General features: G+C 39.0%; 1 protein-coding gene across 1 annotated transcript; it reads left to right on the top strand.

The window, feature by feature from the left end:
- Nucleotides 1-36,565: 36,565 nt before the first annotated feature.
- On the top strand, nt 36,566-38,834 carry LOC147492452 (uncharacterized). Its single transcript, XM_086567506.1, has 2 exons — nt 36,566-37,325; nt 37,798-38,834. The coding sequence occupies exons 1-2, from the start codon at nt 36,566-36,568 to the stop codon at nt 38,832-38,834; spliced, it is 1,797 nt and encodes a 598-aa protein (XP_086423632.1).
- Nucleotides 38,835-51,328: the final 12,494 nt, after the last annotated feature.

The following is a 51,328-nucleotide window of genomic DNA, read 5'->3' on the forward strand; positions in this document are numbered from 1 at the left end:
ATATTCGGAGATGGAATATTAGTTCAACTCCTTATGCTAGTGAGATGAGCTCGAGATGCGTGCATCTCACTAGGGATCGATACTTCGATGCCGAATCTCGGGTTTGTCTATGAACTTCGAGATGGATTAGAACTCGTAGTGATGTGGTATTATAACTGTTGAAACTGATTTTTTGCATAAGTACGATTAACCCTTTCCCCTATTTCTCCATCCCTATTTGTTTACGTAGAAATCGATCGTTATTATTTTACGTTACTTGCATACCGATAATTTACTTAAAACAACTAAATAACCTAAATTGCTACTCACCAAAAGTTGTAAATCCAGTTGTAAACCTTGCCGAGCCCTAAAGGATGGACGATCCCTTACTCGACCTATCCTACAAACCCATATAAGTAAGGTAACTTGACTAAATGGATGAGTAACGGACTTCGAACTTCGGACTTCAGACTGTGGACTTTGCACCTAAGTAAATCAAACAAAAATTTACCGTTTATCAAATGGCGCCGCTGCATGCCTAAGGACACCGGACATTAAACATAACAACTGGAATACATCAAGAAAAAACCTCCCCCTCTCCTACCCCCTCATCTTTTCAATTTTCATTTGTTCTGTGATACTAACGTGTTACGTACCTGTTTGCCCCAACTTTTCTTTTTCTACTAACAGATATCTGTGAATCAGATTTTGTTTATCATTATTAGAACAGTCTAAGTATTCTATAGGAAGTTGAAGTATCTTGAATTGATATTACAGTCTCGGGTGAGACTATAATAGTAGCGTCTTGAGATTAACCTGGAGTATCAATACTCTCGGTTTTTCAGGTACAAGCCACTTTCTTTTCAAGATTACTATTTTGGACTCTCTAGACCTATTTACCCAACTTTGAATAAGTTGACGAGCTCAAGATTAATTCGATCATTATACAAGGAATTGCGGGACGCCAGGTTTTGAATTCTTAAACTCCTCAAAATTTGTCAAGGATATTATTTGGTTGATTGCTATAACCTGTTTAACCTTGCATATTTGTGTGTTTGCATGAGAACTCTTTGCATGTATAGAATTTTTCCTAAGTTAATGTGGTTCGTCATTATATATTCACGTTAATACGATTAAAATGATTCGAATATATTTGGATGTCTGCGTAATTTCAAACCAATTGCTTAGATTATTTTTGTATGTGTATGTTATATCAATTAACAAACGCGGTATTCATTTGCATGAGTTCGTTCTCGATATTCCTCTAGCTCGTATATAGTTGCAGGTATCAGTAGCTATAGATTATTACATGCGTAGGATGTGTTTCTGTTCACGTATAAGTAATATAGAGTTGCATGGTGTAGACTTCTTGTGTAAAACTAGCATGTGTTAATTGTATGCTTAATCATCTATTTTGGCATCTATCGTCTTTAATTGCATGTTTCGTAATCACGTCTCCATAATATATTAATTACGTAAACTAAAAAGAATAAATAAATAATAAATAATAAATAAATAAAAATAAAAATTTCATCACAATCCTACTAATAATAATTGCATAATACACAATAATAAATCATCATTATATTCCATCAGTGTCTAGGAAACTTGAAAGATTAAGGTTGCCTAATTAAGGAACGTGCTAGCACGGACAACCTTCCTCAATTCTCTCATGTAACCTAGCCGCTGAAATATTCACACGTTATCCTAGCTTACCTGCTCACATTAGCAATAGCTCAGGAAAACGTGGTTCACCTCCCTCTTTCATTAATAACTAATACTCATGTCATAATTCGTTCCTTATGAGCCTAGAATTAAAATTTGTGTTGCATGAGACTACATTTTGGTACTAATAAGGAATTAGAACTTACATATCGTCGTCGAAAATACAATAAACAGCTGCATAAGTCATCCCCTATACATAGTTCTTCCTCCGTAAATCAACCTCGACTCATCAAGTATCTTCGTTGACATTATCTCCCATAGTTATGGCACAGGAAAATCCCACAGTCGAGAAACCCCTTTCGGACTTCTATACTGCATTACAGGAAGGACCTGCTTCCTGCATTAAACTCGATGAGATTGCAGGAGATTTTCGCATTCCACCAAACATTTTCGGTTTGTTACCTGTTTACCATGGTCTAGACCATGAAAAACCGTACAATCACCTTCGTCGGATGCAGCAAGTAGCCACGACTTTCCACCATCCAACTGTTACCAATGAACAAGTCTTGCTTAGGTTGTTTCCCTTCACTTTGGTTGATAAAGCTTCAGTTTGACTAGCGGGCGAAGCGCCGCAATCCCTTGACACATGGGCCAAACTCATACAAGCATTCATGATAATGTTCTATACTCAGAAGAAAACTACATAGATGCTTCAGAAGATTCAATTCTTTTGCCAGCATCCCCAGGAATCCTTTACGGAAGCATGGAGCAGATTTACTGATCTACTTCTCGAATGTCCCCATCATCAACTCGACACCGCTGTCTTAGTCCGTTCATTCTTTAATGACCTCTCTGACCATCAAAAGGAAACATTAGATATCATGAACGGCAGCTGTTTCATGGACAAAGGCGCTACTGAAGCATACACTTTTCTCGAGAAATAGGCTTCACGAAACACCCATTAGGGTAACACTGATTCTTCCAGATCTTCTAAATACACTCCTACCAAAGTTACATCTATGTTCGAGGTCAAACCCGATCCAGAATTAAAAACTCTGATCGAGTCCCTAACCAAAAAGGTTGATGCTCTTTCGGTTCAAGTAAATGATAAAAAACCCAAACAAGTCATGACTGCCAATGCTTCCCCATGTCTTCTTTGCTTAAGTCCTGAGCACTCCGATTTTTATTGTCCTTTGGCATACGAGTGCCCTCCCCAAACATCTGAAGAGGCTTGTGCTTTCAACATCCCTAATGCACCTTGATGACAACATTATAATTTGGCTTGGCGTCCCCCTGCCTAACAGCCAGCTCCGTCGGGTTTCAACAACGTTCCTGTACGACCACCCACGAACTACAATTCTTACCGTCAAGGAAGTCCTCCGTAATTTCGGCCAAAGGGCAAAATCAGTCTCCCCAACACCGCCAATATAAGATACCAAAACAACCGCAGCCTTGTTCCTGCTAATCAAGGATATGACTACCAAAATCAACCCGTAAACAATAACCGTGAACTTGTTCTTACTGCTCCACTGGTACAATTCACTGCCGAAAAAATAGCTGAAACTTTTCTGACTTACATGAATCAACAGAATCAAATCCTAGCATCTATCCAACAGTCTCTTCAGCTGTTAGCACAGGATAAAAGTCAAAAGGGCATGTTTCTTGGCCAAGTAGTTCCAAACCCGAAGCCCACAAACATTGCCTTTGAACTCAACAATGCACTAGGATCTAGTAATCCCAGCCAAGGTGAGGTGAATGCCATCACCACTCTTCATTCTGGCCGAACCGTCGACAATCACATACGTATGCCAGACATTGAACCAACGAAAGCTGCGGCTGACGTCCTTCCAACTCCTACCTCACAACCTATAGCAGACGAAGTTGTTCCTTCCAAATCTACATCCACGTCCCTAGGGAAAGACACCACTGATCCATATACGCAATTCTGCCCAAAAGCTCCGTTCCCTGCCCGTTTGGCAAAGAACAAACCAGACAAACATTTCGATGAGATCCGAGAAACCTTCAAAAATTAGACCATAAACCTACCTTTTCTAGATGCGCTTAAGCATTTGCCCAAGCATGCCAAGTTTTTGAAGGACATGTGCACCAACAAACGACGAACGAATGTTCCTCAACAAGCTTTCCTCACTGAGCAATTTTCCTCTATTACTATTACCAATGGTGTGGTTAAATACAAAGACCCAAGTCGACCAACTATACCATGCATGTTGGGCGACAAGTATACCGCTGCCGCACTTTTAGACCTAGGCGCCAGTGTTAACCTACTTCCCTACTACTTATTTAAGCAGTTAGGTCTTAATGAATTAAAACCTACCAATATGACCCTATAACTCGCGGATCGCTCTATCAAGTACCCAAAGAGCATAGTAGAAAACGTCCATTTTTACTACCCCTTTGATTTTGTAATTCTAGATACCAAAGTTGCCTGTGATTCTATTCCCATTATTTTAGGACATCCATTTCTTACAACTGCTAACGCTCTCATCAATTGTCGGGATGGTTCAATGACAATGTCTTCTGAGAATCTTTCTGTATAGGTCAATGTATTCAACTTAATGAAACAACTTCCCGATCCTGATATTAAGGGTGAGATTAGCTTGGTTGATAGTCTGGCACAGGAATATTTCACAAACTCTTTCCCCCAGACGAGGTACACCAATTTCTTTCTTTTGATAATCCTGAGTTTGACGATGACTCGTACATTAAGGATGTCCACGCATTATTAGAGTCAGTACCACTATTTGACCCTACTACGGCGTTGCCAGCTGATTCAGAAGACCTCGACTCGCTCTTTTCCATTGAAGAGAAGGCCCTCACGAATCCTTGATCCCCACTCCTCCAACTCTGGATTTAAAACCTCTACCCTCATATTTGATGTATGTACGTGCATCTTGATCCCGATGGTATTTACCCTATAATAATTTCTTCTCACTTAACTACCGATGAAGAAGCACATTTGAATCGTGTCACCATTTTGCTATCGGATGGTCCTTAGATGATATCAAAGGAATAGACCCTAGTGTATGCACGCATTGCATACATCTAGATGATGACATAAAGACATCGCAGGAACCGCAACGTCACCTTAACTCCGCCATGAAAGAGGTGGTGAGGGAGGAAGTTTTACGTTTACTTGATGTGGGTATCATATACCCTATCTCTGATAGTGACTAGGTTAGTCATGTCCATGTTGTTCCCAAAAAGTCTGGCATTCAAGTTGTTTAAAATGAAAATGGTGAATGCATCTCCAGTCGCATTCCATTGAAATGGAGAATTTGCATTGAATATCGCAAACTTAATGCCAGAACACGTAAAGACCACTTCCCTCTTCCATTCGTTGACCAGATGCTAGAACGTTTAGCCGGTCATGTTTACTACTGTTTTCTTGATGATTATTCCGGTTACTTCCAAATTGTCATCGATCCCGCCGATCAAGAAAAGACAACTTTCACATGTCCCTTTGGAATCTTTGCATACAAACGAATGCCTTTTGGTCTTTGCAATGCCCCAGGCATTTTCCAACGCTACATGCTTCATATTTTCAGTGATATGGTGGAACGTTATATGGAAGTCTTCATGGATGACTTTTCCATTTATGGCAATTCCTTTGATGACTGCCTATCCAACCTTTCTAAAGTGTTAACGCGTTGGGAAAAAAAAATCTGGTACTTAATTAGGAGAAATGTCATTTCATGGTGACCAAAGGAATTGTTCTAGGTCATATTGTTTTGAAAGATAGGATAGAGGTTGATAAAGCTAAAATTGTTAAAATTGCTTCGCTACCTATCCCCCAAATAGTTCGCGATATCCATACCTTTTTAGGCCACGCTGGGTTTTACAGGCGATTCATTCAGGATTTTTCTAAGGTTGCTCGACCCTTAACTAATCTCCTAGTTAAGGATGCGGTCTTCAATTTCAATTTCAATTGTAAACAAGCTTTTTAAACTCTAAAAAATGTTCTGACTACCGTTCCTATCATTCAACCCCCTGATTGGTCTCAACCATTCTAACTGATGTGTGACGCTAGCGACTTTGCTATTGGTGTCGTATTAGGCCAACAACGTGATGAGAAACCCGTTGTCATTTACTATGCTAGTAAAACTCATAATGACGTTCAACGTAATTACACGACAACTGAGAAAGAGTTCTAGCTGTTGTCTATGCTTTGGATAAGTTTCGCCCTTACCTAGTTGGATCATCAACTATCGTATATACTGACCATGCCGCACTTTGGTACCTACTCGCGAAAAAGGACGCGAAATAAAGATTGTTCCATTGGATCTTTCTCTTGCAGAAATTCACCCTGGAAATCAAAGACAAGAAAGGAACCAAAAATGTTGTGGCCGACCATTTATCAAGGCTGGTTGGTGACGTTGATAGTGATTCTGAAGCCATCTGTGATTCCTTCCCAGACGAACAATTGTACTCCATTTTCTCCTTTCCATGGTACGCGGATATCGTTAACTACCTAGTTACTGAGGAAGTTCCTTCCTCATGGTCATGTCCCCGATCATAAAAAGTTCTTATCCACTGTAAAATATTATTTTTGGGATGACCCTTACCTCTTTAAGTATTGTTTTGACCAACTCATTCGCCGCGTTGCATTTCGGTAGGAACACACCGACATGTTATCTTTTTGCCATGAACAATCTTGCGGTGATCATTTCAGCGGGAAGAAAACTGCGGCCAAGGTTTTACAATGTGGTTTTTATTGGCCTACCCTTTTTCGCGATGCACACGAACATTGCAAAGCTTGCATTCGTTGTCAGCACCTAGGTTGAATTACCCAACGCAATATGATGCCCCTAAATCATATCTTAATTGTGGAAATTTTTTATGTTTGGGGCATTGATTTTATGGGACCCTTCCCTATTTCTCAAGGTTTTCTCTACATTCTAGTCGTTGTGGACTATGTGTCCAAATGGATTGAGGTACTTTCATGTCGCTTAAATGACCATAAGACTGTCGTGAAATTTGTAAAAGAAAACATTTTCTCTCGTTTTGGTGTCCCCAAAGCTATCATCAATGATGGGGGTACACATTTTTGTAATAAATTTTTTGGGATTTTAATGAAGAAATATGGAGTCACTCACAAAGTTGCTACTCCATATCAACCACAGACGAGTGGCCAAGTGGAAGTCTCCAACAGAGAGATAAAGTCCATTTTGGAGAAAACTGTCAATCCATTAATAAAACACTGGTCTCTCCGCTTATCGGATGCCTTGTGGGCATACCGAACGGCATTTAAGACACCTATAGGGATGTCTCCTTACCGCATCATTTTTGAAAAACCTTATCATCTAGCCAGTTGAACTTGAGCATCGTGCCTTATGGGCTATCAAAAGCCTCAATTACAATATCAACGCGGCAGGAGAGAAGCGAAAACTACAATTAAATAAGCTTGAGGAGATTCGGAGTGATGTTTATGATCTCTTGAAATCCTACAAAACTAATATGAAAAGAGTGCACGACAAGCACATTTTGTGTAAAGATTTCAAAATTGGCCAAAAAGTTTGACTTTACAACTCCAGATTATACATTTTTCCTGGTAAATTGAAAACATGATGGTCTGGTCCTTTCATTGTGTCAACTGTGACCCATTATGGGGCAATCTCTTTACTTAATCTACAAGATAACATCGAATTTCAAGTAAATGGACAACACCTTAAATATTACCACGAGTTATGCTCCCCAACTGTTGAACAGACTCTTCTCCAGGATCCGGTCTACATAGACTAGATGTTTCATTTGGCGTACTCAATCTTGTTTTTTCTATAGAGGGTACGCCATTTTGGTAGCCGGGCCATCTTCTATTTTATGATCTCAAAAATTCTTTGAAGTGTGTGGTTGTAAGCGCCGGAACCGTAGTCCACAAAAACTCTATTTCAGAACTGAGTATAAATGTCTTCTGCAACGTGAGCAAACATTCCTGCTAGTAAACGATAGGTACCAAAAATTTCACCTCCTTCCTTCTTTTCCCTTTTTGACTCTCTGCCTTGCGAACTTCAGCTAATCATTTGGTGTAAGTCTCACTCATCACGAATAGGTAATGGTCGTAGTACTTTTGCTCGTAAATAACGTGCGTGAAGGATGGGGTGGTGTATGCATTGTCAAACACCTTTATGTCCAGATCTTGACTTCCTATCCGATACTAGCCGGTATAAGGTATACTTTTGTCTGACACCAGCTATGCAAGATAAACTTCATCGCCCCGCCATTTCTCCCACGGGTTGGGAATCATCTTGAGGATCTGACGTTAAACGACTCGCAATCATCTTGAGGATCTGACGTTAAAAGACTCGCAAACGTCTTGAGAATCTGACGTTAAAAGACTCGATTCGTCTTGAGGATCTGACATTAAAAGACTTACCTTGTAGATATGTATATATTGTTGTTTTCTTTTAATTTCCCTTGCATTAAGTTGTGCACATATAGATTCGTGTTCAAAATTGGATGTTGCATACTTGGAACATGTACGGGCAATGGATTCCACCAGACTAACCCCTAGAATTGGTTACTTTGAGTTCCTTTTGGGGCGGTTTGAGGATAGTCGTATGTAATAAAGGCAATATTATTAAACCGTAGCACGCACGGTCCAGGATGGTACAGTCCTGCCCCTAGACCCATAATACATAAAGGTAAAGCCACAATCTGGCTGGATTGGGTTCGCTCCAGATCGAGCTGACATGACAGTTGCCTATGAATTTAGATGGTAACTATTCTGGACATCCAGTGTTGTTCGCATTAATCTCCCTTGTATAGAAATAAAAACTTTGTTTATAAATAAAACATCCCTCCTTCTTTTCAAAAATTCTTGTAGCCTATGAAAATGACTCATATAATTGGATGACATTTTTTGTGCTGATCATTTCGATAGCTCATTTATCCAATTCGAGTCCGAACGAAGTCGTGTGTGGCGTTTATTTTTTAGGCCTAAATTGGGCTTTTTAGGCTTGATTTGGGCTTGGGAAATTTTTGGGCCCAACCAAATCTTGTTATTCTCAGCCCATTTAAAACCGAGACACCCATCCCGCGTCCACAATTTCATCTTTTCGTCTTCCCCAAAATCTGGATCTAGTTCCCCGTTTCAATCTCGCACGAGACATGCCCAAGTTAAATCCAAGTCTCGCGCGCGACCCCCACAGCTTAGAAACGAATTCCCTTTTGTCAGCAACTCCCAATTCTTCCCCTCATCTTAAATCAATATCCATCCTCTTCCTACGATCACCAATGGCCGGAAACAGGCGAATTTCGGTGGAGAAAAATTTTGGATCACTATTTGAAAATGGGATGTTTGTTCTATTTTTTTATACGGAAATACACTCTAGAGGATGGGAGTATTTGTTGTATGCCAATTGCAGGGTATATTCAATGGATTTGGTGTTGAAATTTTACGACAATGGTAGCTTTAATGGCGACCATTTTTGGGTCAACATTGACGGCGTGCGCCACCAAGTCACACCTGCTTTGATCTCCGGGATCACGGGCATACCTCTGGTCGACCACGTGCTGACTCAGCAGCAATTAGTGTATCCACGGACTTACGACCTAATACTTGACACTCTAATCGAGAGCTAGTATAATATGAATGGGAAATGTGCATATCAACGTTCTGTGCGGTGGAACCAGCTTGTCATAACTCAATGGCTAGGACAGAATGTCATTGGCAACTCGAAGCCATCGGACATTAACAAGACATTTCTGCACTTACTCTGGATCCTCCAGGAGAGCGAGGGTAACTTCTGCATAGTCACCTTTCTTTTCGATATCATTATGCATGCCACACTCAGGTCCGCCCCTCTTGCCGTTCTTGTAACGCAAGTTATGATTAATTTGAGTTTCCTGTTTGCCACCCCGTTAGTCCCTATACTACCATATGAGAATATGCATGTTTTCAAGAAATGCATATTGTCCCCATGGGAACCCACAACACCTATGGCAGCTGAACACGATAACGTGGGTCCAACTCACCCACTCTTCTTTGATGAGACAACTATGAGCAAGATGAGCCATCCTATGGATGCCTTACGTGCTATGAACAGTGGCATGAGAGACATGTACACTCGCCAGGTATCAATGAAACATACCATGGGTGAGTTCAGGAGGATATGACCACTTTCGCCACTTAGTCGATGATGATAAAGATGGGAGAATTTCAGCAAGAAATGCAAACTTCTATGAATGCATTTTAGGATCATATGACTACTCGACAGAACCAGTTCTAGCGAACGCTCATGGCAAACCAACACCAATTTCAGGCTCAGGTGATGGATACTCTAGGCGATATCCAGGAACAGTTAGCCTCCATGGGAGCTCGTACTGCACGCCGTCGCAGGACTCCTGGTTCTTCTTCTGCAGCCCCTGATTCTCAGTATACAGTTTATTTTCCCAGTCTTGTATATTATTTATGTCGGATATTTTATAGACGTGTTTGCATTTTAATTTTCTAACCTAGGATGTCTGTTATTTCCTACATTTTCCAAAACTTCTACCTTGTCAAATATTATATTAGTTATTATATATCTCCAATATTATACTGTATATAGGTAGAAACATATATAATAATATTAGTAATAATAATATATATAGATATTTTTGATGTCACACTTAACGACAAATTTTACCATCCACTAACGTTTTGCAAAACGGTCAGAAAACAGTCATGAAAACGCACAAAAAACGGTCAGAAAACGGCTCAATTTTCTTTCTATATGTAGAAAGTTCACCACATCCTTCACATTCACTCTTTTCATCTTCTTCCCTCTACACTTCTTCTTTAATTCTACTATCGTTTTTTTTAGTTCTCACCAAATTTCAAGCTTCATGGATGCACTAGAAAAGTTTGAGCAGTGACAAATTGAATATGCTACTCAAGTCTTCATTCTCGTTTGTTTTATTATATTAATGTTGTTAATGTGGGCATATAGTCCTATCTAATATTTAGGTTTGTATTTTATTCCCCGTGTCATTATGGTGTGTTTTCACATCTCTATTCATTGTTACATCTTATTGTGATATTATATCTACACCTTCCTTGTCCTTCTACTTACGCTATTTACGTTAAAAAAAAAGGGGGGGCACTCCTTGTAGACCCATGCCCTATTCTCCCTATCCACACTACATCCACTTTTGCGCCTTGTTTTAGAAGATACATGTGGTCTAACTACCCTGTGACACCTCGTTTCATATTTTCTACATCTTCAGATTGGTGCCTATTTATAGATAAGCTAGACACCTCAAAAATCCAATCTTCCCTTTTCCACTAAATTTTCTTTACCACTCCATTCCTTCCATCTTTAATGGCCCTCACTTTCGAATTTTCGCGTGCTTCGAGCAAAATTTTATGGAAAATTTCCAGAGCAGTTTATTTCACCCATATTTTGATACTGAAATTTTACGTTGAGGATGGTTCCCTCTATTACATCATAAAGATGCACTTTATTCCAGAGAATTGGTCCTGCTATTCTATAAACACAGTTATTTCCAAAACGGGCAATTCTTTGTCCGTGTAAACAGATACAAGCGTGAATATTGACTATGGAAATCATCTCCGAGGTCCTTCAAATTCCCATTACAAACCCGGGGGTACACTTTTAGGATTCACCATTCGACAATATAAGGCATCTGATGTTTGTAACTATCCTTTACGGTGAATACAACCGGAAAAATCCCATTGTTTATCAGCGATCCTTGCAAAGAAACCAATTATCTGTGATCCAATGGCTAGCTCATAATGTGCTCGGCACATCTAAGAGTTCCGAAATAACAAAACCCCCCCTCCATCTACTCTGGGTACTGCAGACTAAATGCAATGATTTTTGCATAATTCAATTTCTCTGGAACACGATCGCACGTGCTAGGAAAAATTCAGCATCTTTGCCAACCATTGTGACACTTATCATGGTGCGTTGGGGTTTTCCTATTACTTATCCTACTACATACCTCAGAACAGCTAATATTCTCACCATTCACTCATGCATGAGCGGTTTTAGACTCGGCGTTGCAAAAACCATGCCGGTCAGAAAATCGGAAAGCTTGTTCCCCTGTCAACATCTTCACTGAAAATGCAATACACAATGTATTTAATCCTATGGAAGGCCTTCGTCTAATTCACACAGGACTAATGATATTATACACACGTCATAACATCATCATCACTAGCCTTCTTGAACTTCACGACCTGTGGACAATACAAGACGAGGAACAAGCACAATTCTTGCACAACCACAACCAGTTCTTGGCAAATCACACTCTCATAATGGGGAACCATGCCGAGATTTACCAGACACAGAGCGCTCTGTTGCACGGATTGACGGCATAGAGAATCTTATAAATGGATTCCTCTCACAAAAAGATCCTCACCGTTACTTGGGCCCATGACACAAATTAGATTTTGCAATTTTGTGTTCTTTGTCATTTTCTTTTTAGTTTTTAATATAGTGCAATTTTCCTATGGTAATAAATGTAATTTGTTTTTACTTAGTCATTCCTATCGTATTCTAATTTTGGTTTATCTTTGTCTACAGGTGGTATCTTTCTTCACACGTTTTCTACAATGGCATCTCCAAAGATTATTCCAGAACAATATTTTCATGCTTTGCTGAATTCTCTTGCATACGGACATCTTTTTAGAGACTTCATCACCCAAGTTGGTTGGACCTCCTTCATTCTACACCCTGAGCAGACATACTCTCCAGGTTTGGCAACTTATTTTTATGATCATATGGAGGATCCACCTACTGCACATGGTTTCGTGTTGAACGGATTTGCAATCCGCATTGGTAACACCAGACACCTCTTTTACGAGCCAGCAGTTGCTATAGCTTTGGACCTTCCTTATATTCCACCAGCCACCCTCATTCAATACATCATACAAAACAACTTTAATGACTATTCTTGGGAAAATTTCTCTGCCCGTTATGGCAATGGCCTCGCCCAAGTCATTGATCGTCCAGAATCTGGCCGATGGCCAGACAACACTATTCCACTAGACAGTATGACCATGAATGTCGGGACTGCCATGTTGTTTATCCTTCTGAACATCATGGGGGATTGACATTTCTCCACTGCCTCCGAATTAGCTTGTAAGACTTTCCATGCTCTGGCCCAGCAACATACCGTCTTCGACATCACAGACCTAGTAATTGAGAACCTGAAAAGGGCTCGCCTTTTTCGGCAACACTATATCACTTTGCCAGTTACAACATGCTGGATAATGAGGACATTCTTCCCATAGTTTGCAGCCACTTTTCATGACTGGGTACGGGTAGATTCTGTGTGTCCGACAAACAGGATAATTCGTTCTTTGCAATTTCGGGTATGGCGGCTCCCTTCAAGGTATCTGAGGAAAGTTCGTTGCTTCCCTAATGACAAAAAATGATAACTTATCCGACACTTCTAGAAAGAGGAAGTGGAGTGAAGTCTGGCAGACTATCATAAACTAGCGTGACACAAAGGAATGACATTTCTATAAAGATGAAGAGAGAATGGACCTACCCCCAGTTCATAATTGGGGCAATGTGAGTTGATGTACATATTTGTTTTATGTTTTGATGTGAAAAATAAATAACCTAACAGTGTGCTTTCACTTTTGTGTTGTATAATATATATTGTGTTACTATAATTTTCTGTGGAAGATGTCAGCTATATTTTTTGCTCAAAGCCTCTCAGGTATATTCTTTATTCCTCTTGACACTTTGAGGACAACGTCCGACTGTTTGGAGGTGGTGAGAACATTTCTCAAAAATTAAGCATTCATAATTTTATATAGTTTTATTTTATGTCTAAATAAGTGTATTTAGTGACAAAGTATCGTTTCCTTTTCTGTGATGAAAAATATTTAGAAATCTCACCTTAGCATTAGAATTAGGACTTGTTCTTAGAAACTTAAGTTAATACATATGCAATAGTTTTACATCTTTTCATGAACCATCGACTATCATTAAATGTACATAGCGGTAAGTTTAAGGACCTGCTTGGGTTAGACAACTTAATTTTCATATCCTCTGATAATCTAACTAAATAGCCTCAAAATGAGTGATATGTGAGTAATTGATAAGAGCCCAAAACTGTAGTTTTAACCCCTTAACAATAATACTTTTTAGACCAATTATGCGAGTAATAAATAAGAGTTAATACTAATTACGTGCTTTTAGGTATTTCAGGCATTGAAGTCAATTATGTGCAGAAATGTGCCACTTTGGCGATATAAAGGAGCAAGGGTTGGTTGCTAAGAAGTTTTGTAATTAAAGGCCAAGATTCAAGGAGAAAAAGCCTTTGTAAAGCCAGGTCAGAAGCTAAAAAGTCAGAGTCAAGACGGGCAGAAATAGCACGCAAAAGCCAACAGAACTTCCGAAGACCGTATCTTTGGACTCAGGCCTCGGAATTGGGCGTACCTTATGTCAAAACGACCAGCTCGGAAAGAGCTTTCTAATGGTCTAAACATTGACCCAATCAGAGGAGCATAAGTGGACGAAAAACCTGTTGAAGTCAAAGCCAGCTGAAAAGAGCCCTATGCAAGCCAAATTGGAGTGCACCCTGCGCCCAAACGCCTGGAATTCCATCTTTTGGCTGAGCGCGACCTGCGCCCTGCCAAGGCAAACCACAAGCGTGACCTGCACCCACACGCTTGTAATTCCACTTTTGCCTCGAAGCGACTGCGCTTAAACTGGAACTCCGGCTTGACTGGAGCGACTGCGCCCGACTTTAGGCTTATTCTCGAAGCGACCGTGCCCTATCTTTGAACCCGCCCGATTTCCCGGTGTTTGATTCAAACTTCTATTTCTTCAAGATTTTCAGTGTTCTAACTTGTTATATACACCGAGCACGCGTAAACAAGGCGCTATTCATAAGCGAAGCAAGGAGGCTTTAAGGTACTCTTTTCTTCCACACCTCGCATCTTCTATTAGAGGTTTATACTAGCATATCAGGATTGTTTGGAGTGTTGTTGTGTTTCATTAAGATTGGTCTTAGCCTTGCATGAGATTAAGGTCAGGCCGAAGAAAAATGCCTAACGTAATTAACCGACAACGGCAACAAACAAGTCTTTCTAGTATACCACTCACTACACTTCTAGCTAGCATACCACACACCACACCTGAAATAATGGCTGAAGAAAGAGAGTCTCCTCTCTCAGACTTTTACAAAGCCTTGAACGATAGCCCTAAATCTTGAATCGTTCTATCAGACCCAGTAGGGGATTTCTGAATTCCCCCGAATATATTTAATTTGTTACCCATTTTTCATGGGTTAGACCATGAAAAGCCTTATCAGCACATGCGTAGGATTGACCAAGTCCTTACTATATTTCACCATCCTATGGTTGGTGCTAAACAAATTAAACTAAAAGTATTTCCATTCACTTTAGCCAATAAGATGGCGTCTTGGTTAACTGCCCAAGCGCCAAATTCTGTGGACTCGTTGGCTAAACTTGTTCAACTATTCATGGAACATTTTTACCCACCACTGAAGACCGATGAAATGCTTTTCAAGATTCATTTCTTTCGACAGAATCCTCATGAATCATTTTTAGAGGCTTGGAATCGTTTCACCGATCTACTTATAAAGTGTCCACATCATAACCTCGCGAAAGACATGTTAGTTAAATTGCCTTTTCAAGGGACTTCTACACCACCATAAAGAAGTCCTTGACATAATGAATGGGGGTAGTTTCCTAAGTAAAGGAGCCTCAGAGGCTTATAAATTTTTAGAAGATCAGACTAAGCGTAATAATAACTGGGATGGTAGTGACGATATCTCCCACAACGCTAGTTCTTCTACAACAGTAAAGGCCGCCGGTATGTTTGAGATGAAACCCGATCCGGAACTTAAAAATTTAATCGAATCTCTAACTAAAAAGGTAGAGGCTATTTCTGTTCAACAAACACCTATCCCCGTCATGAATGTCAACTCTAATCCATGTAATTTATGTTTGAGTCTAGAGCATCCCGGCTCCTATTGTCCTTTCACTTATGAGCAACAACAATCACAACAAGATAACGTTTAAGTTTCATTAATAGCGAACCTAACGCAGCTTGGTGACAAAACCCCAACTTCGGTTATGGAATAATTAACAACCTCTAAGGTTGTTTAACCCAAATGTTAGGCAAAAACAAACAATTACAACCAAGGTCCACCAAGGCAAGGACAAGGTCAGGGTAATTATAATTATAACAACCAAGCTCAACCACAATAAGGACAAGGCCAGGATAATTGATAAGAGCCCAAAATTGTAGTTTTAACCCCTTAATAATACTACTTTTAGACCAATTATGCGAGTAAGAAATAAGAGTTAATGCTAATTACATGCTTTTATATATTTCAGGCATGGAACTCAATTATGAGCAGAAATGTGCCACTTTGGCGATATAAAGGAGCAAAGGGTTGGATGCTAAAAAGTTATGTGATAAAGGCCAAGGTTCAAGGAGACAAAGCCTTTATGAAGCCCGGTCAAAAGCTGAAAAGTCAACACAGGCAGAAACAGTGTACAAGTCAGTAGAACTTCCGAAGACCATATATTTGGACTCAAGCCTCAGATTTGGGCCTACCTTACGTCAAAACGACCGGCTTGGAAAGAGCTTTCCAATGGTCGAAGCCTTGACCCAATCAGAGGAGCATAAGTAGACAAAAAGTTTGCTGAAGTCAAAGCCAGCTGAAGCGGACTCTGTGGACTGAAGAAATTGGGCTTTGGGTTCGATTTTCTGGCCCAAAACATGGATCCTCAGCCCATGCACGAAATTGTGGATCTGGTCTCCTCCTTTACATAAAACAAGACTTAACTCTTAAGAAGGATATAGTTAGATAGCTTAGATAGAAATGTAGCCATTAAAATAGCTTGTAGATCTAGTTTTTTTAATTGAATTAGTTAAATTAATTAGTTTCATACATTGTTTTAGATTAATTCTTTGAATCATAGTTCTTCATTGATTAGATAAATAAAATAGTTATTTCTTGTTCATTTCGATTTTATCATTTAAAATTGTTAGATCTAAATTCAGTTATTGTTATTCAATTCTTAGTTATTAATTTAGAATTCAATTATTGTTAGTTAAATTTAATAAAGTTATAATTTTTATATTACGTCTAGTTTTAATTCACATCGTAGTATAATTCCCACCATTACTCTCATTAGACTTTGAATAGATTAGTCAATCTAGGAAACTTGAATGCTAAAGAACTAAGAGTGGAACGAACTTTTTACTCCACTCTATTTCGATAGAATTGAGAGTATAGAAATCTTTGATAGCAACGCGTAATTAAGTTTAGTTTCACTTGCGTTTTGAGTTTCATCGTTCATTTCATAGGTAAATTATTTAATTTTACGTTTATCAGTAATTATAATAATTATAACAATAATAATTATAATGCTAATAGAGGTATCATTCCGGTAAATAATAACTACCAAAATCCACCCATTAATAATCAACATGACATAGTTCCTGTCACACAACCAGTAGCAAATACTACTCCACAACCGGATCGTTTTGATACCTTTATGCAATCTCAACAACAGATTTTACAAGCCATCCAACTTTTCATACAGCAGTTAGCTCAAGAGAAAGTGCAACCCAAAGGTGTGTTTCGGGACGTTTATACCTAATCCGAAAACACCAAACATAGCCTTTTAGGTAAACGGTAATACTAGTAACGAAAATGCAAACGTATGGGAGATAAATTCCAACACCACTTTCCGTTCAGGTAGAGTGGTGGGTAACAAAGTAACTATGTCTATAGTTACCCCACCAGTAGTCCCTACACTAGATATTATACTAGATACCGAAACAAAGACTGAAGATCCTACCCCTGTAGAGGTACCAGTTAAACCACAACCTAAGAAACAAAAAGCCAAGGTTAAACATCCTGTTGATCATTACGCTAAATATAGAGAGAAACCACCGTTTCCCCAGAGATTAGCAATGTTAACTAAGGATACGAATTTCAATGAGATTAGGGAAGTTTTCAAAAATCTAACGATAAACCTTCATTTTCTTGAAGAAATAAAAAATTACCTCACCATGCTAAGTTTCTTAAAAATTGTGCACTACTAGGCGTAGTACAAATATTCCAAAAACGCTTTTTAACGAACAATTTCCAACTTTAACGGAACACAATGGAATGGGTTAAGATAAGGACCCCCGGTAGATCCCCATCGCACAATGCACCTTAGGAGATTCCCATCGACGACGCGACCGCTTTATTAGACCTTGGGGCAAGTGTTAATTTACTCCTTTATTATTTATATAAACAAATAGGTCTACATGAAATGCAACCTACAACAATGACATTGCAATTAGCGGATCGATCAATTAAAGTACCCTAAGGGTGTGGTTGAAAATGTGCTTGTTAAGGTCCGTGGATTTCTACTATCCCGCTGATTTTGTTATCCTCGATACGTAAGTCGCTAACAACTCGTTTCCGATCATTTTAGGGCGTCCCTTCTTGGCGACCGCCAACGTTTATTTATAAAATGCGATATGGGTCGATGTCCTTATCTTTTGGCCATCTTTCAGTTGAGGTAAATGTTTTAAACTAATGAAACGATTTACCAGATTAAATCTATAGATGGAGAGGTTAGCATGATCGAGAGCTTAGCTCAAGATTACTTTAATAACACATTTAAAACCATATGCATAAATTCCTTTCTTTTGGAAGTTCAGATTTTGTTGATGACTCCTACATAGAGGAAGTCAACACCATTTTTGAGTCTACACAAATCGTAGACCCTTCGGTTGCTCCATATACAGAGTTTGAAGACCTGCTGCCTAAGCAAGTATTCATTACTCAAGATGCGGACCCTCCAGAAGCATTTTTCGATATTCCTCCCACCCCGGTGCTTAAACCTCTTCCTCCTGAGTTAAAGTATATTCAACTTAATCCGGATGGCAGTCATTCGGTAATTATATCTTCTCTGTTATCTAAGGAGGAAGAGACACGATTGATCAGGGTGATTAGGGAACATCGTTCTGCGATTGGTTGGTCCCTAGCCGACATTAAGGAATTGACCCTAATGTGTGCACTCATCGTATCCGTTTAGAGGATAACGCAAAAACTTCCCACGAACCTCAACGTCGTTTAAACCCTGCCATGAAAGAAGTGGTCAGGGAAGAAGTCTTACGATTACTTGATGCAGGTATCATATACCCAATCTCTGATAGCGAATGGGTTGGGGTCCATTCATGTAGTTCCTAAGAAATCGGGGATTACCATAGTACGTAATGCCAAGGGTAAAAATGTTGCCACGCATGGCCCTATGAAATGGAGGATCTGTATTGATTACAGACGTTTAAATGCCATGACAAGAAACGTTTGTACTCTGCTACAAAATTTATTTTGTACACTGCGGGGGGTTCTATTTTTCTCTTAATGGGAGTTCTAGGTATGGGTTTATATGGTTCCAATGAGCCAACATTAAATTTTGAAACATTAGCCAATCAATCGTATCCTGCGGCATTAGAAATAATATTATATTTTGGATTTCTTATTGCGGCATTAGAAATAATATTATACCCTTGCATACATGGTTACCAGATACCTATAGAGAAGCACATTACAGTACATGTATGCTTTTAGCCAGAATCTTATTAAAAATGGGAGCATATGGATTGGTTCGGATCAATATGGAATTATTACCCCATGCTCATTCTATATTTTCTCCCCGGTTGATGATAGTAGGCTTAATTCAAATAATCTATGCAGCTTCAACATCTCCCGGTCGGTATAATTTAAAAAGAGAATTGCCTATTCCTTCAGATCTCATATGGGTTTCATAATTATAGGAATTGGTTCCATAAGCGATACAGACTCAACGGAGCCATTTTACAAATGATCTCTCATGGATTTATTGGTCTTTGCACTTTTTTTCTTGGCAGGAACAAGTTATGATAGAATATGTCTTGTTTATCTCGAAGAAATGGGAGGAATAGCTATCCCAATTCCAAAAATATTTACAATGTTAAGCCACTTCTCGATGGCTTCTCTTGCATTGCACGGAATGAGTGGCTTTGTTGCAGAATTGGTAGTTTTTTTTGGACTCATTACGAGCCAAAAATTTCTTTTAATACCAAAAATACTAATTACTTTTGTAACGGCAATTGGAATGATATTAACTCCTATTTATTCATTATCTATGTTACGTCAGATGTTCTATGGATACAAGCAATTTTATGATCCAAATTTAATTTTTTTGGATTTTGGACCACGATAACTATTTGTTTCAATCTGTATCTTTATACCCGTAATAGGTCTTGGCATTTATCCGGATTTCGTTCTATCACTATCAATTGACAAGGTAGAGGCTATTAGATCTAATTACTTTTATAGATAGTTTTCATCACTAAGACATATAAAAAGAGAAAAATATATAATTTTTTTTAGCTCGTTGTACAATGAAACCTAAACTTAATAAGTATTCTTTTTCCTTCTTTACTTCTTAAAATTGAAAAAAAAAATGATTAATGAATTGTAATTCGATACTTTTGTAGTTTTTTAGAACCATTTGAACCACTACTTGATTCAAATGGTTCTAAAAAACTCATACAAACTTTTGTTAGATATGCTATTACTATGTAAAAATGTAATATTTAATGTATTCGTAAGGTCTTTTATTCAATTAGATGTTAATGCGAATGAACCATAACTATGTAGCCCTATTCCTAATAGATTTACTCCAAAATAGCATATCCAAATTATAAAAAATCCCATAGAGGACACAATTGCAGAATTGGAGCCTTGCAAATTTTCAGTTGTTCTAGTATGTAAATAAATTGCGAATATGGTCCAAGTAATAAATGCCCAAGTTTCCTTTAGGTCCCAATTCCAATAGGATCCCCATGCCTCATTTGCCCATACTGCTCCCGAAAGAATACCTATAGTTAAAAATATAGATCAGATGCTTGAACGTTTAGCTGGTCATGCTTTTTATTGTTTTTTGGATGGCTACTCTGGTTATTTCCAAATTATTATTGATATTGATGACCAAGAAAAAACTACCTTCACATGTCCTTTTGGAACATACACCTATAAACGAATACCTTTTAGCCTTTGTAATGCTCCTGGTACCTTCCAGCGGTGTATGCTTCATATATTTAGTGACATGGTAGAGAGTTTCATGGAGGTGTTCATGGATGATTTTTCCATCTATGGAGACTCTTTCACTGAATGCCTGTCTAACCTGTCTAAAATTTTAACGCAATGTGAAGAGAAGAGTCTCGTTTTAAATTGGAAAAAATGTCAATTCATGGTGAAAAAAGGCATAGTACTAGGTCACATCGTATCTAGTGATGGCATCGAAGTAGATAAGGCCAAACTAGATAAGATAACGACTCTACCTATACCACGGACTGTCCGTGATATTAGAGCCTTTCTAGGCCATGCAGGTTTTTATAGGCGTTTTATCAAAGATTTTTCGAAAATAGCTAGACCCTTAACTAATCTGCTTTTAAAGGAGGCCATCTTTGATTTTAATTTTAACTGTAAACAGGCTTTTGAAACTTTGAAAGCCGCCTTAACTTCTGCACCTATTATACAACCTCTCGATTGGTCTAAACCTCTCGAGCTCATGTGTGATCTAGTGATTATGCAATTGGTGCTGTCTTGGGATAGAAACTAGATAATAAATCCACTGTTATTTATTATGCTAGTAAAACTCTAAACAATGCTCAAAGGAATTATACAACTACTGAAAAAGAATTTTTAGTTGTCGTTTATGCTTTAGATAAGTTTCGTCCTTATTTGGTTGGTCCTAAGACTCTAGTTTACATGGACCATGCAACCCTTAGGTACCTTCTCGCAAAGAAGGATGCTAAGCAGAAGTTGATCTGATGGATTCTTCTCCTGCAAGAATTCACATTAGAAATAAAGGACAAACGAAAGGTCGAAAAACGAGTTGCCGACCACTTATCTAGACTTACAAATGACAATAATAGTGATTCCGACTCCATGCGGACTCTTTTCCGTGATGAGCATCGTATGCTATATTTTCTCGCACCATGGTATATCGACATCGCGGAATTATTTAGCATCCGATGTTATTCCTTATGACCGGGTCAAGAAATGAACGTAAGAAGTTTTGGCCAAAGTTTTTTATACCACTTGGGATGAGCCATACCTTTTAAGTATTGTGCGGATCAGATTATTCGTCATTGTATTCCCGATTGGGAATATAATGAGGTACTCTCATTCGCCATGAAAAGAGTGTGGTGGCCATTTCAGTGGTATGAAAACAAATGCTAAAATTCTACAATGTGGGATTTATTGGCCTACTCTCTTTAAAGATGCCCAAGTGCAATGCAAAGTGCATTAGTTGCCAACAACTTGGCGAATCATGGCGTAATATGATGCCATTGAATCCAATCATGGTGGTAGAAATTATTGACGATGGGGCATTGATTTCATGGGTCCCTTTCCAGTTTCCCACGGTTTCATTTATATTCTAGTTGTTGGACTATGTGTCTAAATGGATAGAGGTCATGGCTTGCCGTAGCAATGACCATAAAGACAGCGATTGTTTTTCATAAAAGAGTATATTTTTGTCGCCGATTTGGCATTCCTAAGGCCATCAATAGTGATGGAGGAACACATTTTTGCAACAGAGTTGTTGCATCACTAGTAAAGAAGTATGGAGTTACACATAAGGTAGCAACTCCGTATCATCCACAAACTAGCGGAGAAGTGGAAATTTCTAATAAGGAAATCATAAAGATCTTAGAAACAACTGTAAATCCTGATAGGAAAGACTGGTCGAAGCATCTATCTGATGCCTTATGGGCGTATAGGACTGCTTTCAAAACTCCTATAGGTATGTCTCCCTTTAGACTTGTATTTGGGAAATCTTGTCATTTGCCCGTTGAATTGGAGCACCGTGCTATGTGGGCTATAAAAAGCCTTAACTTCAATTTTGATGAGGCGGGTGTCAAGCGAAGTTGCAATTGAATGAGCTGAAAAAAATCTGTGGCGACTCTTATGATCTCAAGAAAGGATTATAAAGCTAACATGGAACGTGTTCATGATAAGCAAATCTTGTGCAAAAGAGTTTGTGGTAGGTCAAAAGGTCTTCTTGTACAATTCCCGCTCTACATATTTTTCCGTGGAAATTAAAACCCGATGGTCCGGTCCTTTTCTCGTTATCAAGTCACCCCTACAGTGGCAATCACCTTGGTAAATCCCAAGGACAACAGTACCTTTCAAGTTAATGGCCAACGGTTAAAACATTTCCACGAGCTATTGTCCCCCGATGTAGGAAGTCCTTTTACAGAGGACCCGTCTCACGAGGAGTAACCCTTTTCATTGGTGTACTTCATTTCATTTCCATATATTGGTAAGTGCACCACTCAGGTAAACAGGCCCTCCCTATGGAGTGTGTGGGTAGTACGGATCCTAAGTCCACGGTTAACATAATTCACCTTTTTCCACTCTTGCATGTTTTCTGGGTTTTAAGTCATGTCCATCTATGGTGTGAATTATGCATTTAATGCTTTCTTGTTTTCTTATATTAAATTTTATTCATAAAAAATAAAAATAAAAATTGTTAAAATCACAAACATAGTAAGTTAAGAAGTCTCAGGAATCTGACTTTAAAAGACCCACTTTTTAAAACAAATTTTCTAAAACTCGTTGTCTAAAATTTGTTTGGGGGTGGGATGTCCGGTTTCCATCATGGATTGTTCAACTGTCCATTTGTGTTGTTTAGGCCGTTTAATCGTATTCCGATCTGGGTTGACATTATCTATGAAATTAGATTTCATTCGTTCGCATAACTTACATCATGCACGCACTTTGAGGCATTTTCCATCTTCGTATATGTCACCAATAGTCGGACTATAGCGTTTTATGGATCATTGGATTAGAAATTCTCTCCTGATCATTTCCATACCTCATTCGCACAAATCGGCCTGGTAACAAAGCGGCAATTTAAGTTTGAAGTTGCGCGAAATATCGAAAAATCAAAATCTGAAAATCAAGTAGGCTTGGGCCCAATTTCGCGCACACGTGCAGCGCACGTGCGTTTCCTTCTTCCACCAACAGTTGTGTTCCATTCTCCAAACCGCCATTACTAAACAACAAAGCTTCAAAAACCTAAACTAAATAAAAAAAAAATAAGAAACCTAAATACACCCACGCCCAAAGTTAAAACCCACCCAAAATCTCCTCCTAACTACAACCACCACCACCTCCACCAACTTAAACAACCAAAAACCACCAAAAATTCAAAAATTTCGATTGCCACCACCACCACCGCGCCTCCTGCCATTATTTTTAGTTAGGGTGTTTCAAAACAAGTCCCCCTACCTTATTAAAACCCACACATCTTATAAAAACTCCAATGGCTCAAAGACGTCGGATATTGCCGGAGCACGCTTTTACTACCGACCACTTCGCACCGTTTTACGGTGACGAGATGGTTAGGAGAGACTGGAGTGGTTTGTGGTACTCGACAGAAGAATTTTACCACGAAGATTTGGTCCGAGAGTTTTATAGGACGAAGGAGTTGAATGGGAATCGAATTTTTGTTAAGGTGGCTGGGAGGAGGAGAGAGGTTACTACTGGGTTGTTGGCTGAGATTTTAGGCATTCCACCTAGACAATATCCCTTTTAGATACGTAATTGAATAATAACAGTTACCTTGTTTTAACCTTGTTTTCCAGCTATCATGGGGACAACTGACACTGCCTCTTTTTTGCGTATGTAGATGGTATATGGTCGTTGAACAAAAGAGAAGCTGTGATCAAAACCTAACTATCCCTCAATAAATAAAGGATGAGTAGGGTATCGTTCCACTTTTAAGTGTATGTTATGTGAAGAAACAGAATTTGGAAAGGGGTTTGAGGGATTAAAAACTAATATTGTAGAGATTGTAGATTCTAATGCTAAACTAAGCTAAACTAACTAAACTATTGAGAATTTATAAAGAGGGAATTCAAGAGATTAGAATCCACCAATACTTTTAATCTATGATCTTACGCTTCATGGTTGTTCTTACAAGTAGACTACAATTAGGCAATCGAAATGAAAGTGCCGATGCCCTTTGGACGAAACATCGTTAAGAATTAACTCTACTTAAGGTTGTTCCTATGTTTATGCTATTAATATCTTCTTTCCTTTTATGTAAGCTCGGGCAGCCATTCAATGTATTACCAAGAGCAACATCAAGGAGTACTTCCTAATAGGGCGACCATTCAATGAATCACCACTTAAGGCAAACACAAAGAATACTTCCCCTAGGCAGCCACTCCCTGAGCTACCCCTTCTAAGGCAACACAAAGAATACTTCCCTAACTCTAAAGAATTACACTACTAGAAGAAAAGTAAAGAACACTAGCATGATATTAATATTGCAAAACATAAACCCTATTCTATACTTCCATCCCCTGGTGTGGGCAATGGAACTAATAACTACAAACATAAAGAACTAACCTGATTGAAGAACACCATGAACCCGGGAAGAATCATTAAACTTTAAGACAGCGGCTTCATCTTCTCCCTTGAAGGAGAAGATTAGCCTTCCATATAGAAGGAAGAACACTAAGAAGCGAGAAGAAGAAGAGTTGAAGAACATAAGACTAGAAAGACTAATTTATTAAGACTTCACTAGTTAAAACCCGATCTTTTATTATTAATCTCTCTCTGCCTCAAGTTCTGGAGACAAGAATATAAGTGAATTGGCCAATTACATGAGGCACTTAGGTCCTCTATTTATAGGGGTTACAATGAGCTCTAGAAGCATTCCAAACCGTCATTTGTTTCCTAATACAAATAGGTTTCTTTCAGAGTCCAACTTCATGTCCAAAACTGAGAAGGAATTGGCTACATTGTCGATTCATGCGTCTAGACGCATTATCCATGCGTCTCAGACTCAATCAATGCGTCTGGACGCTCGATCTATGCGTCCCAGACTCAATCAATGCGTCTGGACGCTCGATCCATGCGTCCCAGACGCATAAGCCGATTTTCTCTCTTCTGCTCTATCCTTCTATCCTCTTTTGCGGGCTTTGGTCCAAGCAACGAATCCTTTGGCCTTGGGCTTCCAAATAGACTTTAATATAGGTCCAAGTCGCACCTTTAACAGCTCCAATTCCTTGGCCTTCTCCATGATTGTCCACGGGCCTCCCATGTGATCCTTAATGCTCCGAATTGCTTCGTTTTACCCCATTTTCTCTAATATTCTACAAAAACTCTCTTTTTCACCTGTAGAGTCTTAAAACACAACTTATAAACACTATTAGTCCACTAAGATGGCTAAACAAGAGGCATAATCGAGGGTTAAATAGCACTTTTGAGCACTTATCACAACTCCCAACTAGCCTTTTGCTAGTCTCTTAGCAAATAAGATAAAAAAATAGATAAGTGATCAAAATCACATCCTAATAACAAAAATAAAATCCTAACTCATTTTCGCAGGCATCGCGATTGCATTTACCATATGCAACAAGGCTTTAAACCTTTAAGTTCCCCAAAAAGGACGAGTTATAGTCTCGTGAGGGTTTTCAGGTGATATACCCACAAAATCAATCAATAGCATGTTCAAGAATGATAGTATTTTTCAGAGAGAGAAATTCCTTACCCACTTTGTGCTTACTCCAATAGACAATCTCCATTGCTAATTACATTGCTGCAAAGACTCATAGATTATGATGAGAGATAGTAAAAATTGACAAAAATTCTCAATCAAGGCTTATGTGTGTACTTAGTCAATTTTCTATACTCTCCTATCCAAGAAACGGAATCCCTAGTTTACCATAGGTAGATAATCTTGACTTTCAATCCTCACGGTCATACCGAGAAAAGAATCTCTCGAGAAGATGGTCTACTATTTTACCTCATGTATGTGGGGAAAAGAATAATGCATCTGAACATCCCACATACTACCTTGAAAGACAGACTTTCAATAAAAGTAGTCTCATGGAAAGAATGTCAATCACATATGAAGTGTCGGGTCCTTCACTTTAGCATCCTCTCACCTATTCTAGACTTTCGTACCATCTTTAAAGTGATAAGTCATGGGTTGTAACTTGGCTTGGGTATTGGTTTATGAAGGAAAGGTAAAAAGGATTCTAAGGTTGTTTAAAAAACACTAAGGGTTTTGCTTATTTCTTTGGAAGATTTCTTCAAATTCTGTATTGCAGAGAAAATTCTTCCTTTGTCTTAGCTTTTCCATCCATTCTGTTCTTTTTTTTTTTTTTTTTTTTTTTTTTTTTTTTTTTAAAGCTCGATTGGTATATCCTTGATTAGTACTGGATATGCTCGTTTTCCACTAGCTTCTTTCACTTGAACAAAATGATGGACTTCATTGTATCTCTCTGATATTTCCTTGTAATCTTCCTTTTGTGGTCTTTCTTCCTCCTTGTGCCCCTCGTATTCTCGTAAACATATGGGTATGGCTGATAAAGATTTTGGCTATACTCCTTGCGGAGTTGGGTGATGGGTCAAGGGTTTTATGAAAGAAAATGGCTTATTGTAAGGCTCAAAAGGGTTTAACATGATGGTCCTACTAGGTGGGATAAAGGCTGAATGGGTTCACTACTTGACTTATCGGTATGATACTTGTTTTGAATAGACTACAAGACCTAATGGCTATCTCCCAGTTGATGTCGCCGTGATTAACCAAATCAACGAATAATGAGACTATATTACAACGACATGTAAAGAACTGAAAGATGATGAGTCACTAAGACTCGGATTTTTCGTAAGAACTCTCCAAAGAATGAGTATAAAGCTCAAGTCTCACGGGCTAAGTCTAAAAAATTCTACTTCCAGTTTACTAGGGGTTTAAATCTCTCTTCTAGCAAAAGTACACAAAACTGACTAAGTATTATGGTGGTGCCTTGATAAAGAATTCTATCAATAAGAACTATGTCCGAGCATAATAAATAGTCTAAGCGGCAATGAAATCAATAATATCAACTATCTATCAAATTCAACACTAAGCAGTATAGAATATATATCCCAGGCTCATCATTAAAATTCATTTTTCTCATGCTACTGATATAAAAACAAAAATATTTTTGTTTTTGAAAACTAATTTTCGAAATTCATTTCTCAAGTACACCCTCCCCCTACTTATGCATGCATTGACCTCAATGTATAAAGAAGTAAATGAAATGGATGAGAAAAAGGTAGGATATTACCATTGATGTCGAATATCAGAATTAGTTCAAGAAACAAATTTTTAGGTCTTTTTCCGTCAGATCCCCAAGACGTAATGTGAGTCTTTTAAAGTCAGATCCTCAAGACTTTTGAGTCCTTTATAGTCAGATCCTCAAGACTAGTACTCCCACCCAGTCGGTTCCACTTTGTAGGAATTCTTCTGATCTTTCTCAGCATGTGATTGACAAAAGTATACCTTGTACCAACAATTTTCTCTTAATGGCTGTAACCCAGGACAAGTTTCAGAATGGCAATTCAAAGAACCTAACTTTACGACTCTCCTCTTATGTGCAAATGGACTTTTACCGAACCCTACACGAGCCATACAAATAATCTTCCTTTGAAGGTCAACAGGAGTAAATCCCATAAACTAACAGTGGGGAATACTTAGGTTTCCATCTCAAAACCGATCTTTTCGACAACATGCTTACTTCCTCGTAGACATTTTCGCTCGATCTACTAGAATTCCTTCTAGCAAAGTATCCCTTCCTTTACCATGAAGTGACACTTTTCCCGGTTCCGAGAACTAAGTTGGTATCGCAACAACGTTTAAGGACTAAGGAGAGATGATGCGAGACAATCCTCAAAAAGGACATGTGAATGTCTTCTCTTGGTCCTCGGGGTGAATATGGATCTGAAAGTATCCCGAAAGTAACCATCAAGAAAACGGTAGGAAGCTTGTCCAAAGCTAATCTTTCAAATATCGATCGATGAAAGGCAATGGAAAATGATCTTTCCTCGATGCACTATTCAACTTCGTAATCGATGCAAACTCTCCATCCAAATTAACGGTTGGAATCAACTCATTGTTCTCATTCTCGATTATTATGGTTGGGACTTCTTTGGCACATCTTGAACTGGACTAACCCATTGACTATCGAAATAGGGTAGATAATGCCGGCATCAAGGAGTTTGACGCCCTCTTCTCGAACTACCTCCTTCATCTTCGGATTAAGCCTCCTCCTCGCGGGTTGCTTAGAAGTATTGGAATCCTCTTCCAAATGAATCCTATGTTGAACTATCATAGGGCTGATCCCCTTAATATCATCAATTGTCCAACCTATAGCTATCTTGTGTTGCTTTAAAAGTGCCACTAATCTGGATTCTTGCTCCGCAGTAAAATCTGATGCAATGACTACTGGGTAGGTTCCCAAATCTCCCAAGAAAACATACTTGAGTGTAGATGGCAAAGGCTTCAATTCTAGCTTAGGTGGCTCCTTCTTAAGCTCTTTAGGTGGTCCATCAAGCATATCCTCAACACTAAGTTCCTTACAATCTAAGTCTGTCAGAGCTTTCAACACTTCGTCAGCAGGATATGAATGAGTTTGATAATCCTGTGTTAACGCTTCAATCATACAAACCTCGTTCACAGCACACACCTCCTGTGGTTGCTGTAACGTATGGAAAATATTGGTTTCGACTCTCATATTACCAAAGGATAACGTCATATTACCGTTTCGACAGTTGATGAGTGCATTTGCAGTGGCCAAGAATGGTCTTCCTAGAATGATTGGTATCTGCCTACCAGATGTAGGTTCTGTGTCTAGTACTATGAAATCAACCGGATAATAGAAATCTTCGATCTTGACTATGACGTCTTCAATGAGTCCTCTAGGTATCTTCACTGATCTATCTGCCAACTGTAAAGTAACATCAGTTGGTTTTAGATCCTTCAAGCCCAACTTCACCGTGAGGCGAAATATGGTAGAAGATTCACACTGGCACCCAAATCTAATAAAGCTTGTTCCTCCAAAGAATCTCCATTTCGCATGTAGCAGTTGGACTTCCAGGATCTTTCGGGCCACAACCGATAGATTTCAGAGGTACGATGAACATCTTTGGCGATAAAAGCTTCTTTTCGGAATGTTGGTCTTCTTCTTTACTAGATCTTTCAGGAACTTGGCATATGAGGGAACTTGCTTGATGGCAGTCAGAAATGGGATATTAATCTGTAAATTCTGAAATACATCGCAAATCTCCTCAGACCGCCATCCTTTCTCGGTATTCACTAGTTTGAAGGAAGCGGTCTTTGGGCGGATTCTTCAATATCGGTTCTCTTCTTTTCGGCCGGTTGGCTTGGTAACAAATAGTGGAGTGACAGGTGGAGTCACTCGTGATGGCTTCTTCTTACTTACTTCCACAGTAGTTCCTTCAACAGTTTCTTCAGCAGGTTGCACAACACTAGATATATCTGGAATGTTAGAACTGGGTGGGATGGTGGGGACATAAGTTACCTTAGGCTCCACAGAATCTTTTCCTGGTTCATAGACAATCTTGTTATCAACTTTCTTGCCTGACCTCAGAGTGGTGACAGAATTAACTTGGGCATTTGACTGAGTAATCTCCAGGTTATCCACCTGCAAGACACCTTTTCCTTTTGGATTTGGCTCCGGCTGGCTTGGTAATGCTCCTTTTGATCTCTCTGTCAAGGCGGCAGCGATTTGCCCTATCTGGCCTTGAATGACACTAAAGTTATTCTCCAACTTCTGGGTTCTTTGATTTGTCCGTTTTATTTCGTTGACAACAATGGTGGTGATAGCATCTTCGGATGTGGGGTAACCGCTTTGCTTTCGATCGAGGCATAAAGCAATATATCCACTCATAAGATCCGTACTAACTCTCTTTGTTTTTGTGTTGGCTTGGTATTCGGGTTCCGTATGATTTGTTGATTTACGTATGGTTGTTGGCGGTTTTGGAACCGTCTTGGTTATTCGGAACCGATTTGGCTGATTTTGGAATCCTTGAGGAAAATTCGTGATTTGTATTTTGAGGCTTCCAATAATTACATCCTTGATTGAACGGGTTATTTCTTCCTAAAGAGTTGATACTACATGCCCTGCATTAGTATCCGGATAATCTGAACACTCTTGATTGGTATGGCCTTCATCGAACATAGCTCACAAATGGTATAACAAGGCTTGGATGGCTGAGGTTTAGCTTGGAAATTGTTTGGTTTGGAGGATTCATGGAGAACCCGATCAAACTTCTTGTTCAGATTTTCAAGTCCTGTTGATAGGCTTTGCCATAATTGATAGCATTGCTTGATTTGGGTCTTCTTGAATTTGGTTGCCAAATTTCTTGGCACTCCCTCCACTCTAGCTACGTCCTCGTTGCTAGTACTCCATTGTTGAGTGTCTTGACTAAATTCTCGAGAAAGTTGTAAGCTTCCTCTCCATCCAATGATGTAAACTTACCTTGATGCATTGATTTGTATCATCCGCTTGTTCATAGTAGAAAGTCCTCGAAAGAAAAATGAGCGTGTGTGCTCTTATCATAACCATGATGTGGACATGAGACTAGCAGATTATTGAATTTTCTCCGGCTTTGATGATATTCTTGACCACCTTCCCTTTGAAATTGTCGATGGCTTTCGCATGGCATCATCGTCTTCAGGGGTGGGTAGAACTTGTTCATAAACTTTGTTCTCAACTTCTCCCGGTTGTTGATTGAATTGATCGGGTAAGGTGTGCGGTTAACCATTGGATGCTTTTCCTTCGAGGGAGAGTGGAAAAAGAATTAACTTGATACTCTCATCCCCGATATTCTCGATTCTTGAAAGTTTCGAGGATCGATAGAAATTTGTTCATGTGAACATAAAATTTGAACATTATGCGAACCATTGAACTTTGGAAGCATAGAGATTACTGATGCTCTAAGTTCAAACTGATTAGCTTCTGTCTCTGGAAAAACAATACTGCTGGGTGGGTCTCCAATGATTGGCGAATAGAAATCGCTCAACTTCTTTCTCTGTTGTGCTTGCATGGGTGGGATAGCTTCAGGATTATTGGTGTCCAAAACACCTCCCTCATTATGTGCGGCCATTGTATCAATCTCGTCTAGTATTCTTGTGAGTCGGTTGTTAAACCTTGTCCTTTGTTATTGTTCTTTCTTGGACGATGATATGGACGACGGGGCATACACTAGAAAATTCTATGCGAAAATAACAATAAACTATCCTACTATGCAACTATTCTAACTTATACTAGAATGTAAAACTACTTTTCTTCAACTGGGTTGGGCTTTGCAGCTAGTACCTCGCCCGTTGTCTAAAGCTGTCTCTTCGAGGGCTATGGTGAATCACTTGGATTGCTTAAGTACCACTGCCCACAGACGATAGTCCGTTTGTCAAGATTCAGACAAGAAACACTAGAGTCTGATATTTCGCTGTGTTGGCTTACAACTTCAATTGTTGAAAAGATCCTAAATGCAATTATACTAGAAAGCAATAAAACTAAACTATGATGCAACTATACTAAAAAGCAATAAAAGAATGAAGATTTGACTAACCCGGATGGTAGATCTTGTCTTGAGATGTCCTTCAAGCTTCTTTCTTTCTTAAAAGGATGGATGATGCGGCTAAAATTACCTCAAGATCCAAAATTCTAATCTTGAAAGAAAACCTTAAACATAAACAACTTTAAAAGCGGCGGCAATGGTTTATTGACCTCTTCTCTTTTTGCATTATGTAGATGGTATATGGTCGTTGAACAAAAGAGAAGCGTATCAAAACCTAACTATCCCTCAATAAATAAAGGATGAGTAGGGTATCGTTCCACTTTTAAGTGTATGTTATGTGAAGAAACGAGAATTTGGAAAAGGGGTTTGAGGATTAAAACTAATATTGTAGAGATTGTAGATTCTAATGCTAAACTAAGCTAAACTAACTAAACTATTGAGAATTTATAAAGAGGGAATTCAAGAGATTAGAATCCACCAATACTTTTAATCTATGATCTTACGCTTCATGGTTGTTCTTACAAGTAGACTACAATTAGGCAATCGGCGAAAGTGCCGATGCCCTTTGGATCTAAACATCGTTAAGAATTAACTCTACTTAAGGTTGTTCCTATGTTTATGCTATTAATATCTTCTTTCCTTTTATGTAAGCTCGGGCAGCCATTCAATGTATTACCAAGAGCAACATCAAGGAGTACTTCCTAATAGGGCAGCCATTCAATGAATCACCACTTAAGGCAAACACAAAGAATACTTCCCCTAGGCAGCCACTCCCTGAGCTACCCCTTCTAAGGCAACACAAAGAATACTTCCCTAACTCTAAAGAATTACACTACTAGAAGAAAAGTAAAGAACACTAGCATGATATTAATATTGCAAAACATAAACCCTATTCTATACTTCCATCCCCGGTGTGGGCAATGGAACTAATAACTACAAACATAAAGAACTAACCTGATTGAAGAACACCATGAACCAGAAGAATCATTAAACTTTAAATCGGCTTCATCTTCTCCCTTGAAGGAGAAGATTAGCCTTCCATATAGAAGGAAGAACACGAAGAACGAGAAGAAGAAGAGTTGAAGAACATAAGACTAGAAAGACTAATTTATTAAGACTCAGCTAGTTAAAACCGATCTTTTATTATTAATCTCTCTCTGCCTCAAGTTCTGGAGACAAGAATATAAGTGAATTGGCCAATTACATGAGGCACTTAGGTCCTCTATTTATAGGGGTTACAATGAGCTCTAGAAGCATTCCAAACCGTCATTTGTTTCCTAATACAAATAGGTTTCTTTCAGAGTCCAACTTCATGTCCAAAACTGAGAAGGAATTGGCTACATTGTCGATTCATGCGTCTAGACGCATTATCCATGCGTCTCAGACTCAATCAATGCGTCTGGACGCTCGATCTATGCGTCCCAGACTCAATCAATGCGTCACGGGCGCTTTCGATCCATCGTCCCAGCACGCGATAAGCCCGATTTTCTCTTACGCTCTATCCTTCTATCCTCTTTTGCGGGCTTTGGTCCAAGCAGCGAATCCTTTGGCCTTGGGCTTCCAAATAGACTTTAATATAGGTCCAAGTCGCACCTTTAACAGCTCAATTCCTTGGCCTTCTCCATGATTGTCCACGGGCCTCCCATGTGATCCTTAATGCTCGAATTGCCGTTTTACCCCATTTTCTCTAATATTCTACAAAACTCTCTTTTTCACCTGTAGAGTCTTAAAACACAACTTATAAACACTATTAGTCCACTAAGATGGCTAAACAAGAGGCATAATCGAGGGTTAAATAGCACTTTTTGAGCACTTATCAACAACTCATTGGGAGATAGGAAGTGAAGTAACATAAGTTGCTGTAGTGATCCAATACACCAATTTTTTTTGCTGCTTTTAGTTAAATTTAGCTTGGAGAAGAATTCTTATCTTCTCAAGCATCTTGTTTCATTCCTTTTCGGGTAAAATCCTTCATTGATTACAGTGAGAGTTCTGAAAAGGAAACAATATTCAATCCCCTCCAGTTGATTTGCTTAACCTTGACATGGCGGACCTTTCGGTTAACAATCAAAATTTCCCTCCCCTCCATTTAGAGGCAAGAGAGACTAATAACAACAACAGCGAGGAGAGAGAACTGGTCTCAGATCAACCACGTCCATCACCTTGGAGTACTTTGTTTCAAGCTGGCAAGACTTCACCTTTAAGCAATACGTTACAGAAAGGTGATGTTCAAATTGTTGATGGTATCACACAGATACCGTTAGACTTAGTGATGAAAGGTATCACTGAATGGTATGATTATGTAGTAGGATTCTTTCTCGAGAAACGGCTTCCATTCCTAACTGTAAGGGACCTCTTGAGAAAACGCTGGAAACTAAAAGGAAACTTTGAGATGGTTGCAGATGAAGAATTATTTTACTTTAAGTTCTCTAATAGTGAGGATAGAAAGAGGGTCTTAGAAACTGGATCTTTCTACATTTCAGGAAGATGCTTTATAATATCAAAATGGTGTCAAGACATAGAAAGAAGGAGAAATTCGGTGCAATTAATTCCCATATGGGTAAACTTGCATAATGTCCCAAAGGAGTTATGGACAGATAACGGGTTGAGCTACCTGGTAACTCGTCTTGGGATTCCTGATAGTATGGATGACGCTACTGCTCACAGGAAAAGATTGAAATATGCAAAAGTTAGTGTCAAAGTTGAGAGTACTGCAGAACTCCCAACATTCTTTGATGTAGAAATGGGTAAGGATGACATACGAAGGATAGCTGTAGAATATGGATGGATTCCTAAGATGTGTGGGAATTGTAAATCTTTTGGGCACTTTACTGCAGACTGCACAAGGAAAACGAGCAACTCTAAGGCTCGGGGGACTAGAGAGAAAGAAGTAGTGGTTGACAATACTCGATTCAACCCGAAAGTAGGCTGCTTGAGAACGATGGATGGAGAGGTGGTTATTGGGTAATGATTATCCGCAAGTCTTGAATATCAATTACGTAAAACCGTGATGAGGGTGTGGATACCGATGTTGCCGGGGAACAAGGTATTGACGAGTACGTGAAACTTAACACGGGAAGTAGAGATGGTTATGGTGAATCAAGGGGTAAATGAGACTGAAGTGGCAAATAGTAACTTGGCTGAGGGTACAGTGGTGGAATCTATTTTGAGTCTTGTGATCCCGGAGATGTATACTACAGAGAAATCAGTTCCTTTTGAACCGATCGTCGGTCGATGAGTGACAATCATTAGCGACGAGAGGATAGAGATAAAGAGAGCGAACAGAGTGATATGAGTACTGCCATAGTGCCTTATGTGGAGGTAGTACAAGAAGTTGTGACAGATATATATGAGCCTGAATCAATTGTTGCAATACGACATCGAGCAGCAGGAATACCATAATAGCTTTGAGGCGCTAAGATATGGGGAGATGTCTGATGATGAAACTTCTGTAAAGGAAAATGAATACTTCAAGGACAAGAACTTAATTCCTTTGTCAGGGGAGCCTATCCCCCCAACATCACCAGGAGGTGTGGTGACCAGAAGCAAAGGAAAAAAGGATCATGGTTCTAATGAAAAGAAAAAACAAGGAAGCAAGAGTAGGGCCGGGGCCCAAGGGTTGAAAAACAAAAACGATAGGATCAATGATAGAACTTATTAGCGTTTGGAATGTGAGGGGAGCAAATGATTTGTTGAAAAGCTGCGAAATAAATAAGGTGAGAATAGACAAAAAGTTATGTGTTTTTGGGCTGCTGGAAACAAAAGTCAAAAGACCAAAGTATGATATCATTAGGAGGGTTTGTTGTCCTTCATGGGAGCATGTAAACAATTATGACAAGAGTCAGTCAGGGCGAATATGGGTTTGTTGGAATCCTGGAGTTGTTCATGTACATAAGATAGCAGACTCTGAGCAATTCATTCACTGCAGAGTCAAATATCTTCCAAGAGCAGAAGAATTTTTATTCACAGATATTTATGCTAGTAATAATTCTAAAGTGAGACTAGATTTGTGGAAGGACTTGATGGGTATTCATAAATCATTTAAAGAGTCGTGGTGTGTCGCTGGGGATTTTAATAACATCAACACGGCTAATGAAAGATTGGGGGGTGACCCAATGCATCCGAAAGAAGCTATTGAATTCAATGCTTGCCTTCAGAATACGGGACTGTCTAACATTAATTCAATTGGATTTTCTACACATGGTGGAACAAGTCTATTGGTACAGCCAGAATCATGTCAAGGATTGACAGATGCCTAGTAAACAGTTTGTGGCTGACTCGTTATCCTCATTCTGTAGCTGAGTTTCTACCTTTAGGAGTATCGGATCACTCGCCAATGCTCCTTACATGGGTTGACCATTCCAGAACTCCAACTCCATTCAGATTTCGAAATTTTTGGGTTTACTAGTCAGAGTTTAAGGCCATGATAGAGGAAGTATGGAGCACCAAAATTTACAATAACCCAATGTATATCTTGGTACATAAGCTAAAGTTGTTGAAGACAAGAATAAGGCCATGGGCAAGGATGAATTTTTCAAATCTCCATGAGAGAGTGAACTCAGCTAGGCAGGAGCTACAGGATGCTCAAGTAAATTTCCAGAATAATTCAAGTGATGTTAATATAGGAGAAAAAGAAAGGGCGGCCATGAAGAAGTATATTGAGCTAGCAAGAGCTAAAAAGATAGACATGCAACAGAAATCAGAGGAGAAATGGAGTACAGATGGGGATAGATGTACTAGTTACTTCTTCCATTTTTTGAAGGAAAAAGAGGCTAAGAAAGGAATATGGGCCATCTCCAACGACAATGGGGTAACAATATATGGGCAAACAGAAGTCGCACAGAGTATTGTAAAGTATTATACCCAAACAAGGGGAACCGCAGCCCAAACAATCAATGAGAGAGAGTTCTTCATGGGTTTGAAAGTTAGAAATGTGATTGATCTAGTCATGAGAGAGGTATTGGGCCGCCGATATCACCGATACGTAAATCGAGAAGTATTGTTTGCGATGGAGAATAATAAAGTGCCAGGACCAGATGGGTACAATCTTTTCTTTTTTAAACACTGTTGGGATATAGTGGGGCAGGATGTCTTGAATGCTATCAGGAATGTCTTCAGAACTTGTAAGATGCCGAGGGGAACAAATGCTACGTTTCTATGCCTAATTCCAAAAAAGAGCAATCCTTCTAAGGTGGAAGATTATCGGCCTATTGCACTTTGCAATACTCTGTACAAGTGTGTTTCCAAAGTGATTACATCTCGGCTGCAGAACTGGTTATTTCTGAGTTAGTACATGAGAATCAATCTGCCTTTATCCCCAGAGATCGATACAAGATAACATCCTTCTAGCTCATGAAGTGTTGAGAGGCTACGAAAGAAGACATGGTACCCCAAGATGCTCAGTCAAGGTGGATATTAGAAAGGCGTATGATATGGTAAGTTGGGAAACTATCCTAGTCATGTTGGATAAATTTCTCTTCCCACCAAAGATGAAGAGATGGATACAGATGTGTATAAGCTCACCTTACTATTATATTCTTATAAATGGCTCACGGAAGGGTTTTCTTTGGAGGAAGAGGTCTAAGACAGAGGCGACCCCATGTCCCCATATCTTTTGTTTTAATCATGGAGATTTTTAGGTTGTGTGATCGAGAGAGTATTGATAACAAAGCTGATCCAATATCATCGAGAAATGCAAAAAGGAGTCTTCTCACCCGTCTGATATTTTGTATGATGATGTTCTGATATTCTGTAAAGGGGAAGTTTCATCTGTTGCAGCCCTCAAAGATTGTTTGCATGCCTTTAGTGATGCTACAGGGATCCAAATCAATTCCCAGAAGACTACCATAATGACTGGGGCTATGAGGCATCAAGATTCTTTAGACTTGGCTCAAATTTTGGGTATTGATCTTGTCAAACCTCCAGTGAAATACCTTGGTCTCCCACTCTTTTCTGCTCGATTAGGTATCAAAGATTGCCAACCTCTAGTTGAAAAAGTAACTGGGAAAATCAAGGATTGGAAAGCACGTTTGCTCTCTCATGCAGGCAGGCTCCAGTTGATTGTATCGATTCTTAGCTCTCTTCATATCTTTTGGGCCAGAACTTTCATTTTACAAATATTTGTTCTAGAACAAGTGGAAAGGATTTGTGCTACTTTCCTATGGAGTGGGATTGATATCAAAAGGTGTGTGCACCAAGCAAGTATTGGTACTATCAGCAAAGCAAAGGGAGAGGGAGGGCTGGGCATTATGAATATGGAAACATGGAACAAAGGTGCACAATGTGGATTACTATTCAAGATAGCGAGTAAAGAAAACACTCTGTGGGTTGATTGGATATGGAAGAACCAGCTCAAGAACAACTACTTGTGGACCATGGCAGTACCGAAAGACTACTCCTGGTCATTGAGAAACATTCTCAAGTGTCGAAAACATGCTAAAGATCATATCCTTTACGCGATATCAAATGGAGAAGACACGTTTTTATGGCATGATCTATGGTGTAACAGTAGCCCTCTTCTGGCAAACAATCAAGCTGTCATGAGTACTCAGCTCCCTCTCAATGCAAAGGTTAGTGAGCTAATATCAGGTGGAGAATGGAATGGAATAGTTGAGAATATTCAGTGTAATCATCTAAGGGAGGACATTAGGTCTGCAACAATTGAGAGGCATTTAGAGAAAGACAGAGTTATTTGGAAGCCACATCAGAGTCGGTATTTCACGTCAAGCAGCGCATATGAGGCCTTGAGAAGACATGGAGGGAAAGTCAGATGGCAGAGGTTAGTTTGGGGATGATTAGTCATTCCACGACATTCCTTTACGTGCTGGCAATTGTTCTCCAATAGCTTGTCAACTCAAGATCAGTTAGTGTACAAAAAAATCCTTACCCATTCTTCCTGCTGTCGTTGTAATCAAAGTAGAGAGTTCTCTAACCATCTCTATTTTGAGTGTGAATATTCTCGGGTAATCATTGAGGGAATCATGTTGGTGCTGGGCATTACTTCAAATCGCCGTAATTCAAATCGAGAATGGTCGTTCATACTGAGAATCTGTTGGGGAGTAAGCCAAGCAATTGAAATTGTCAAAGTCTATATTTGTGCTACTATAGACGGGATTTGGAAAGAAAGAAATCCCCGACGGTTCAAGAATAACGTACAACCAGCAGCAGTGGTTTTAAAAAGAATTCTTAGAAGAATGAAGGAGTATGTACAGCTCAAGATCGCATCAATGGAAGATTCAATAGCACCGAGAAGAATATGCCAAGCTATAGGGCTTCAGGTAGAGTTTGAAAGAGTTAAACAACAAAGTGTATATTGGAAGTGCCCAGAACAGGATAGTGTGAAGTTAAATGCTAATGGGTCCTTGTCGAGAAGGGAATGGGTCCTTGGTGGTATGTCGACAGAAAAGGAGTCTTGTTGGCAGCGTTTACAGGAAGTGGAGGTGAGGAATCCATTATCTACCAAGAGATGAAAGCCATAGAGGTAGGACTTTGCATTTTCCAGGAAATGGGATTTCTAAAAGTGGAAGTGGAATCTAATTCTCTCTCAGCAATTCAAATATAAACAAAGATAGCTAAACCGCCATGGAATTGCCAGAATGTGTTGGCACACATCTTAGACACTACTTTGAAATTCATGAGTTGTAAATTTTCACATGTTTTTAGAGAGGCCAATAGGCCTACAGATCATCTTGCAGGACTAGCTCCTTCTCATTGTAATGAACTAATGCTTTATGGACCTCCAATAGGTAGAGAACTTAGTAATCTCATAGAGGAGGATGCATTAGGCACCAGATATGTACGTTTTGGTTTTGGTTAATATATGCAGGTGGGGATCAGCCTAACCCCAACTTATTGTTTCAAAAAAAAAAACATCCCGATGCCACATTACAGGATTCCCAGTTTACTGCTGTAGAACTTTTGATGAACGCGACTGTTGCGGAAGGGAACTACAATACGAGCTCGCATTGTGTTCGTCAGTCGTCTCTCCGAACCAACCAGCTGGCTGTAGCTCAGTGGATTGGTAGGAATGTTATAGGGAAGGAGAAAGTCAGCGATATCTGTCTGAACTGCCTTCACGTTTAATGGATACTCCATGAGCAGAAATATGAGTTCTGTATTTTAGAGTTTTTACGTAACATGATTATGGGAGTTGGAAAGAGTATTGCACCTCTCCCTGTTTTGATAACGAAGATCATGATAACCTTAAGAGCGACTCCGAGGTCTGATAGGATTTTCCTGAAGGAGCACCGAAATCATCATATTTATACGGAGTGTATCCAGAGAGTTTGGAGGTTGCCTGAAGAGAGGGTAGTCGAGGAGATTGACTCAGAGGATGAGGATGACACGGCATGTTTTGATTCCGATGCCTTGGAGAGGTGTAGGTCGGATGCAGAACGCATGGCTGTGATTCACCGTGGCATGCGTTCTCTCAATACTATTTGTGAAGACCTCCGAACTTGGTAGGCTACCATGCATCATAACTTTGAGACTCGTGCCCGGCGGGAGGATGAGTGGTGGGAACAGACGAGGGCAGAGATGGAAGCTCAGTGCTAGTTCCGAGATGACATGCTTGCACGCTTCCCACCCTAGGGGGTTCTTCTTCGGAGGAGCAGTTTGTGAGGCACAAGCGTCGTCGCCGCAAGACGGATGGCTCTGGCCCATCGGAAGCCCAAGGGTCATCTGCTTCTCGAGCGCATTCCACTACTAGCAGCGAGTGGTTTAAGGATCTAATGAGTTGATTTGTTTTATTGTATTTGTTTTTATTTAGTACGGATGTAAAAAGATTAGTTCAGTAATTAAATTTGAATTTGGTTGTCGTATGTTATTTGGAATTCAATTTTAATATAACTTGGTTAATTTTGAATTATGCGTTGTTTTTATCATTAATCCCACCTTCCTGAATTGTTTGGGGGTGGTATTAGTTAGCCTAGCATAATTCGTTATATGATCATCTATTTTAAGAAGTTGTTTTGGAGTGAGGGTTGAGAATATTGCCGATAGGGGCATCGCTATAAATAGATATTGTGTTAGGATGAAATCTCGATGAGTTAGGCAGTTTCTATCCTAAAATCAACCTAAAAGATATTAGGATTGTTTTAGAATCAAGAATATGAGTTGTTTCCGTTTTCGGTTTTGGAAATTTTATTATTTTTGAAAATTTTCTTAAAGCTTTTTATCAAATTTCCAATTCGGTTTGGTAATTTAAAACCTATAAAAACTGCATTCATTCTACACTCACAGCCCCAACTACATCTCACATTCATCTCTCACGTTTCATTCCCACTTTACCTTATTTTTCCTTCGCACTTCAGCCTCAAATCCTCTCGGACTCGGCGACCCCTGATGGAGCCACTTGCACCCACAAAGATCGACAGAGAAAATTACCCCCGAAGCGCGACTCGCCCTCTACAGCCCAAACCTGAGCACCACCTACGCCCAAAACACTGGAATTCCAATTTTAATCTGGAGCGCACCCTGCGCCCAAGTGCCTGGAATTCGAAATTCAACAGCGCACCGCCCACCATCCTGCATACCGTGAGTGAGTGCACCGCGACCCACTGTGGGCACCAAAATTTCCAGTTTTCCTAGTGTTGTTCCAGGATAGTTGCAGCTGTTCTAGAGAGTAGTTTTGTGATGACTTCTCCTATAGTAATACCGAGCGATCTTTGAACACTTGTTGGGGAGCGAGTCTTATTGGACATTGGTTCCGCGAGAAGATCATGCAGTTCGGATAGAGGCATCTTTTGGTAAGTGAAGACTACTCGTATTCACCTAAGCTTACTGAATTTTTCTATAATAATGTTAAGTTCTATTGTAACCAGGATGGAGAACAAGAATTCTCCGTCACGGTTGATGACACACCCCTAGAATTCAATAAGTATGTGGTAGCATTAGTTTCGGGAATACCAATACCTGATCTTATTCACACGTGGGCATATATGACCGATAATTCATACCTCTATGACTATACATATTTCCATGAGTATTATGGGGGAGGGGTATTTCGTATAATGGACCAAGGGCGTTACAACATAGCCCTTGGTAGCCTGTCCCTAAATGTCCTCATGAATATTCTAGGGGAGTGGCAGTTTACTTCTGCAAATAGTACCACTGGTGACGTTTTCCTTGCTTTAGCCGAGGGGCGCCACCGATATGACATTCCCAAAGTATTAGTGGCTAGTCTTAAGAGAGCCCAAAGTATCGCCATAAGTATCTTCTTATGCCTGTTTTGGTTTGTCGCATCACCTTTCGGTTGTCTACCAGAATTATGTACTCAGTTCACGGATTGGAAAAGGGTTGAAGTCATGGGACCCACCAATTGGGTGGTTCGCTCATTTCGAGTAATGACTTGGCCGGGATGGCAGGTGCAATCTCATTTGGTTGCTCCTTACACCCCATCAGACATAGTAACACTAGACATGTTAGCACAAGTTGACGACACATGGCGGCGGGCTTGGCAAGTTATCATGGCATGGCAGGATGCGAAGGAACCTCATCTCTTTGAAGAGGGAAATGAGGAGGACAATGTTTAAACGGGAGTACAGGTAAGTTTTATTTCAGTTAGTGTCTGCTTATGTCCCAAGCAATCTATTTCTCATTAACCCCATTACGGGTGGAACTCTTATAGAGTTGCGTCAGTTTCCTTTTCTATATTAGTATGTTATAACCTTGTTTTGCAGATGTTCCGGAATTTCACGTGTTTCAATGGTATTTTTCTACCCTCTTTATTTAAAATACTTTGAGGACAAAATATTCTTCTTGTTTGGGGGGGGGGGGCATAGAAACACGTGTAATTAAGGGATCTGTTAGGATATAGATATGTATAATATGCACTTGTTTTCTAGCTAAAAAAATTCAAAAATTTTAAAAATATAAATAACAAGTATGCTATACACTTAGGAATATTGGTATTGTTTTCTTTCTCTATGCTCTTAATAATCTAGAAGTCTCACGTAGCTTTTGTATTAAAATAGTTTTTAGAAACTTAGGCTAATATGTAGGTAATAATCCTTGCATCTATTTATAAATATGTTACATGAGTATCTATGATTGTTGGCAGTAAGTTTCTGAAATCTAAGCTAGAGTACTTATTCTACAAATCCTATGAGAATATAGCCTAAAGCCTTATATAAGTGAAACATTTGAGAAATGACACAAGGGAGAAGTAAAATCCGGATAGAAAAATCACACGTCCACTTGCTTGATCACTATACCATATTCTAAGCGAGAATTTAGTCCCTCTTTGGATCGATATAGCCAGAAATTCAAACCTATGAATTATTTTCCGCTAGTCGCCCCTCTGAACCTTTTATAAACCGCAAATCCTTTACCTTGTTACAAAACAAAACAAAATAAAAAAATCAACCTACTCAATTATTTGAATAAGTCTGAGAATAGAGATGAAGAATAGAAAAAGGGAAGAACCTTTGAAATCAAGAATTTGTTAGTCGCTTCAGATGAGAAAAGTAAGTTTACATCCAAATAAAAAATAATAATAATAAAAATAAATAAATAAATAAAGAGTTAGAACTTCAAAAAATAGAATCAAAGGAGTCAAAAGCCAAAGAAAAAGAAAAATATGGCTAAAAGGATGGAAACAAAGTGTAGAAACAAAAGTAAAGAACAAGGTTTTCTCTAGTTACATAATATGAAGACTCTATTATCTCAGACTTGTCCTTTTTAAATATCCATTTCCTTCCTTCTTAAACCATCTCCTAATCCCCCGCACACACCTAATAAAGACCTCTAGCTCAATTAGGAATAGGTTAGTGTGATAGTAAGTGGCAGATGTGTTTGATCGACTCCGGCTTCCTTGTGTGTCATTGAGATTGTAAGGTAAAGTGTGCCCACTGCACACTGGAGTAGCGAAACTTGAGCGGAAAAATCACAGTGGTTTTTGTCTTGACATTTATGTGAGGACCTACTTAAGGACGCTATTCCAAGTTTTCATAAACGGACCCGCTAATACATCTCATAGTATTACTCATTGTATATATATTTATTTGTAAATGATTGATTATTATGCATATATTAGCTTAGGTTTCGACTTGATTATTTTGTATTCATTGCTAGTGAGATGTATAGATAATTGAGACATAGATAAGGAAACAATAGTTTTATTTCTGAGTCGTTGTAGTATAGATAAAGTTTGTGAGTACCTTCACTGGAAAACTCTCACGAGGCTATAACTCGTCCACTAGGGAATTCCTAGTGGTTTAAAGCCTTGTTGTATATGGTCAATGCAATCGCACTCGGCGAAACGAGATTAGTTAGAACTCCATTTTTGGTCACTTATGCTAATTTCTCATATTTGCTTGAGGACAAACAAAATGCTGTTTGGGGGTGGTTTGATAAGAGCCCAAAACTGTAGTTTTAACCCCTTCACAATAATACTTTTAGACTAATTATGCGAGTAATAAATAAGAGTTAATGCTAATTACGTGCTTTTAGGTATTTCAGGTATTGAAGTCAATTATGTGCAAAAATGTGCCACTTTGGCGATATAAAGGAGCAAGGGTTGGTTGCTAAGAAGTTTTGTGATTAAAGGCCATGATTCAAGGAGAAAAAGCCTTTGTAAAGCCTGGTTAGAAGCTGAAAAGTCAGAGTCAAGGCAGCGTAAACAAATAAAGATAAAAGTCAGTGAGAACTTCCAAAGACTGTATCTTTGGACTCAGGCCTCGGAATTGGGCGTGCCTTATGTTAAAACGACCGGCTCGAAAATATCTTTCCAATGGTCCAAACTTTGACCCAATCAGAGGAGTATAAGTGGATGAAAAGCCTGTTGAAGTTAAAGCCAGCTGAAAAGGGACCTGTGGATTGAAGAAATTGGCTTTGGGCTCGATTTTCCGGCCCAAAACATGGACCCTCAGCCCATGCACAAAAATGTGGATCTGGTCTCCTCCATTTACACACACAAGACTTAGCTCTTAAGTATCAATTAGCTTAGGTTAGAAAGTAGCCATTAAAAAGCTTAGTTCTAGATCTAGTTTTAAGAATTTTAATTAGTTTTTTAATTAATTTTCATTCCTTGTTTTAGATTAAGTATTGAATCATTGTTTATCATTCATTAGATATATAAAATAGTTAGTTCTTGTTAAATTCGATTTTGTTATTTAAAATTGTTTAGGTCTAATTTCAATTCTTGTTATTCAATGAATTTTTAGTTGTTAATTTAGATTTCAATTATTGTTTAGTTAAATTTAGTAAAGTTAGAATCTTTATATGATGTCCAGTTTTAATTCAATTGGAAATGATAGTTTGATGAATCGAGACTAAACCTCCATTAGAGGAGTTTGATGAAGCCTTGATGAAAACTTGATTGTGTAGTATAGAATCATTATAAGAATCTATTATACTCTAGAAGGTCGTTGATTCGCCATGAGAATGGGTGGACGACCTCATATGCTAGTTATGAATTGGTAGAAATGCCATGTATAATTAGGGATTAAAACGACCAATTCTTACCGTAAGAACGTAAGAATTGGTTTACAACAATTCTATGCTAGGTTATTAAGTTGGATTCAAGGTGGAATCAAATCCCCTAATTCTTTATCTAGATTCAACTCTTATCAATTTGTCATTTCGTTATTCGTAGCTTGTTATTTGAATTCACATCGTAGTATAAATTCCACCATTACTCTCATTAGACTTTGGATAGACTCGTCAATTGTAGAAAACTTGAATGCTAAAGGACTAGGAGTGGAACGAATCTTTTATTCCAACTCTACGTCAATAGATTCGAGAGTAGAAAACAAATATCTTTGATAAATCTAGTATAAGCTATAGTTTATAGTTTTACTTTCGTTTAGACTTCATCGTTTATTCGTAGTATAATTATATTCACTTTTATCGGGTTATCGAATGATTTCGGATGAGTAGTTTTTCCGAATAGAGAAGTTCACACATTTACTTACTTGATCACTACCCGAATCCTAGGCGAGAATTTAGGCCTTCTTTGGATCGATATAGCCAAAAATTCACACCTGTAAAAGAAACTACCACTAATCGCCCCACTGAACCTTTCATTAATCCTTTCTATTTCACCAAAAATTCATTACCCGTCTATTAACCACAAATAAATAAGCCCACCTAGATGATGAGTATGAGAAATAGGATGAAGTCCGGAAAAATGAAGAGAAAAAACTTGTTACAAATCAAAATCAGTTACTTGCTTCAGAAGAAAAGAAAAGGAAAACTAGAAATATATTTCCAAAAATCAAAAGAAATATCAAAGTTAGAATTTCCCCCAAAATCAAATCAAAAGGGAATATAAAAGCTTAAAAAAGCCAAGTATGGAAACCCATGTTAGAAGTAGGAATGAAAATAAGGATTTCTCTAGTATAAATATCTCGAATACCTTATTCTCTCATACTTATCATTTTTGAATTTTCCATTCCATTTTTTTCTACACTACTACCTAATCCCCATAAAACCTAATAAAAACATCTAGCTCAATTAAAAGTAGGGTGGTGTGATAATAAGTAGTAGATGTGAATTCTCGACCTCGGCTCCTCTGACTGTCATTGAGTATGTGAGGAAACGTGTGCCCACTACACACTGGAGTTAGCAAAACTTAAGTGGAAAATAAGATAGAAATTGTGTTTCGACACATACCTATGAGAACCTACTTAAGGACGTTATCTAAAGGATCCATAAACGGCCATGCGCGTACATTTCATTGTAAAAGATCACTGCACGCATGCTCATATGTAGATGTTTTGATTATTGTATGTATATTAACTTAAATTTTGAAAGAATTAGTCCTTGTTTCCCTCGCTAGTGAGATGTATAGATATCTGAGATTAATTAAGGAAACAAGCCTTTGTTACTGAGTCGTTGTAGTATAAATGAAGTTTGTGAGTATCTTCTCTAGAAAACTCTCACAAGGCTATAACTCGTCCACTAGGGAATTCCTAGTGGTTCAAGGCCTTGTAGCATACGGTCAATGCAACCGCGCTCTGCGAAATGAGGCTTAGTTTAGGACAACACATTTTTTACCACTTATCATTTTAATGTATCTTCTTTGCTTGAGGACAAGCAAAGTGCTGTTTGGGGGTGGTGTGATAAGCACCCAAAATTGTAATATTAATACTAAACCCCGTAGAGACATAGTGTTTTGGTTAATTATGTGTTTAATAATCATGAAATAATTATATTTTCGTACTTTTACAGGTTTCTGCAGTTAATGTAAATATGATGATAAAACAAGCATCAAGGTATGGGAATACTGTGCATACTCAAAGTCTTCCCACTCAGCCCCAGTGAAGCCCAACAAAGCCAGACTAGAGCCGAAGTTTCTAAAGGAACAAAACCAGTGCAAAACGGGTCCACGTGTAAAGAAGCAGCAAACTTTTAAAGCTCACATCTTTCAAACCTGGACACTGATTTCGACTAGTGAACTGCTAGAGCAACCGAGGCGACGAGCTCTACGAAAAGATAGAAAGTTGTAAAAACACCAAAATCCAAGCCGCCACTGGACACAGTACGTAGACCCACTCTATGGGCCTAAAAAGCATGACGAGTCAGCATAGGCAGGTGGCAAGTGATGGTCACAATTGTGTGCCACCTTGCAAAAGGAAAAGATGGAACAATTCAATGTTTGAATTAATTTAGCAAAAGGACAAAATAAAATTAAAACATAACAAGACAAACTTTGTATTACAAAGTTTGGAACTTATCAAGTTAAGTAAAAACAAAACAAATTAAATGAGTTAAGGGATTCACGTGAAGGGGCTGGAGGCTATATATATGAGAAGAGGTCTTTAGCTTTTTAGTTTTAGTTTTAGCCTATAGTTTTAGCTTTTCATTTTGTTGTTTCATTCCAGTACGTAGCTTTCCTTTCCAGTAGCTTTCATACCAGCTTCAGTCCTGTACGTCCTTTTACTTAATAAAAGTAATTTATTTTCAAGTTTAATTCATGTTCTGCATTTACTTATTTATTGTATACAGCAAGTTCAATTAATCATCCAATGACCATGAGCTAACCCCCCCCCCCCCCAGGGGTAGGGTTAATGATGCTCGTGTGAGGATCCAGATTGACATTTTAATGTTCCAGAATCACTACTTAGGAATTAGGAGTAGATTATACATTCGATCCCAAAATGATTGAGATTGTCCAAGTTTGGAGTGTTGATGCTCCAGAACAGTCTCGCGAGAGACCCAAAATGTCTCGCGTGCGACTCTATGGTGTCAGATAACCCTATGAATTATCCAGCTGATGTAGAATCAAGCCAAGAGCTGAAATGATATTCCAGAGATGGAATATTAGTTCAACTCCTTATGCTAGTGAGATGAGCTCAGAGATACGTGCATCTCACTAGGGATCGATACTCGACGTCGTCTCGGGTTTGTCTATGAACTTGAGACAGATTAGAGCTGTAGTGATGTGGTATTATAACTGTTGAAACTAATTCTTGCATGAGTACGGTTAACCCTTTCCCCTATTTCTCCATCTCTGTTTGTTTACGTAGAAATCGATCGTTATTATTTTACGTTACTTGCGTACCGATAATTTACTTAAAACAACTAAATAGCCTAAATTCCTACTCACCAAAAGTTGTAAATCCAGTTGTAAACCTTGCCGAGCCCTAAAGTATGGACGATCCCTTACTCGACCTATCCTACAAACCCACATGAGTAAGGTAACTTGACTAAACGGACGACTAAGGGACTTTGGACTTCAGACTTCGGACTTAGGATTGTGGACTTTGGACCTAAGTAAATCAAACAAGAAATTACCGTTTATCAAACACCCTAAGCAGCCGCTAGGTATTACCCACAAACTGGCAAGGCGCTTTCTCACAAAAGTTCAAAAACTCACAAGTCAGCTTTGAGAACGGTATCCTCATACCAGCCCTCAGCTGCCCCTCACAGACTACTACCCCGTAGTTCGATGGTGTGTACCTCTCACCAAAAACGTTTGCGTCCTCTCCCAGTTCGTGTATCTCCGTGGTAAACTACGTTTATACCATAAGCTTCCTTAAATCGGGCTAATGCTTTCACGCCGACGTTTATTATCAGACTTTAGGGGCAACCCACTAGAAGATGACCCCTTATTGCGACATCAGATATGCTAGCTTCGCGAACCACGAGTCGATCGTACATTCTCCTCCTCATCCTCACTCCCAAATCCCATTGACTTCTCTCTCTCTTCCTCCAACTCACCACAACTCAATGATACTTCTTGAATCTCATCAGATCGAGTATCATCAGAATCAGACATCTCCTTTTTTCTTAGCAGTTACCAATCCTAAACAAGAAAAGCTACAACCAACCTACCAACTGAATGCAAAAAGCAAGGATACCAGAAAAATGACGAGCAACAATGGCAGAAGAACTAACCTGAGAAACCCTAGCCTTGCGTTTTTGGTGGAGGAGAAACATAAAATGACTTTTCAGATCTCCAAATTTGGTTTTATACAACTGACCCTTTAGTTTCCAATGCATGTCATGATTGCATACTCTAGACGACACACCCCCTTTAGCACTATCTTTTCAAAATCCCGGAAAAAGAGGCGGTGATTTTTTCTCTTCACAATTGCTCAGATTCTCCCATGTGCCAGCCACATGCCAATTACTGTCTCACATCAGTTCGTCATACAACACGCATTAACCTCAGTAGCACGGTTGGTATTTCCGTTCACGTTTGTTCGCCTCCTCACTTATGCTCAACACGCGCCACCATTTTCTTTCAGCAGATCGCTTCAATGTACAAAACAACCTACTGGGAGGGGCTGTGTGAGGGAATGATATTCTCATTTAGGAATATCGGCACGTGTCCAACATAAGAGATACCATACCGACCTCATGTCCTCGTCCTCCCGAAGGCTTCCGGGCGACTCACATCATCAGCTCGCACACCCGATCTACGAGATCGCTCCAAAGTAGTTCAACTCGCACATCCTCACGCAGAACACTCCATCTAATCACATCATCCATCATCTAGATGCAATCATTACCAAATCCATACTTATACAATCTATTACAGCAAAATACGAACCATTGCAACCACCCCCCATCATTACAGTATTCCTACCAACACCATCCATACACTCCTTCTCAATCTCAACCATACATCTATGCCTGTAAGTACACGTGTTGTGTGGATCCTCATGTTCAGCAACTATAAATACCACCTACATGAACTACGCCAGACCTGATTCTACTCTCCCCCCAGAAGTGAGAGCTAGATCGTGAGGCGATTAAGCTCCCAAACTAACTTCGATCTTTCTAATCTACGAACCCCTTCTCCTCCACCTTAATCACACTTGTAAATCCTAGATTAATTCACACCTTTACAAACCTCTTTCTTTTGGAAGGGTTGTAATGTTGTATGTATTTCCTTTGGATTTGGAATGAACTACTTCTAATGATCATACTCTTAGGGAGGTTGTAAGTTTCTTAGGTTTTTTTCAATGAAACAGGTCGCAAAGGGTCTAACCCCAAACTTATTCATATAAATAAAAATACTAAAATATTAACAATTGAGTGATATTGACCATAATTTATTTTATATATATATCACAGTATTTGCAAATAGACCATTGTAAAATATCCCCGCATAAGAGGGGATATCCATATATATATATGATATCAAGATCTTAGATGTCAATATAACCTCATATCGCGATATTTACTTGTACTATGCTTGAAACCATTCCAGTAATGCACCTATTTGTATTGCTAAGTGGAGGTAGTGTCGATCATTAGAAAAAAAAAAGTGGGGCATTACAAAGTGGTATCAAAGTCGATAAGGACTTGCTCGTAAGAGCAATTCTAATGCAAGTCATTTTGAGGGAAAACAACAACTTGTCATTTTTATTGAGCCAAAAACAATAGCACAATGCAAGGGTGACAATGAGGGTAGATTTTCACTAAGTTACAATAAGAGTAGCAGCTAATGAGATAGTTGCCGACTTGTGATCTTCGGAACATTTTATTCTATCTCGAATTTTTTTTTGTTTTTTTGTCCAGACATGATGTTTCATTCCGTCCAAAGTGTGTGTGTTTTTTTTAAGTGGAAATTTTATTGATACTGATAACGAATTTTACAAATAATTAGGACAAGCGTACAACAAGTTGTGCCGCAAGTCCTTTCTGAATAACAAATCTTATCATTCTAAAAACAAAGTTGTTAGAACTAGCTGTCATAACCAAGAGAGGATCTAGGATTGCCACTCAAGGAGGGCTGCTACAACTAACATACACCACAAATATCCAGGATTGCTACTCAAGGGGGGCTGCTATAGCTAACATACATTACAAATGTTTTTTTTGGGGAATTATATAC

The sequence above is a fragment of the Coptis chinensis genome, chromosome 6 (genome assembly GCF_015680905.1).
Source record: "Coptis chinensis isolate HL-2020 chromosome 6, ASM1568090v1, whole genome shotgun sequence".
Lineage (NCBI taxonomy): Eukaryota > Viridiplantae > Streptophyta > Magnoliopsida > Ranunculales > Ranunculaceae > Coptis > Coptis chinensis.

What these genes read in the sequence shown, in the direction of transcription:
- LOC147492452 (XM_086567506.1), top strand. Translation starts at nt 36,566, where the DNA reads ATGAATTTTTCAAATCTCCATGAGAGAGTGAACTCAGCTAGGCAGGAG. An exon ending in GCAGAACTGGTTATTTCTGA is followed by an intron (nt 37,326 to 37,797) that starts GTTAGTACATGA and finishes TATTCTGTAAAG; the next exon opens with GGGAAGTTTCATCTGTTGCA.